The 71,321-nt window shown below is 46.5% G+C and overlaps 1 protein-coding gene across 4 annotated transcripts; it reads left to right on the top strand.

The window, feature by feature from the left end:
- The first annotated feature begins 11,727 nt into the window (after positions 1-11,727).
- Positions 11,728-61,512, top strand: HLF (HLF transcription factor, PAR bZIP family member). 4 transcript variants are annotated; one of them, XM_090291383.1, is made up of 5 exons: positions 11,728-11,851; positions 11,961-12,199; positions 14,224-14,556; positions 55,325-55,545; positions 60,349-61,512. In XM_090291383.1, the coding sequence occupies exons 2-5, from the start codon at positions 12,085-12,087 to the stop codon at positions 60,565-60,567; spliced, it is 888 nt and encodes a 295-aa protein (XP_090147509.1). In that variant the 5' UTR covers positions 11,728-11,851; positions 11,961-12,084; the 3' UTR covers positions 60,568-61,512. The 4 variants fall into 4 exon arrangements, with proteins under 4 accessions (XP_090147509.1, XP_090147510.1, XP_090147508.1 ...); XM_090291384.1 differs by having other exon boundaries at positions 11,728-12,199; positions 60,352-61,512; XM_090291382.1 differs by having other exon boundaries at positions 11,728-12,199.
- The last annotated feature ends 9,809 nt before the right edge of the window (positions 61,513-71,321 follow it).

Below are 71,321 nucleotides of genomic sequence, written 5' to 3'. Positions count from 1 at the left end.
CAGCTGTTGGGGCTTTCAAATTTGTATGTGGGTGAGGTGCTGGACAGACCATTTGGCACACAGAAAAAGGCAATTAGTATTCAAAATTCACCACTTCCTAATATTCGACTGTGCTTTATTATTATTTATCCTGGACATTATTTACATACATTGTATCTGTCTCGTGGAAATCCCACATAACGTTTTGCTACAGCACCGCTTTTCCCGACTCCTTTTAAGTGACATCACATTAGTAGCTTGAAATTGGCCTGGACAGGAGTATTTACACCAAGGAAATCAGCCAATACTACACACATTTCATGACTTTCATCTTTTGGAAAGCCAGTTGAAATTGGCCCGGACAGGAGTATTTACACCAAGGAAATCAGCCAATACTACACACACATCATGACTTTCATCTTTTGGAAAGCCAGTTGTTGAACATTTATCAGCCCCTGCTCCCCAGAGTAACTGCTCCTGAACTGGCTTCTAAACCCGTAGGAAGTCTTTGAACAGTGCGGACTCTTTGGGAGCCGACCTTTGGCCCCACCCACACTGCATTTGTGAGACTCATCCATGGCACTGTGTGGAGTGGATTCACGGAGGGAAGCATGAACAGCAGGGGTGCAAGGACGGGCGAGGTGGATACCCACAAAGAGGTACTTGTGGCCAGATTTTGTTCTTGGGATAATATCCAAGAATGGAGTTACAAGGGCGAGGCAGAGCCTTGGGTTGTTGGGCCCGATTCTGATGTCAAAGAGGGTCACAGCTTCTGGGGAGCTTCTAGGACCTGAACTGCTTGGAGGAGGGATTGAGGACTGTCTAAAAGGTCAAAGTGCCTAAGGAAGGGGCACCATCTAAAGGATTTGTAACCGATAGTTAGAGGATTAGGTGTTCAGGAAATGAATTTAAGGTAAAGGAGACAAGGCTTGAAGACAAGGCAGACCGCAGCCAAGAGATTAAGACGCCCAAACTTGTGCAGAAAAAGCAGGTGTTACTGCAGCTCCTTGGTTTCAGAGATTCCTTTGGTTTGAAACAGGTTGGAAAAGGCGACTAACACACAGGAAGAGATAGAGGAGGAGTCTTATCTCGATGGTAAAATTATGTCGATAAGATGTAGGGAGGAGAAAAGCTGGAAGGGATTATAGGGAGGAAGGGCTGATTTTTTTTTTTTCAAGGTTCAGTATTCAACAAAATTCTGAATGAGTTGAAAGAAGATGAGATACTTCCATTCTTTTGCAAGTTTGTTCATTCATCCATGCATTTACTGTGTATGTTTCAAGCAGTCGGCTCAGTGTATTTGATGAAGACGCCATGTCTGAGCCTAGAACTTAGCTTTTACAGCCACAGTCTTGTTTTGGTGGCTGGAAAGGAAAAGATAAGGCATTCAGGAGGCAGTGGGGGTGGCTCACAATCCGAGCAGAGGAATAAAGCCAACCCTTCTGTTTTCCTCCCCCCACCTCACAGCAATGTGAGAAGGGAGATGTGTTCTGCTGGGGTGAAGCTCATGCTCCAGTTTTCTTTCTTATTTTTTTAAGTTGCTAGTACCCTAGTGTAGAACCATCTAGCTATCACAAAAACTAAAACTTATCTAGAATCTGGGCAGCACATTTTTTTACAGATGGCCTCAGAACCCCATACATTAGAATAACCTCTAGTGGGTTAAATTTTGTCCTCGCAAAAGGATATGCCCAAGTCCTAACCCTCAGTACTGGTGAATGTGGCCTCATTTGGAAATGGGATGTTTGCAGGTGAAATTAAGGATCTCCAGATGGGTTCTAAATCTAATGACTGGTGTCCTGATAAGAGAAAAAAGGACAGTTGAGATCCACAGACATAGAGGCAAAGACCACGTGAAGGCGGAAGCAGAGAGTGAAGTGATGCAGCCACAGTCTAAGGAGTGCATGTAGCCACCAGAAGTTGGTAGAGGCAAGGAAAGATTGTCTACTGGAAACTTTGGGGGGAGTATGGGCCTGCCCACACCTGATTTCAGACTCCAGGTCTCCAAAACTTTGAGAAAACCTGTTTTTTTTCAGACACCACATTTGTGGTAATTTGTTAGGGCAGCTCTAGGAAATTGTATAGTTTGTTAAGAAGGCAGAAACATATACCCACCCCAGACAACTGCACGAGAATTTTTAGCAGCAAGCCCAGGAATCTGCATTTTAACGAACTCCTTTAAACTATGCTAAAGTTTGACAACTACTGATAAAAACAATAAAATAAAATAACCCAGTGTGTCTTCTGTCTTTCTGGACTGAAATGACCCCCTACTTCAAGATTTAAAAAAAAATAAAAGGAAATCCCATAGTCTGCCTGCCATTCATTTTCTTAGCAAAGAACCCAGGCTTATGAGGCAATGATATGAGATACCCAGATTACTGGTTATTGGAGACTTATAATTACTTAAGCATTGACTGTGTAGCAACTGGAGATGTGGTGACAGGTCTTATGGGACAGGAAACCTTTCTGATTTTGCATGTGCAAAAACTAATAAGGAAGGAGAGCTGGATGGCCAAGGTTTAGTCTCGGCAGGTAAACAGAAACCCAACCTGGAGAGGTAATGAAGAATCTGGGAAGCATTGATAACAAACACGATTATGTAGCATGCATATTTGGATGAGAGCTGACAGGCAGAGGAGGAAGAACCAAGCCCCTGAACTCTGTAAATGACATTGCTCACCCTTTCAAAGGTAGGCAAGTAGGGACAGTTGAAATGTGGGAGCGAGAGAAAACGAGGCTCAGGCAAACTGATCAGTACCTTTACATGACCTGGGCAGGTGATTCTAAATTTTGATGTTACCCCCATGAAATCTATCAAGTCACACCTTCAAATAGTTATGGGATGTCTTCTGTGTAGTGAGTCAAGTGTTAGGCAGTGAGGAATATCCAGAGGAAAAGAACCACACCCCAGAGCAGCAGCGGGGAGATGGATGTGTAAGCAAGGGTTTCAGGAACACCAAGGAGGACTAGCTTTTTCTCAGGGCGTCGGGAGCGCTTCCCCGAGGAGTGGCCACCAAGCCGAGCCCCAAAGGTCGCGACAGGCTTTTATCAGATGAGGAAAGGAAGCGAGCGTGAAATGCAGCAGCATGAAAACTCGCATTTCTTGAGTCCATACTTCGTGCCAGGCACCAGCGTAAGCTCTTTACGTGTATCGATGCATTTAATCCTCACCCGTGAGGCCCGGACCATAATTGCTACTCTCATCGTACAGTGGAGGAAACTGAAGCACAAGAAGCTCAGTGACTTGTCCAATGTCACCGGGCTGACAGATGCTGGAGCCAGGGTGTGAGCTCCAGGGGGCCTGCCACCTGAACACTTCATGCTGCCTCCTGCTAGTGGGGGTGCGGTGGGGTGCAGGTGGAGGAAAGAAGGGGGAGAGGCGGGGCAGAGCTGGAAATGAGTGTGGAGGTTGGTGCTCGGCTGGGTTGGGTCCTCTACTGCATAAGAGTGTGGGTTTTATTCCACAGATAGTGGGGAGACACTGGAGGCTCATAAGCAAGAAAAAGATCAAATCGAATGAGCGCTTTTGAACGGTGATTTTGGTGGGTGATCATTTGGAGATGGGCATGAATAGGACAAATGCAGAGACAGCAGTAAGTGAAGAGGCTGCAGGAATCCTCTAAGGGAGAGCTGAAAAAAGTCTTAACAAAAGCAGTGACAGTACCGGAGGGGAGGGAAAGGGTATTTCTGAGAAGAGTCAGGTTCTGTCTTTGATGTTAAATATTGCATCTGGTTCTCAAAAAGTCACACTGGGGGGTGAGGAAGCAAGCAGGGTCTAGTCCACAGCTTTTCACTTGGTGGTTGGCTAAACCGATGCCATTACTGGAGGGGGCAGATGTGAAAAGAGGGAGAGCTGGCTTATCTGGGTGTAGGAGGAAAGAGGGATTATAGGAAGATTATATTGCAAAGAGAATTCGATTCTCGATATTTGGGATTTACCATGGGACCTTGACCTCTATGCTCTAACTTGATTAAGCTAGAAGACTGTATTAGCCAGGCCGCATTGTGTACATTTTTTATTTTCTGTAAATTATGAGGGCTTGACATCTTCAAAACCTTTCTGGCTGGAGTGGGGAGAGGGAGACTGTCCCTCTCAGGAATAGGCAATTCTTGGCGACAGCAAAGGACTCAGTTGGGAACGTGCCTTTGATAGGGGCAAACTAACCCATCCAGGTCATTCTCTTCTAGCTGGTCATACACCCCAGGGGGCAATATTCTCCCACCTTTAATCAGTGCCCCGCCCCACTGCCGGACACCAGGCAACTAGGAACCGCCCACCAAAATGTTTCAAACTAGCCAATCCTAAACTGTTTGCCCTGCTTTGCCTTTTTTGGGCGGGTGGGGGGGTGGGTACTAATGGAGGCCTTGGCACTCCCGAAGCTCACGCGCCTTCTGCCCCTCCCCAGGTGGCCCTGCGCCGTGTGGCGTGCCACGAATCCTGTTCTAGGATCTGTGGGTGGAATACACTTTGTTTTCCTTTGTTCTTCTGTGTCTCCTCTTGCAGCCTCACCTGACAGACCATCACCTAAAAGAGCACAGAACACAGGTGCATCCATCAGCTCACCCCCCCACACCCCCCCCCCCCCGAGCCTCTCCATGGCCCCAGACAGCAGCATGGTCCTCCGCCAAAATAACTAAGGGGAAGGATGAAAGAATATGATCATCTCATCGTAAGTCATTTCTCCTCGTGCAAAAACCATTCCCGGTAGACGCAGGATATAATCTTCATGTATTAAAAGCATTTTATTAGACCCGCTCCAGCTTTAGTTTTGATGGCACACTGAAACTCTGAAGGGTTTGCGTTCCATTTGTGCATGGTTTTGCATTTAGTTAGCACTTATGTGTAGTTAGTGAAAGTTGCACCCAGCACTTGGAAACAAGGTAACTAGTCTCTGACAGGGAGAAGGTGAGAATCTAAACATAAAGAAAGAGGCTGAAATAACCCAACTTTGTAAACGTGTGGGGAGGAGAACTGGGGTCCACCACGGGCCTTTCAAGGCCCATAAGAGAGGCAGGCAGTTTAGGGTTAAGATTCAGACAGACCAGGGTTTCTCAACTTTAGCACGATTGACATTTTTGAGCCAGATAACTTTTTTGGGGGGGGGGGCGGGGGGGGCTGTCCCAGGCATTGTAGAATTTTAACAGCCTCCTGGCCTCTATGCACTAGAGGCAGGAGCAGCGCTCCCACCCTGAGTCTTGCCCAACAGAAATATCTCCAGACATTGTCAGATGTCCCCTACGGCAGGGGACAGAATCCTCTCTGTTTGAGACCCACAGAGGGGGACTTGGATTGGATGCCAGTTTCTGCTACTTATGGGCTGTCTGACCTCAACATGTCACTCACCCTCTCAAAGCTTGAATACCCTCTTCTCTGAAACGAAGAAGGCAGTGGGCATGTATCTCATCTGCCAAGGATTGCAACCTTTTGGGAATTGTTCTTTCTTCCCCTGCAACCATTTGGTCCAAGTTGGAGTGGTCACATTCTTACCGTCTGCAGGCCATTGCTAATTCATCCAAAAATGGGCAGCTGGCGTAAGGTAGGCCCATCTGAGCCCTTCTCTGGGATTTTCTTTTTAAACAAAAACTGAGAAAATGTCAGTTCCTCTCTGGTGGAGGGGAGCTGTAGATGTGAAACTTTGAACTACAGGAACTACAGGCTGGTTCGCAGAGGGAGAAAATGAAGACAACACAAAGAGAGAAGCAAGACACAGTGAAAAGGCAGTGGGTGGGCTTCCCAAACTCCCCCTAAGGCCCCGTGACTGCTTTGGGACGCCGCCAAGGCTTTTCACCAATGACCAGTGCTAACACCTGCCTCACAGGCTATTGTGCAGAGGGGCCTCGATGATGCACACAAAGCATCCTGCACGGGGCCTGGCCTCGTCCGTGCTCTCTGCAAATAGTAGTTGCTACTATTAGGATCATCAGTATTATTCTTCCTCTATCAACAGTGCCTTCCGGAAAACTGAACGGCCTACGGTTCTATCTGTGCTATCCCCGCCTGTGCTCCCTGTACCTGGCGCTGCTCTCTCATCCCCCACCGTCCTGATCTACTCCTACTCTATCCACAAAACCTTCCTCAGGCCCCCCGTGAAGACTTCCCTCGGCCCTTCAGACAGAGGTGGTTGCTCCCCTGCTCACACCCCCCTTCTTTATCCATCAGTGACGTACATCACACTCAGCCAGGTAACGGGGTAAGTGGCTCTCTCCTCACCTGACTGCAAGGAGCCTGACTTCTCTGCTTTCATCCTCAGTTCCCAGCACAGCCCCGGGCCTAGAAGGGCCCTCCATCAGTGGGCTGTGCACTGAAGCACAGAATTGTCAGCAGGAAGGCAGACCTGCTGAAAGCCCATCAACCTTCATGTTCCCTGCGCGACCAAAGATTTTTGTTAGGCACCTAATAAAGGTGCAGTTCGAAGAGCCAGGGATGCTGCCTCCAGCACCGCACAAACACCAGCAGGTGCGCTGCCTGCGAGACGCAGTGAGCAGGAAGAAAGGAACCCTGGAATTTGTCTGTCAGCATAAGCAAGAAGACCTAAAACCACCTCGGGCCATATAGGACCCCCTCTCCTGCTTCTCTCACCCTGCTCCGAGTCCTGGTGATGGAAATGTCTACATCCAAGTATTGCTTGAAGCTCAGCATACCTGGCAGGACCAGAGCTCCTCTCTAAGGGAGAGCCAGGCCAAGCTAATCTGGTTGCATGTGGTTTGTGCCACATGTCGAAGTTAAACCAGATGCCTTGGCCTCTAGGAATTAAACCGGTTACCAGTGTCTCTACAAAGACACCCACTAATAGGCATAAGGTTGGCCAATCATTTATGACGTGGCTCCCAGGAAACCCTGCCTGATGCCAGAACGCCGCACAGGATGATGACACTGTCTGTGGATCAGAACATTTGGGGCTGAAGACACGGTGCATGGAAGGAAGCTGGTCCTGCACTTTTGCTTGAGGGCAGGCCATTGTTCCAGCTCTTCCAGGTCCGCAGGATGTATTGGTCAAGGAAGAACTTGGTCCACGCCAGCATGTATTCCCTTAGCATGGTTTTGTGGTCTTTCTCTCTGCATCTTTAGCCTAACAATAAATTTGCATCACCTCAGGACATCTGAACTTATATTTTCTTTGCATCTAAAAGAGCCTACCATGCAGCCTGGTGACTATTTTTTAGAATATGGTTGACATATGTTGATTTTGCTAAGCCTGATCGACCCTGGATCCTGAGCGAATTGAAGACTAGATTCGAAGTTGTGATGATTTCTTGTCTCTATAGCTCAACCATCTCTACGTCAGTTATACCTACTAGATTTGAAATAATTTTAAAAGACTAATCAGCACACAGATTTCTGTTTCTTATCCCTTAGTAAGATACAGGAAATGGGCATCCATTCCCTACTCTTCCTAAGGGGCTATTTGGAATTGGCTGTATTTAATTTTTCATTGAACTTCAAAGTTGGGTTTCTTTTGGAGGCCGGGAACAATGGAAGGTGTCTTCCCTGGAGGGAGGGGGAAAAGGGTGAGAAGAGAAAAGGACATGTGTGCTTGGATGGAATGTAGCCTCTAATATCATGGGCTAGATAGGCACAGATGCAGGCTCACACTGGGAGCATCTCCACAGAGGAGCAGAGAAGGCAGAAAATGCAAAAATGACTCAGTTACCCAGTCCTCACGTTCCTCTGGCCCTTCACAATTCACGCGGCATCTCCTTTAGTCCTCCCAGCAGCTCTGCAAGCTGGGGAACACAGGCGTTCATGTGTATTTCATATAAAGAAAATGGAGATCAAAGAGGTTACCCTGGGTCACAGGACAGAGGCAGAATTTGAACCAGTTGGAAGCCCAAAGAGTTTATTGGATGGGTGTCTGTCTGTTCTGCGTGGTGGTTGAGAATACGAGCTTTGGAGTCGAGCGGAGCCATTTCAGCCCTTAGCTTGTCCGCGTATCGGCTAGCCGGAGGACCACGGCAAGCCACTACTCCCTCTGGCTCTCTCTGTGGTCATCTGTAAAATGGGGATAAAAGTGCTACATACCCTATATCATTGTTGCAAGTAATACATGAAATAATACATTGAGAGTGTTTATCGCTGCGCCAGAACACAGTTAAACATAAATAAGTGTCCCATCTTCTCTTTTGTGTCGCTATTTCTTTAGTAGAGATGATACTAGATGCCGAGTTACTTCTGACCTAAACCCAGCGCTTGTTTTACTGCAACGCGCTGCATTGATTTTTGGCCTCTCCCTTTGCCACATATATTCCTCTTTTGTTCCTTTCTCTTGTACACAATCTCTTTCACCTTTCTCCCTATCACACATGACTTTTAAGCTCACACATGCCTGCCTTACCACATTTTCTGTCTCTGTCTTAGTCTCGCCCACTGAAACTTCCTAGAGCACCAGGGACTCAGAGGGGAGCTAGGAGAGCTACCACGCTCTTTTGTGTGAGTCATCCTTCCGAGGAAAGCTTAGCACGCCAGCACATGCTTTATTGTTTTTGGTTTGCACATTCCTGCACCCTGCCAATGGATTAGAGGGTCTCCAGTAGTTAAGCTAATTAAGTATAATCTTCCTTTTGGGTGTTTTAGTTCAGTTGGAGGTTTCAGGAAGGAGAGATGGGACAAGCTGAGTTAGGTGTATCTGACTGAACTTCCACGTGATGCCTTTCATTTCTGAATTAAGTGCCCTTTCTGGCAGCAAGATAAACAGGTTCACCTAGAGGTCTGGCTCTGGATAGCCCTTCACAACTGCAGCGCTCACCTCCATCCACCCCAGGCTCCCAGCCCTGGCAGGCTAGAGTGGCAGTGTGCTCAGCTCGGATTCGCACCCATTGGCGCTCTGAAGTGCAGACACTGCTTATACTGCAGAGGTCCTTCCATAGACCCGTAGGGCTGGTGCCAGGCGACCACCTCACAGCTGCCCCCACTGGGCTACGAAGGAAGCTTCTGTACCCAACCTCACTATTCAGACTCCCCAAATGACAGGACAGGTAGAAACCACCGACTGCGCAGAAGGCTGAAGACCAGAGCTTCAGGGCAAACTTGGGCTGTGCTGGCATCTTTTAAAAAGTTGATTCTGGTGGATATTTTGCCCAGATGGAGGAGAAGGAGGAGGAGAAGGAGGAGGAGAAGAGGAGGAAGAGGAAGAAGAGGAAGAAGAAGAAAGAAAGAAGAAACTCAACTTGTACTTTAACACTATACACAACAATTAATTTGAAATGGGTCAGAGACCTAAATGCAAAAGCTTAAACTTTTAATAAATAAAACTTTTAATGATATAAGTTTTAGAGGAAAATATCTCTAAGACTCAGAGCAGTCAAAGGTTTCTTAGTTCACAGAATGTAAAAACCATGCAAAACAAATTGGCAGATGGAAGTCATCCAATTAGAAACTTCTGCTCATGGAAAGACAATCTCAAGAAAATTAATAAGCAAGCCACAGATTGGAAGAAAATGTTCACAACACATATATCTGCAAAGAACCTTATCCAAAATATATTTAAAAACTGTGAAAAGTCAATAGTAAAAAGACAAACCACCCAACTTTAAAATGGGCAAGGAACTTGGACAGACACTTTTGTGCAGTCCCTCCCACATTAACTCGAGGCTCGGCTGGGGTCTCGCTTTGGCAAGTGGGACATCAGCGAGCAAAGTGTGGATGAGCAAAGTGTGGGGACGCACCTTGGATCGCTGGCTCGTGGCCGCCCTGAGCCGCCCTGTAAGCAGCCTGACTCCTCTACTGGAGAGACCACATAAAGAAACCGTGTAAGGAGACCATGTGAAGTTAGAGAAGTAAAAGAGAAGGCCAGTCATCTCAGCATCCCAGCTGAGCCTAGTCCAGATGGCAGAATGATGAGAATTGAAAGAGCTGTTGTTTTAGGCCAATAGGGTTTTTTTTTTTGGGGGGGGGGGTGTTACAGGTAGGTGGGGGAATGAAGGTGGGAAATAGCCTTTGCCTCTCCAAAGGGATGGAGAGGGAGTCTCTCCCTATCTCTCTCTCTCTCTTCTTTGTGAAGAACAATATAATAGAATTAAGGGATTTGGAAGGTTCATGAAAGAGCATTAACTCCGTGCCCAGCTCAGACACCTTCTCTGGACTCCCTCCTCAGATATAAGTATCCGTATCACCTCTGTCCATTTTTGCTTTTCTAAGTCTATAATATAATGTTTGTAAATATGCCAGACCCCAAACTATCAGTTTTTGAGGGTTGGAAGAGTCGCGTTCATTCTTTTCTCCTGAGTCCCAGCATAGTCTCTGGTATATAGATGCTCAATAAATGTATGTGGCATTAGCTGAAAGTCTGTTTTCGAAATTTGTCTGAAATCTGAAACATTATAACATCGCCTCGCTGAGAATGTGACTTTAACATTTAGTTGCAATTTTTGAGTGGAGGGAAAATGTAGAGGCCATTTGATCATAGGCCCTTTTATGAGGAAACTGACGCTCAGAGAGGAAAAGGCACCTGCCAGACGTCACTCTGCCTGGGACACCCTGCACCCCTGTGGCCGTCCTGGTCTCCTGGCTTCCAGGTGCCTCCTCCCTTACACTTCCCTCCGGGGGCGGGGGGTTGGGGGTGGGGTTGGGGGGCTCCAGGGAAGTAGAATGCACCAAGATTTGACCATATTCCATTCCAAGGATGTAGCCGTTATAGGGGCCTTTATATTTGAGAAGGCCTTTATGTCTCAGTGACAGGACATTTTCTTTCATTTGTGCCTATTCCTTCTTTCAGACCCTCTCCAGATCATGCTACCAGAATCTTAGCGAGCAGATATGGGGAGTGGGGGTGGGGTGGGGGGTGGAAGCTGCTTGCCTGGCGCTTTCCAGGCCTGGATGCCATTGCCCCGAGCCCACCGCAGGTCAGGAGGGGGTTCCACTCTCACTGGGGCAAACGTGCACAGCGCTGCAGTGCATCAAAGTGACAGGCGGAGACGCTGCTGCTGCTGCTGCTGCTGTGGCAATGAACGCCGAGACCCCCTTTAGGAATACTTTACAAAATTATTTTAATTACCGTGCAGACTTTGAAACCTGACCCACTAATGGTCATCTGTACTCTCCTAGAGCAAGTCTTCCTGAAATCCTATTCGGTGTGTGTATGTCTCTTTCCCGACCTCATTCAATTGCAGGCAATTGTGTATGTATCCCTATTTGCTACTCCCCGACAGCAAGGGCAACAGCTCACAGCGCTCCAGCCGCGTGCCCCTCTCCACTCGACTCTTTGTATCTTATTAGAACTTCCGTTGACCAAAACTTGTCGTCTCAAGCTTGCCTGCTCGTTGGAACCACCGGTGAGCTTTAAACTAATGATGCCTGGATGTCAGAGCACAGGTCTGCCCTAATTGATCTGGGATGCGGCCTGGGCATCTGGATTTTTTAAACTCCCCAGGTTATTCCCAGGTTGAAAACGACTAAAATAAATACCCCATTCCAATGACTACTCTGAAAAAGAAATCAGATTCTTAGCTCAGGACATTGACTTTGGGAATCTGGCACCTGTTCCTTTGCAACCTGCCAGCTCTGTAAGATCCCAGAAAATCCGTGCGCGCGACAACGCTAAACACTCCGCCGAGGGGGCGGGGCGGGGGCGCGGCCGCGCGTGGCCCCGCCCCCTATACGCCTATCGGCGCGAGGTGCGGGCCCTGACGTCACTCTTGTCAGGGCCACGGCACATGGGCTGCTGGTTGCGCTGAGCCCGGCGCTGCGGGGCCGCGGAACGCAGGGGAGCAGCGGCCACCGTCGCGGGGAGGGGGGTGGGGTGGGACCGCGCGTGGCCTCGGGTGCTGGCGGGACGGCCACGTTGGCGCGGTGTCTTCCGCTCTTTTGCGGCCGTCTGCAGGTTGTGTGTCTTTCTTTTTTGAACATTTTGCAAGACAAGGGGGTTCGAGGCAGGTGAAAGCATCCCGCACGTCGCCGAGGAGCCGGCGGGCATTTGGCGCGCTCTCCGGAGACCGTCTCCCCCGGGGAACTGAAAGTTTTTTGTTTTTATTTTTTTATGCAGATGTATTTGTAAAGATACAAGTAATATTTTCTCCGAGCGAGTGCTTTTGGCAAAGAACGGAGGAAAAAAAGCTCAGCAACATTGTAGGGGGCAGTTTTTTCTTAAGAAAAAAAAAATCAACGCGATGGAGAAAATGTCCCGACCGCTCCCCCTGAATCCCACCTTCATCCCGCCTCCCTACGGCGTGCTCAGGTCCCTGCTGGAGAACCCGCTGAAGCTCCCCCTTCATCACGAAGACGGTGAGCGCTGCCCTCCCGGCTGCCCCGCTCTCGGAAGGGGCGGCGCTCCTGGGGGCTCCCTCCTTGGCATGGCAGCCCCGCTAGCTCGCTGGAGCATCCATCTCCCTCCGTCCCGGTCCCGGTCCCCTGGCCCTTCTTTAATGAACTAGAGGAGCTCACCCATCCCCCCTGCCCCTCCTCAAGAAATGGGGACCCCCTCACTGAGCAACGTTTAAAATAGCCGTGGGGGCCCGGCCCAGCCCTCCCTGGGTCCCAGCCCCGCGGCGCAGGTGGGCGATGTAACTGGACGGGTCAGGGTTCCCTGAAATGAGGCTTATCGGCCCCGCAGAGCGCAGCGGTCTTTGCGAGGGCAGAGCGGCTCGGGCCGGGGGCAGAAACCGGAGGGCTTGCGCGCAGCTGGGGGCGCGAGTGGGGGGGGGTGTCTTACTGCCCAGGCTGCGCATTGGGATCATGTTATTGTTTGTGTTATTAGTTGGGATTTGGAACTCAGGCGGTGTGAGCGGAGACGCGTGTTCTCCAGCGAAGAGTAATTCGGAGGGGGGGGTGTCTCGGCGGGAAGCCCTGCACGCTTCCAGCGCTGACACTCGCCCGTGCACTTGCTCGGTGGGAGGGGAGAGGAGCAGGCTCACGTGTAACGGCGCAGGAGCCTCCTCTGGCTTGAGCCCTTTCTTGGTAAGTCCCAAGCCTTCCCCAGGCAGCCTTGGTTGGAGAGGAACCCGACGGGTCGTGCGAGGCGCTGAACCGAGCTCCTGCCACCAGGGATTTGTCATTGGGGCTGTTGCGGTTTCTTGCTTTTCTCTATGGCAGCGAAGGCAGAAGGTGCGGCTCAGCGTGTAAAGTCTTGAAAGAGCATTGGGCTGCAAATGCCTTGGGAGCACTCGCATCTTCTTTCCTAGCAGGAGACAACCTGTTGCAAATGCAAAAGTTGAGGGGTTTGGCTCTCGGTCCGCAGAGCACAGCTTTCCTTTAACTGTCCTTTCAGGAGCAGCGCCCTGGAGGAAGGTGCTGCCTGCAATCTTTTTTGCATCCGCGGTTGTTTTAAGTCAGATGAGGCTGTAAAGTATGAGCATGGGTGACGGGTGGAGGCTGTGTTTCTCTGAGGTAGAAGCTCAGAAACCAAATTCCTTAATCCCAGATTCCACCGGCGCCTGAGTGCTAGACTTGGCAAGATCCAGAGTGCTGGTTAAAGCCCTCATGGGGTGAGGCAATACTTCCAGGTAAAAATAGCTGCATACCTGCGTGGTAGGCATGTAGAGTCACCACCTTTTCCATTAGCTGTGCTTTTGACAGGTTGCGCACATGTGTAATTTTTGTGAATAGGATTATACTAAAGTGTTTAGAGGAAGAAAACACTTTGTATTAAAATAAAACCCTTTTATAAAATGCAGTGTTGCCGCGTGGCTTTAGAAGCAAACACATGTGAGCTCAGGAGGGGTTCTCGGTTTTCTTCCCTGCTGCTATGAGGTATTGGTTAAGTTTCCTTCAAGGCTCAGAGTCTCCATTTCTTCATTATGAGTGGGGATGAACGCTATTTGCAAGTCGATTGTGGCGTTTTTGGAGATAATATACGGAAAGCCAACTCACTGGCTTTCCAAGTCTGAATGACTTCATACTGTTAGTGCGATGGATTTGCCTGGTTATTGCCTGTTTCCTTACAAATCACAGCAGCTTTATGTAATTGCAGGTGTTACATTCCCACTGTAGATTGCAATTATTTGTCTCCTCAAGTAATGCCTTGAAGTCTGTGCTCTCTTGTTTATATCCCAGAGCGGTCTGTAGCCCAGTCCCAAGGACTCAGGCTTTCTTTCCAAAGTAAATAGGAAGATGTTGAAAAACAGGCAGAGATCCGTGTCCTGCCTGAACTTTTAACTCTAAATCCACAAAAGCCAGCGGCGAGACAACCCCGGTGTTTGTGACTAGTAGTTTTGTAGCAGAGTCTAGGGGAGGTGGTGAAAAAAAAAAAAAAAAAAAAAAAAAACGACACTTTTTCTTTGTTAAAGCCCACCTTTTGCCTTTTCCTGCAGCATTTACCAAAGATAAAGACAAGGGAAAGAAGCTGGACGATGAGAGTAACAGCCCGACAGTCCCCCAGTCGGCGTTCTTGGGACCCACCTTATGGGACAAAACCCTTCCCTATGACGGAGATACCTTCCAGTTGGAGTACATGGACCTGGAGGAGTTCTTGTCGGAAAACGGCATCCCCCCCAGCCCGCAGCATGACCACAGCCCCCACCCTCCCGGGCTGCAGCCGGCCCCCTCAGCAGCCCCCTCCGTCGTGGACCTCAGCAGTCGGGCCTCTGCACCCATTCACCCTGGCATCCCATCCCCGAACTGCATGCAGAGCCCCATCAGACCAGGTAAACTCTCAGAAGCTTCCAGAGGGAGAGGAGGGCTGAAGCAGGGGCAGGATGGGCGAGGTATAAACATCTTCCTCAGGGGGACTTCCCTTGCTCTGAAAGAGCAGCCTGGTGCAGGATGGGGCAAAAATAGACTTAGAGTTGTTCGTATGGAAAATGGTACCGTAATAAATAATAATGCAAGAATAAGCTGTTTCACATAGTCACACTGTAAACCTACCCCCCACCATACTTCACCCACCGCAGTGGCTGCCTCACTTTAATGAGCATCAGTGTCACCCGGAGAGTAAGCTAAATGCAGATTCGATGGACACCCACCCTAGAAATTCGGATTTTTCTGATCTAAGGTCAGGGCCCAGGGATATGCATTTTTAACCAGCTCCCTGGGGATTCTGATGAAGCTGACCCAAGGGCTGTGGCTGAAGAAATACCCGCTTAACAGTTAGTGATTTGGACGGTTCAGGTGTCCATCTCATCTCCTGCCTCTCTTCCCCATTCCCTAAGCAGGCAGATAATAGGTTCTTGCTGAATGATTTGGGCAGACTCTCTGTAAGGCTGTGGTTTACCCATGTTCACCCTTGTCTTGGCCTGAAGGGAAAAATAATGTGAGTTAGGGGAGTGAGGCAGATAGCTTTTTTTATCTTTTAATCTTGTGTTGTCAGTAATTGAGAAATCGAATCTAAAAGCAGCTATCATATTAACCATGGCTCATCCTTTTCAGCACCAGGCCCCATATTTCTCTTTTTACTATTCCTATAAACCAAATGCTTCTTACATTTCTATTTTTTCATTTTCATCTATTACATTTAATCTACTCTTATCAAAGCCAGCAAGGCCCCAAGGTCAGCTGTAAATGGTGTTGAAATATTACAAAAAGCATCACCTGAAATGACCAGTACTTCAAAACCCACTGCCGAATGCTCAGATATAAAACAAATTGAGGCAGCTCTGGCTTCATGCCTTTAGCACCCTGTAGTACAAAACGAACAGGAAGAAAGACGATTTTATGTGCACAGGTAACCAGGAACAAAGATCCAGCCAGATAAATTGTCAGGAAGGTCGCAGCGCTGAGGGCCTTGGCTGCAGGGGAAGATAGAAAGCAGGACAATGGGAGACTTGTGCTAGAGATCACTCCTGAACCCGGTGTCCTCAGCTCGTGTAGAATTTCTGTGACACGCAGAGCAAGATTAAAATGAAGGAAATGATGTAAAAGGGGAAGAGCACAGCCCTGCCTTTTGGCATATCCCTCTGTGCTGGCCCCTTCTTCAAAACCTACTTTGAATGATAACCCAAGGCTCCTGGCTGGAATGGAATTAAAGCTTAACCTCTGACCACCCCAGGAGACTGCGGAAGCTTGGGTGAATACTCCTCTGTGTGAATCTGAGTCCCTGTCACTAGGCATGTACCATGACACTGTCTTCAGCTTCTTCCCAGGAACACACAACCAGCAAAATAAAAAACCATTCAAAGTGGGCAAAACCAGGGAGAAGGGGACAGAGCCCCTATAAGAAGGCACAGTTGTGTCTCAGTCATTCTGCTCTGCAGGATGAGATGTCCCACTTCGTAGCTGTGTGACCTTACAAAGTGACAACCTCTTGGAGCCTCAGTTTCCCTTTGTGTAGAATGGTATCATTTCTGTTGGAGTTATTGTGAAAATTATAGATAATATGTATAAAAGGTCAAATGACTACTTAGCACAGAATTTCTATTAATAAGAGCAGTTATGACCGTTATTATTTCTGTGTCAACTTTAATCATTTATTCCAATCCCTGTCTTCTGAGACACCTTCTTAAAGTGATTAGTACAGTATGTATAACTTATTCTGGAGAGAAATATCAGGAAATTTGGACCAATAGTTCTTGGATTGGGGTGTTTAAACCCTAACACTTTCATTCACTGGGCAAGTATTTCTTAATTCTCTGCCAAATACAAGATATACCATGTTAGAAGTACCGTATTTTTTCCCAAGAGGCATGTAAATATTGGGTTTCCATAACTTGGTCCCTAGTGAGAATCAAGAATCAAGGTTTGGCGATTTGAGGGTTCCGTAAAAGTCATTTGTCAGAGCTCATTAGGATCAATATCCATCAATAACTGGGGAACTCGAGAGGCCTCAGCCAGATTTGCTGTCCGCAGCAAAGGATGGCTGAGTTCCAGTGGCTGCCATTTGTTAGCTTGTGGAGGAAGGAAGGGCACTAGGATCCAAGGGGCAGTGGGATCTACAATTAAACTTCATTTCGATGTCACTTTTTGATAACAGAAACACACTTCAAAATAATCTTTTCAATTGAAAACTCAATGGCACTCCTAACAAAGAAGGGAAAAAGTTAAAGCTCTTTTTCAAATACCAGATGCAGAAAGTAACCCCCTACTGTTTATATACAGTGTTGATTATGATAACGATTATGATGGGGATGTGGGCCTGGTGAATGGCATCTCACAAGCAAACCTGAACAGGGAGAAAGTTCTTAATTGTTCCCTGTAATCACACTGGTGACCAGAGTAGAAATACCAAGTGACTCTTGAGGAAAATAAGTCCTCAGAAGGGAAGTGAGCACAGCTGTAGCCTTGAGCATTCTGGGAATTGTGTAAATTCAGTATAGAGCAGGATTTCCCAACCTTGGCAGTGTTGATGTATCAGGTAAGTCTTTGTTGTAGGGACTGTTCTGTGCATTGTAGGAAGTTTAACCGCTTGCGCACACATGTGCACACACTCACACATGTGCGCACATGCACACTAGCTGCTATGAGTGAAAATGAATCCAGTTGTTGCCCAGATGTCCCCTGGGGGCAAAATCCCCCCTGTCGAGATATACTGACGTAGACTTACAATTTGGTCAGCAAACTCAGGGCTTAATTCAGGACTCTGTCACCCACAACGGAGGCTTTTTACGTCCTGTAAGGCTCTGTAGCAAAACTTTCGACTATGCCAGGAGACAATTAGGTTTCAAGAAGAAATATAATGTTAATAAGATCGTAGTTACACACTTCTAGTTTCTAAAACTATGGCATCAGGTTAATCTGGAGACAGTTTCAGAGTAATTTTATTAAACGTGTGTTTTCTGCTCTTTGCACCTTTCGAGTTATGCTCAGTGGCACTGTGTCCTTAGGGCGCCCTGTCTGATTGAAAGGGAATGAAGCCGTAAGGTGATACATTGTGCTTTTCTAGGTCTGCCTAATACATGTCTGGGTCAAGCTCAGAGTCCTTGCGAATTCTCATACTATACCATGACTGCCATCAACCCCATTTCCTATTTTATGCACCCATCCTTATTCGTCCGGTACAAGAATGAGTCACAGATCTGTAGAAATATGCTTTTTCTTGAAGAAATAACTCAGGTGTCCACTGAAGCCGCCTGTGGCTCTCGGGAGATTGCTGAGCTTTCTGGGCTGACATCTTAATGAAGAAGAGTGGTGGTTGCCAGATGCTCTAGCCACCTGCACGAGCTTCTCAGTCATCTGAGACGCAGCATGCTGGATGTCCCAGGCCAGCAGCGATGGCAGGAGTCACCCTGCCCACGCCAGTGTTTGTGTCGCAGGCACTGTCAGAGGTGGTACTTGGAAGCGCCGGGTACTGGAAAAATAAGAATCTGTTTGCCCTGAGAATTGAAGAGTTGCTTGAAGGACAGCAGTCCCTTTAGGGAAAGTCATCCATGGCAGACAAAGGCAGAGTTATTTTTAAATCACATGCTTGTAAAGCCAGAGTTGAAATCATTTCCTCTGGTGGTTTTCTTTGAATAGCTTGGGGGTGTCCTGCACAGTTAGACCCTCATCCAGCTGAGAATTGAGAAGGCTCTCTTTCCAGGCCTGAGCACAGAGACCGCGTTAGGATGAAAGCTGGTTTGGTTACAGAGTGAAGTGAAAACTCTTCCGTGTGGGAGTGTGCGAGAAGAGGGGAGCATCAGTGGGCGGCACAGCAAATGCGGGGGAGTTCGGGCAGCAGAACCCTTTGTACCTTTGCAACCTGTAACTGGTGTTGTTTGTGCTGACCTTCCCTTGTGAGAAGGGCGTGGCGTGGAAGGACCGCACTGGCGGTGCGATCCGAGGAACGGTGGAAGGGAATTCTGTGCAGCTGCTTCTGGGGTGACGGGAGGTCCTGCTGAGGCACCGGCCTTCTCTTGCTTTTCCCAGACCCCTGAGATGAACCCTCAGTTTCTCCCTCACCTTACGTGCAGACAGCCCACGTGTTTTCCCACCCAGCACACTGACGTGTCTGCAGGTTGGGAGCATCGTGGTTGACAGTTGCTGTGCCCTGTGCCTTGGGTATCTTGAGAGGGCATCAGGATCGAGCAGATCACAAAGAGGAGAGAGTAGGCTTTGTTTTGGGGCAGGCAGACTCTTCTCTGTTTCCCCTAAGAGTTTGCCTTCACCAAGCCCTGTAGAGGACAGGCTCACCCCATCTCTTGGCTGTGTTGTGCTGTGACACTCCCAGGACAGGAGTCCCCAGCCTTCTGGCAAGAGTTATTTTCAGAGAGGCATGGAGAGCAGGACAACGTGCTCGTTAGGAGCACAGGCTCCAGTTCCGGGGATGTGGGTTCACATCCTGTACTCGCATTGACCTTTTATGGAACTTTGTGTCAATTTCTCAATCCCTTTAAGCCTCAGTTTACTCATCAATAGAATGGAGACTATAAGTAGTGTCCCTCCCTGGGGTTTCAGCAGGGTTCAGTAAGATAACACGTAACAGAGGATGGCAGGGCGTGTGGCCCACGGATACCCAGTGCCAGAGCTGCTGTGACGATGTCCGTGGCTCGGGAGAGCAAAGAATGGCTGTATCCCCGACCCCTGTTCTTCACTTGGGGTTTGTTTCATCCAGTCCCCTTCCCTCTGCAAAAATTGGACATGCATCTTTTTTGTTTGTTTGTTTTTTTGTCAGCACGCCCAATATTCTATGCAGCCTGCTTGACTCTTCTCCTTCATTCTGAGTTAGAATAAGCTACTCCTGTGTAGAAACAACCACTCGCTCCGCGCCCAGCACCCCCACCCCCACCCTGGCCCCGGCTCTTGTGCGAGCCCGGGCAACCCTGGCTGCCTGCCTGCATGCCCGTGTGCTGCAGGCACGTGGCTGTGCCCTGTGGAGCTTGCCCAACTCCTGGTGGTATGCTGGCTGGCTTCCGCCCCCTCCCCCCAAGCTTGCTTCCCTTCGCAGGAGAAGTACAGCAAGCGCCAGCGAGAAATTGTAACGCTGGCCCTGGCATGAGAAAGCTGAGCTCTGTAGGGCGATTCAGATGTCAGGGAAACCTGCTCTCTCCCACGTTCTAGCCAGACCCCAAACTTGGCCCTCTCTCCTGCCTGTCTGCCCAGAGGCCCTGTCTTCTCTGCACCGCTGTGGTGGGCAGGATTCCTATAGGCCACCTCCTGCCAAGGGTCTTGGCAGAGTCTTTCCAGTTCAGCACTGTGCTTACCAGACTAGAAAAACAGCAATGTAAAGACAGAATTCGGTGGAGGAGAAGGAAAGGGCTGGGGGAGGTGGGAAGAATAAAAGCCGTGATAACATCCTGAAGTAGAAAGCAGGAGGAGGAACAGACAGCGGTGATTTATTAAGTTTCTCAGAAATCTCTCTGCCAACCAGCACTAATCACTTTTATCCAGGAGTCATTTTTTATGTCTCAGCAATGAAAATAGAGGGAGGAGGGAAGGTCGTAGGGGAAGTAATAAGATTTAAAAAGAAAAATAAAATGTTGGAAAAGAGTATATAAGAGAAGGACACGGAGGCACAAGGTCCATATTTGATCCTATAATGGGAATGGATGAGAATATTTTTTATTCACTATAGCATTTGGTATTGCCCCAGCAAACGTCAGCCTGAAGCCACTAAACCATTGTTTTGCAGTAAAGTTTCCTTAAGACATAGGCGCCTGCCGGCTCACCCTTCACAGCGCCCATCAGAATGCCATGTGTTTGAGACGCAGCTCTGACACAGGCAATATTGCGATGGGTCAGAGCATAAGTTCCAACCAGCCAGCCAACTGGGTGAATCCTGACTGCGCCATGCTTGCTCATGATCTTCGGCAGGTCATTGAAATGCTCAGAGCTTCCAATTTCCCATCTGGAACTTTGGCGTAATACTGGGCCTGCCTCAGAGGGTGTAGAAGGACCTCGAAGCCAGCGTGCACGGAGAGTACTTGGCACAGAGTCTGGCGCACAGGAAGTGCTCAGTAACAGTCAGCTGCCGAGAGAGGTGTCCGCGCTACCATCTGGCCTCGTTTCTCATGGGAGGCCCTAGCCCCGGGTCTCCATACGTTCCCTTCCCAGCCAATGAAGGCTTTTGGTCAAGCAAGTTAACTTTCTTCTCTGCTTCTCTACCTAAATCTTCTCTGCCTCCCTTAGACTCTGAGCTTTAGGTAACCTTGGGTTGCCAGCTGTAGTCTTTATTTATTCCTCCTCGCTCACAAGATTAAAAAATCAGACACACAAAATGTAGTTCAAGGAAGCTCTTGATTAGATTTCCCGTGACACATTTGCTAGTAAAGCAGTCAGTCAGTCAATGTTACTATTGCATTTTTAATAATAGGCGTTAGTAATTAGACTTGATGAAATATGATGGCCTCAGGGGTAAAGAAACTATAAAGGCATGTTTTGGTGTGGGGAGAGGATAAGGTCTAGCCTAGTTCATCTTCCTGCTTATAAACAAGACTTCACATAAGCATTCCAGAATAATAACTCCTCTTCCCCCTGAACAGCCCTTCAATGGGCATATCCTTATTCTTCCTGAACCTTCACTTTCTCATCTGCAGAGTAACCTCTTTGTTGTGTTGTGTGAACTTTCTAAAGCTGACGTGCACGAAGGGTCCAGTGTGGCCCTCCATCACAAGTCAGTTCCGTTACTTTTCTCTAGTAAACGATATGAAGATTAGAAAGCCGCAGAGAAAAGTTGTAGGAGCAAGGAGCAACATGGACGGGACCCAGAAGTAGCTTCTGCTTTGCGCTGCGCCCTGGGGCAGACAGGCAAGAGTACAGTTTGGCTGCTGGTCTCAAGGAGACGACAATGTAGTAGGGACGGTGGGGAAGACAGAACATTTAGGTAAAGGGATGAGTGACAGGGCAAACTAGCATGTCCTCACTGCCACATGATGGATTCCAGGAAGCCTCCGATTTCCCCTAGAAAGGGGAGAGGGAAAGAAAGTGAGTACAATCTTTCAAAATAAGTAAGGGAGCAGCCAGGCCTCACAGGAAGCAGTCACTGCCCAGGGCAAGAGGGCCCAGGGCGAGGCTTCTTGGAAGAGTTGGACCTTCTGTTGGGCCTGGAGTGAGAGGTGGAGGAGCCAGAACAGTGCGTGGCAGAGCTATAGAGGCAGGAATGCCCGTAGGGTGTTTAGGGAACAAGGTGTAGATCCAGCTGGCTGGTGCGGAAAATTCATAGGAAGGAGTCAGGGAGATGAGTCTGGAGAGGTTGGCAGCTTCCCGAATGCCAGGCTGCAGTGCTTGAACTTGATCCAGCAGGCCGTGGGGAGCCCTGGAAGGTTTTGCAGTTGGGAAGTGGCGTGTGGACATTTCCACTTGGGTTCAAGGTTGGATTGGAAACATTTTTAGATACTTCACAATAGTTTCCTCTGGCAAACCGGGACTTCCTTATTATTATTGTTTTGAAAATAAATACTCTCCCTTGAACATCAAACAGCTTTTCAAAACATAGTGTTCTAATGATCTAGACAAAGTAATTCAAAAACACAGGGTTTAGGTTTCACTTATAAAGCCCATAATTTGGGTGATTGGGGGAAACACTCTTTGGCAAGGAAATAAGTTGAGGGATTTGAATGGTTCAGAATTTAAAAGTCTAAAAGCAGGCCTGGTCTCATAGGAGTAGAAAAATAGATTTTTATAAACCCAAATGCATTAACATTCATCACTTTTAAATGCTTCTATTTTATAAAGCTTACTAGGTTTGCAAACAAGTATATGGAATCAATTTCCATGAGTGCGTGTGTTCGGTGTATGTGCGTGTATGTCTACATGAAAGAGAGAATGAGAAAGAAAGCATTAATGCCTCAGTGATACAAATAGTATTTGCTTATAAGGATTACCTGCAACGGTAATATCAAGCTAAAAATACTTAGCTATGTTTCTGGCCAGCTTATTAATTTTACTTCTGAGAGACAAAGGAATCATTATTACAGCTTTGCATTCTTGAGTCCTGACCTTGCATTTGTGGCTTCCTTCTTCCCTGAAAATGGAATTAATTGCGCATCACTCTCAGATAAGGTGGCTGTGGGGTGTGTACATGTTCTGCATTGGGAGTGCAGGGAGAGGAGCGGAACTTTGTGGGAGGGCACAGGCTCCGGGAGGTGGGGTGGCAGCTGCTGAATGGCGCCTGCATGAAATGACTTGTTCAAGTACCCTTGAAGTGTGCTCTGACATCAAGCCAAGATTACAGAGAGCTGGAGGAGTTGTCATAACCCAAAGCGGTTCACTTAAATAAAAAGTAACAGTCAGTGTGTGCAATTTCACCTCCAGCTATGAGTAGTAGACAGTTACAGGGGTGTTGGCAGAATGGGGTGTCTGTTGGAGAAAAACTATATGGTACTCGTTTCTGTTACACTGGCTTCCGGGGGTTGCACACTCTGTGACTTCATGTGAAAATTCCTAACATGTTTTGGTTCTTTTCTCACTTGAACAAATATTGTTATTGTCTCCACTCCCTACCCAGCCCATTCATAATGGGGATCCAGTCTCATTTTCTGTCCTGAAAAGTCACACGGTTCCACTGTCACACAAGGCCGTTAAAAGTTTTGTTTTTGGAAGTTTAATCTAGGATTTTGTTTTTCATGAATGATTTTTGGAGGATGCTTTGGGATTTGGGGTCTTGTAATCAGGGATGGCTCATGGCTAATTAAACCTCTTTCCCTAGATTCCCACAAACAACGAGTGCGCGCTACAGAAAGATGCTCGAGGGAGCCACCACACTAAATCATCTGTGACAAAATGTGCTCTTCGAAAGTGGGATTGCATAAATGGATCAGCTGAAATAAATGCTTTGGCAGGAACTCCTTGAGTGGGAAAGAGCAAGGCTTTCTTTTCTAATTAGCTCTGGGTAACAAACAGTGTGCTTTGATGCCTTCGCTGAGAAACCCAGAGAAGGAAAGGCTCATTACTGCGCTTTAATGGAAAGAGTTAAGCAAGGCTGTCCATTCATGCACAAGAAATACCTCTTGAATTGAATTGAATGGGAAAAGCCAAGGTTTGTTTTGGGAAGGGTGCCTCCAGGCCCTGACCAATGGGAATCCATGCTGTAAACCAGATGAACAAGATCATCTAGATATGCAGTAATCAGATTACCCTGAACAGAGATTACAATACCCCAAGATCTGCAGAGTTCTTCTAAGGAGAGAGGCAAACACTAAGGACGGAACAGAGGACTCAATTCACCTTAGAATGGATTCGTTAAGCTGTGGCCTTAGTATCACTGAAGGGGATTAGGGAGGCTTTTGCTAGAGAAAACTTAAACAGGATGGAGACCTCAGATCTAGTCAGAGTAACACTGCTTTTAAAAGACCAAAGGCCACTGAAAGATTTATACAGGAAAGAGTAGGTAATATAAAGTGGAAAGATAGAACTAAAGCCTGAGAGAGCTTCTGAAAATAAGAAAACAGTTCTGTAGAACTGACTTTGTAAGAAATGCATGGAATTTATTTCATTCCAGTTGATTTCTTAATATGCTTTCCCCAGGGAGGTAGGTGTCTTCTCTTTTCCCGGTAGACTCTAAAGTATCTTTTTATTTCAAATGACAAGTAACACCTGAATGATTTTTTAAATATTTACATCCTTGTCAAAAAATACATTTTTTTTTAGCATATGTGAAATTTACCCAAACATAACTAGCCATTTAGTAGTATTTAGTTATTGAATTCCTTAGAAGTTGGAAGATGAATGGCAGGAAGTTTCACTATTACAAAAACTAGGTGTAACAAAGCAATTTGAGTTTACTTATGTTCTGTTTCTCTTTTACCTGCAAGTTGGCCTGGCAATAACATTCCCTTGATTCAGATTTTGTGATCACTTGATCTTGAATTCATTAAACTAAAATTATTTTCTGTCCTCTTTATAAAGAAAGATATTACAAAACATATTAATTATGCACACATAATTTTGGGAGGCACACTTAACTTATTTGAGTACAAAATGGGCTTTAAAGATCTTAGTTGTGTGTATATAAATTGATATTTTTAATTACAGCATATGTTAGTGAATAGCAAGGAAACTTCTGTCACTTGATAGTTCAGTGATTTGGGTTAGTATTTCCATGAAATTGTTGCAGCTGACCTCTGTCTCCAACCCCAACTTGTCCCAGCCCACTAAATGTTTATATTTGTAAACTTCAGTTTTCATATCATTACATGGACTCAAAAGAGCATTTTTATTTACCTACCATCAGAGAGGATGTCATAGACCAATCCCCAAGGATGCTGGTCTCCTCTGCAATTTTACTAATTAAATAATCATCCATTTGAGCAACCCCCTCTTGTTCTTCCCTCCTCCTCATCAACAGGCAGCATAACGTAGTGGGTTAACCTCCAACCTTGGTTGAAACCTTGGCTCTGCCATTTACCTGCTCTGTGACTCCTCCACCTTTGGTTTCTCCTCTGTAGGGGGCGCTGATGACACCTGCTCCAGAGCATTTCTGGAGGAGTCACTGAGATCATATACGCAAGGCACAGAGAACGGTGCTCCACCTGTGAATGGTCGCTTTCATCCCTTTTATAATATTTATATGCTACAATTACTATTTCTTCTCCTCCTCTACCCGCATAGTCATCTATGGACACTTACGTGGGAGCCCCTCTTGTGCTTTAGCAACGATGGCCTGGAACTACTCCCCACCTTTGAAGCCATTGTAGGGAAGCAAAGGGAATGAAGAGGCAGAGTGGTGAGCAGCCTGTCTGTTGACCTCTATGAAAAGATACGCTGCACCTGGAAGCCCGGCGGATGGTCGTGTATCTGTGCAGTGGCCCACCTTCTTGGATAGCTTTGCTAACAGATGTAGGTTCCACGGGTCAGGACTGTGTCTTTCATCTCTGTCCCCACACTGTCCTCTGACTCTGCCTGGGAGACCTTGAGTGGGTGGGTAGAGGGTGAAATGGAACTTATATATGTTTCTTTGAGCACTCTCAAGCCTTTCCAATCTGCCGTCAGATTTGTGGCTGGGGTTTTCTTTTTTCCTTTTTGGTGACACCTTAGGTCATGAAGTGGAGAACTGGCAGCTCCCCTCATTACTGGTGATGGGGTGCTGCGTGGGGACAGGCAGGACCACGGGTCCCCAGTGGTGGCCAGCTCCCTGGCCTTCTGCTCCCCCTAGTGTAAATCTCTCAAACACTTGCATTTTAACTCTCCCTACAAGGATGCTGTGTGGCAGGGTGGTCTCCAGTCAGGAAAACTGTACCCTTCTGTTGAAGTGGAATGGAAAAAGGAAGAAATGGAGAAAACAAAGTAAATTATCTGGAAGACAAGTGTGAAAACGGTTTTTATTTAAAGGGAATGAGTGAAAGTTGGTGAATTTAAGAATTGGTATTAACCTGACATGACGGTTTTTGAACCAGATTAGAGATGTGGAGTTCTTGGTAATGGTCTTGATCTAGTACACTATGTACTGTACATGTGGATGAGGCAGGAAGAAGCTTTTAAAGGTACATCAGTCCTGGGCTAAGGATGGCAAGGTACATCGGTAGGAGGTTGTCCCCTCTTAAGAGGGACATTTGATTCCAGCTCCCTCAGCATATTTCTTTTTAAATAATTTATTTATTTATTTGTTTAATTTTTTTTTTTTTTTTAGAGAGAGGGGACAGGAGAAAGAGAGGGAGAGAAAGATCACTGTGTGGTTGCCTCTCACTTCTGCCCCTAACTGGGTACCTGACGTGCAACCTAGTAATGTGCCCTGACTGGGAATCGAACCAGCGACACTTGGCTCGCAGGCCGATGCTCAATCCACTGAGCCATAGCAGCCAGGGCTCCCCTCAGCGTATCTTTTATATCCAATCAAACATCTCTGAGTTTTATAAAAGTGCACACAATATTCCTAAGTTTAAGTCAGCTAAATGCATATGAAATCATAGTAACACCCATCGTGGATTAAAGCCGGGATGGTGCTAAGCACTTGATATAAGAGATAGTAGGAGATCAACTCATATTAGAAATGATATTGGTTCCTGGAAGTTCGTCCGCTCCCAAGAGGATTGAATGTTGTGGCTACATTGCCAAGGTATGTTTTCTCTTCATCAGCTCATCCATTCCGATGACAGGCAGCTTAAAAATACATTCAGGCACATCTCAGTGGCCAAAAACCATATGGAGATCAGGATGAAATCATCTTCAAGGCAGAAATAACAAGCTTTCATAAAGATATTCAGAGAAACTCAGCCCTACTAGCATCAGCACATCACTGTCAGGCCCTTTAGGCACAAAACTAAATTGGTTTTGGAGTCTGGTGTCTCCTGAGAAGCCATGATACCCTGGACAGGTCAATCTACATTCCAAGCCCCCCATTTTTTCACCTGGAACATGGCAGCGCCTTGCACAGGATTCTCACGAGGGTTAAATTACATTGAATGGGCTAGCCAGTAAACTGACCTGGGACTGAGCCTGGTCATAGTTGCCACCTAGGAAGATTTAATTCAGAGTGAAAATGTGGATTTTAAAGATCCCTTTTTAAAATGTACTTGTAGTTCAGTCTTTTGAGTCTTACTTCCAGATTTCTGAGTTGCTGGGCTGAGTCTCTTTAAGACCCATGATGCTTCCCTCAGTCCGCTGAGAAATCTCACATGTAGTCCCAGCTATGCTATTAATTAGAAGTAGAACCCTAAGCAAATCATTAGCCCGTCTGGGTTTTACTTCTTCATCTATAAGATGAGAATAGTCTGTGTCCTTCTAACTTACAAGTATGTCACAATATAAAATATGATAGCCAATTAGAAAATTGACCAAAGAAAAATCCAATCAAAGTATAAATTGGGTTAGCATCATTATTGCCATTGGAATTTAGGTGGCAAAAGGGGAAAACACATAGTAACAATTTCAGCGAAGGCCATTTCCAAAGAGCTTCAGGTTCCACAGCCAGTTTGCAAGGATTGGGTTGTAAGTCCCTGGACAGGTCACTGAATCTCTCAAGTCCTCAGTTTTCTTATCTGTAAAACATGGGTGCTATTTTTAGCTCCGTGTTCTAAGCCTATTGTGACCTGGAAGACTAGCATTCAAATATTGGTGCTAAACTATCAGCCCTGTTGGGGTGATGATACTGCTCCCAAGCAAGTACATGAATCAAGACTGGCATTCTGCCACCCATAAAGGATGAGAGGGTTTAAAAACTTGAGCTGCAAAGCAAAAGACATCTGATGCCTTTGAGGAAAAAAAGGCAGCAGCATTAAATCTAGGTATTTCTTTAAAACTTGCCTTCATCCTGAATAGGAACCCATGGCTTCTCTCTGGCCCTCAGCATCCCAGAGTAACCCTGAAAGCAGATTATCTGGCCGAGTGATTGCTCCAGGGCTTGGATTCTTTTTAGCCATGGTTTGTTAGCCAAACAAAATAATTTTTTAAAAAGGACAAAGAAGGAAAACCCCCAAGGCCCACAGCTCAGTCTTTTGCGGACAACCTTTCTAGAAGGGCAGTGGCCGGCTGTGCTCTTTGACCACTCCTCTGGGTGGCTGGGCACAGGTTTGTAGGACCTTTCATGTCAGTAAGTTTCATCTCACAGCCACTTGGATGGTCTGACTTGTAGCTGCTCCGAATGTCATCTTGACAGACTAAGGCTTGTTCTGGGCTCAGTGAAGAGTTCTGTGATTAATGGGGATGGCTGCCATGGGCCTTGGTGTTTGCTGTCCTGACAGAGCAGGTTGGGAAGATCTTTCAGTACTTGTCCCTCCACTAGGCACAAGGTCAAGTACTTCAGCCAATGCTGCTTCTGTTGTCCTTGCAAAGTGTTTTTCCAAGCCCCTGGCACGTACCGCTCTGCTCTCTGAGGGGGGCTTATTCTGGTTAGCTTAACAGAGAGAAGGGCAGTCTGTTGATTTTGCTCCCTGGTCACAGGACAGGAAGCTCACGGTGGACGGAAGCTGTAATTCCACCAGTGCCCATCAGATCTGCGGGTCCAGGGGAGCACAGGCTTGTGTACTCACTGCTCCAGTCGCAAACCACAGAGCCTGGCTGGCTGTGGCCAGCTGTCAAGGCTGCGGATTCCCTGGAAACCCAGCCCTCAGAAGGACCAGGAAGCTGGTCCCCAGTACTCCACATCCTGTGACGCTTGATATTTAAGACAGAAATGTTGCCCAAGAAGGCACTGGCAAATTTACCAGTCTACCTAGGGTTTGGGAATGACCTTCCGTTATCCATGCTGATGGAACTGATAATCTGAAGTCTGTTTCCCTTCACCTTTGGGATGTGCTTCATGTTAATCTGCTTTCCTGGATGTTTCAGCTCTTCAGAATTTTTCTTTCTGTAAAAACACTTGAGGAGGAGCTTGGCGCTTTTCACAGCTCCTCCATATGCTTTCCATAGCTAGCCAAATGCCCCAGAGGCCCCTCAGTCCCCTAAGTTTAAATCCATGCTGCACCAGAGGAATAATAGTAACTGCATCTTACCAAGCACTTACTTATGTGCTCCCTGGAGTCAAGGTTGCTCTGAGACAAGGAGTGGGTCTAGGAGCGGGTGGGGGATGGGGTGAGGGTAAGTGGGCCCAGGATTAAAATTTGTCTATGAAGAATCTACAAGAGTTCACTGAGCATGGACATGACTTCCTCTGCTACTGTGGTTTCTTACTGTTTCTGATGGCTGCACTTGAGCTCTGCCTAAGATTAACTTTCCATTACACCAAGGCTGATCAACCAGTTTGCAGATTAACCACAGTGAAGGCTCACCTGGGCCTGAGAGGTGCTCCTCAACTCAGTCTGCTCTGTAATGAGCTAGTTTTGGCTGATTGCCTACCCACGGTCAGGGTGCTGAGGAGCAGTGTCTTCTAGGACCTTCCACTCCTTTCAACCAGAGAAGCCCATTGACCTATCATTTCCTGCAATCCCCAGCATAGTCCCTAACAGGTTCAGAAGTTCCCTGGGGTCCTGGTACTCTGCCCAGGCCACCTTTCAGCCCCAACACAATCTCCAAATTGGGAAGATCTGGTTGGCTGGAGGGCACAATGAATTTGAAAGTCCTGGAAATTAGTGAGCTAAAATGTTGAAAGGTAGGCAGCTATTCTGCTTTTCTCCTCAGCCTGTGGGGCACCCCCTCCCCCAAATGTAGATTGATAGGCTTGAGACACTGAGCAATAGATCCCTCCTGAGGTCAGAGGAGGCCAAGGCCATAGTGGCAGTGAAACAAGAGTTGCCTACAAAGGTCCTGGCCGATGGCTCAGTTGGTTAGACTGTGGTCCCGGGCAACAAAAGGTTGCGGGTTTGATCCCCAGTCAGGGAACACACCTAGGTTACAGGTTCAGTCCCTGGTCAGAGCACAAGCAGGAGGCAGCCAGTTGGTGTTTCTCTCTCACATAGATGTCTTTGTCTCTGTCTCTCTCTTTCTCTCTCCCTCTCCCCGCAACCTCCCTTCCTGTCTCTAGGATCAATGAACATATTTTCCAGCGAGGACTTAAAAAAAAAAAAAAAAAGAGTTGTCTACAAAGTAAGCTCCTCATGGCCCAGGCATCCCCACAGTGATTATCTGGGTGGCTACAAGCCCCTCCCCATGGCTACATGGGGTCAGAGAAAGTTGGCTGCATTTGCCAGGCCCCTGTGGGATGAGGGAGTAGAAATATGTATATTTGCCACCCTTTTCCCAGACCAGAATACACACAATTTAACCAAGGAGTTTAACTCCTTCCTTATTTGGAGTGACCTCAGTTTTCAGGGGAAAGTACCTGGGATCCCAGGCGTACTGCAAATCTTGAGGAAGTGCACATGGAGGACTTCGGTCCATGGCCTACCAAGAAAGAGTGCACATGTGCACAGGATCCTGTTTAATGGGTTTCCATGGACTATCTCTATGTCTTAGGCAGCGTTCACCCAAGCCACTGACATGTCTTTTCATCGGCCTCTGTTTTCCTTCTGCATGTGGCAGGCCTGGAATGCTTGGCCTCGATAGAGCCAAGTTTGCGGGCATCTGCTCTCCCTTTCCAGCCAGGGCCATGGGTTTCCTTGGGTCCTTCTCTCTGGCTCACGTTTTCCCAGGGCTGCTGGTGTGTACAGTCTAGAGATCACATTTTATTAACACAAAGGAATCTGCTTGGGCTGCCTGGCTCTCGCAGTCACGTGGAGAAAAATGTGCTCCTTTGCTACGCCAGCCTGCAGCTCGCTGTGCAAAACACAGCCGAGAGCCGGGCACCGGGCCAAGCTTACATTGCACTCTGGAACACACTTTCGCATCGCTCCTTGGCAGAACATCCACAGCGGTGTCTATTTGGGGAGTAAGTTAGAGAAGTGTTGTTTCCTTCTCATGAGTGTCGAGAGACAGGGCCTTTAGAAGCTGACTTTTTCCCGTCTTTGTCATCTTCAAGGTGCCTCGGTAATAAGGTGATCCAGCTAAACGTGGCAATGTGCTCTGCAGAGAAGCGTCCTCCCTCCCAGGTTTCTCCTGTTCCCCTTGCTAAATCAGTAAACACACCGAGGGCCGCCTGGGACCGAGAAACTTAGGCCAAGGTAATAACATCAAGACCAAAGTCCTGGAACTCTTGAGTAAACTAGTTAGCCTCCCAGATAAAACAACTTTGTTGTCCAAATCTTTCTTTCCAAAGATCTAAGACTTTTCAAACGTTGGGCCAAGGCCAACCATTGGAGGAAGGAACTTTAGCAAGCCTCCTGGAATGGCGAACACTGTTAAAATAAACAAACGGGCCTCTTCCATTCAGTTTTCCCTCACCCGCCTGTTTTTATGGCTTTTGCGATTTTGTGGTATCCGCCCCTCTCCACCCCTTCTCCCATCTCCATCTTACTCTTCTCCGGGACCCAGCTGATCCTTTTACCTTCAGTAAAATAAATATCTCATTTCAAAAAGAGGAGGTGGTGTGGTTTCCTTCTTTCGGCATGCCCTCGTACTCGGCCCTCACGTAGTGGCTGCCTGAAACCTGACTCGGGTTTGGAAATAAAGTTGATTTTGGACGTTTAAAGCCTCCTTAGGAAAGATCAGAATGGGTAGGAAACAAAGATTTGTTGAAATAATACTGACTTCTCTCTTCTCAATGAAATGGACCCCTCTTATAACCAACAATAGACAAGCTCTTCCGTCCCCATTACACCAACCCATCAGTTCCGTAGGGATTTCTCGAGTGCCAAGCCTTATTCTGATCCCAGTGTTTACTGCCCTTGATTGTTGCCTTTGCGGTCAGTACCATGCAGCCATGTGGCAACTAATCAAGATTCAAGGAAATTTTCCAGCACAGTGCACGTGCCAGGCTGCCGCTCCTTAGGATAGGTCGCCAACAGGGAGCCCCCACATTGTAGAGGCTGCCCAGAACCTCAGGGACCAGGATGCAGTCTCCTGCCAGTCACCTGGTGAAGCTTTTGCTTACTCTGCAGCAGGGAGGTAGCAGAAACCCATTCCACCTGTCTCGGAAACCTGCTGGTAATTAGCTTTAAAAAGAATGCCAAGTTCTCACGTGGCTGGTAGATGCCTAAGCACGGTGCGGGGTGGAAAGAGTGCTACTCCACTGAGGAATAGCTTGGCAATCACGTTCGTCATCCCGGGTGAGGTGAGATGAGGTTACTGGGGAGAGGAAAGTCGCCCTGCTGTTTCAAAGAGGTTTCCGGATAGGATTGAGAAAGGGTTGGAGTTCCTAAGGTTATTTGGAACTTTGGGCCCCTGCCCCCTTGTAAGGGAGATTGGTGCTTTTTAGGCACATTCTCTTTTATGAGGGACAGAAGCTCTGGGAGATGATTGAGATGATCTGGAGTCAGAGTCAGGTGTCACTTCTCCGTTGTACATCAGCTGCTTGGTGTCTCAGCCACGGCAAATGGGTAAGCCCTCGCTGCCTGCCGTTTGACACCCAGCGAGACAGCACCTCGGGGCTCGTAACCCCTGCCTCCATTTGGGGAACAGTTCAGGCAACGTGATTTAATTTTATAATTAACTTAAGCAATGCACAGTGCATTTCTAGTGCATTATAATGACAGGATAGTTATCACTCAGAATTGACTGTGTATGGCCTACTTTGAAAAATCAGTAGGTTTAGTGGTTGGGTTTGAGTCTGGACTGTCCTCATGCCAGTGTGAGCCCTTTAATCCGGCAAGATTTTTTCATCTTTGCATGAAACAGGTGAGAGTATGTGGAACGCACCTTCCAAACTCCCGAAGCATTTCTGTGTACTCATGGTAGGTGCCTGTTGACTCTGTACTTCACCTGGAAGTTTCTCAGAAGCAGGGACTGAGTAGGCTTTTATCTCCAACACCTAAGCATGTCCTTTACACCACTGCTGGTACTCAGGTAACTTTTTAAATTGAATTTATTGGGGTGACATTGGTTAATAAAATCATAAGGTTTCAGCTGTACAATTCTAGAATAGATCATCTGCATATTGCATTGTGTGTTCACCCCAGGTCGTCTCCTTCCGTCACCAGTTATCCCCCTTTACCGTCTGCTACCTCCCCGACCTCCCTTTCCCTGTGGTCAGCACCTACGTTGTCTGTGTCTGTGAGTCGTGTGTATGTTTTATTTTTGCTTAACCCCTTCACCTTTTTCACCTAACCCTGCAAACCCCTCCTCTCTGACAGCTGTCAGTCTGTTCTCTATGAGTCTGTTTCTCTTTTGTTTATTTTGTTCATTAGATTCCACATAGAATTGAAATGATGTGGTATTTGTTTTTCCCTGACTGGCTTATTTCACTTAGCGCATTGCTCTCCAGGTCCATCCATGCTGTTGCAAAGGGTTTATTGAATGAATGAAATGACAGAGACCTTTCATTGGGATTGATTGTGAGTTCTTGTGCCCACTGTGATATCTTCAGTAGTTCTGGCAGAATTTTGTTCAGCATGGTGAGTCTTTACGAAGGGTCATGATGATGGGACAAGCTCCTTAGGGGCAGGCTGGTCTCAGAGGAGGCAGAGTGCAGACAAGGCAGGGCTCCTCTAAGGCATCAGCCAGCTGCTCTTCTATGCAAACATTTTCCTGTCTTCTGATTGGTTATTTGATAATCAAGGAAGAAGAGTGTTTCAGACTGGAGGACTGAGATGCTTACAAATAAACGTGGATCTTGACATTCCATGCCTTGGTGACAGGGATATAATTGGAAGTCAGTAGCTCCAGCCTGCATGTTCCAAGATCACCTGTGAGAGTCCTTAAAACTCATGGAACACCTTCTTAAGTGGGACTTTAACTGATTAAGTAGATAAGTTCCATGTGGGGTAGGGGGAAGGGAGGACCGCAGAGGGACATCAATTAAGAAGCGTGACGTTTTGGCTAACAGAGGCGGGAGGATGCCTCTCTGCAGAGCATGCTAGGGTGTGACCACTTTAACTGGTATATGGAATGGAGCTTCTGCCCTTCCCAGCCAGAGGCTGGGGTTGCTGAAACAGACCTGGCCCTGCTGAAGAGAACAGGGGCTTCCGCAGTCCACGGCCTGAGCAGTCGCAGCCCACCCGTGAGGCGCTGGTGGCCCTGCCCTTCTGGCATGCTGCCAGGCAGCAGGTCAAGGGTTGGAACATTGGAGCAGGTTGGTCCTGGGTTTGTGATATCCTCTGTACCCCCAAGGCGGAGTTCATTCTAAGCCCCCTACTCGTGGTGTGCCCTCCCCAGGGAAAATACTGTGAGCCTGCTGGCAACACTGAGAGGGTTTGACCCTTCCCACACATCCTGCGTCTGTTGGGGAAAACACCCCTCCTACCAGGGCGAGATGGCAGAGGTCTCTGGATAGAAGCATGCAGAAAGGTATTCAAATGACTGAGGCATTTGAAAAGTTAGTTTGAGAAAGATTTAAAAAATAAAACATAATACATAGCAAGCTCCCTTCTTCCTACCACCCAGAATTAGCAATTTGACATATTTATCATATATATTTAACTTATTTAACTTATTTATTTATGAATTTAAACATCATAGGCCAACTGAGGCCTTGGGGAACTTTTTAAACAGAGAAACGTGTTCATTAACTCACAAGGCTGAACAGTAGTAGTTTCAAGTCTGTTTTCTAAGGTCTTAATTCATCCCAGCACTTTGCATCCTTGTATTAATAAGTGAGCCTTTTTTGAGTGTAGTTAGAAGCAAGGCAGCCTCGTTCACTAGAATGCTGCGTTCAGCTCTTGGCACAGATTTCACGATGTTTCCCTCGGAATGTAAAAGGGGTATTCTTTAACCCTAGGAGAAGCCGCCCCAAAGTGATCTTAATGCCAAATAAAAACAGACAAACGCACAAAACTGACCTTAAGAAAAGGGCTGGGTGCAGCCTGAAGACCTCAGCAGTGTGCTGTGACGCTGGCTCCACCAAAGACTGTGGGGTGACAGGAGCACCAGTGGAGGGACCATCCCATGTGGCAGTTAAACTGGGCAGTGGCCGATGGCCACCATGTACTTGCTCTCTCCCGACTGGTGAAACCCTAAGAATCGGGCACTCAACAGCAGGCACCAACTTTTCTCTCAATAAAAAGCTGCCATCAAATGTGAGAGGCAGAAAAACACCAGCATGATAATAGCTAACCCTTCCTTAGTGTTTACAATAGTCTGGGCACCAGGCTAAGGAGCTTCCATGTGCTGTCTCATTAAAACTCAAAACAGCCTCTGGGTACTTCTGCTCCTAGCAGTAGGCAGGTGCTGCTGTCATTGTCCGTTTACAGAGGAGGCCAGAGGACTGGGTCAAAGGCGAAAGCGGGCACAGTTAGGAGGCAGCAGGGCTGGAACATGCAGCCACACAGCCCGGCACCAGGGTCCATGCGCTGCTTCTCAGTGGAGGGCGTGTCGCCTCGTGGAAGGGGGTGGAGCTCAGCACACCTGAGTCAGTGGTGCAACACAGTGACAGATGTGCAGTGGGAGCCTCGCTGTGGAGAGGGTGAGGACAACGGGGGTAACGAAAATCAGGCCGCTCGGAATGTATGTGTGTCTCTGCGAAGGCCCTCAAGGTCTCCTCAGCCAGTTCCTGGGGAGTCTGATTTTCAAGGACAGAGAGGGGCTGGTTTTCAAAACACAGGCTTTATTTGTAAATCACAAAGGATTAAATTTAAAATGAATTCTGTGATTTTTGTATGACTCTCAGTTCCACAGCACCTTTGGGTATGACCTTAAAAGTGAAACACTGTGTAACGATAAACACAGTGGCCCAGGGAGATTTGGGGACAGTCTAGAGGGGGTCTTGGGAATATTTAGGGCCACTGTGCCAAGGCCATAAGCACATTCCATATAAGTCAAAGAGAACAGAATTTATTTTCCTGGTGCCCACCCCTTGCTAATCTGTCCCAGAGCTGGAGGTAGGCGTAAACACTCAAGAGGAACTTGGTCTTTCATACCCGGATGTCCCCCATCAGTCTTCCTGAGATGTCCCCGTAAAGAAGCACTCATGATTATGTGGCTAGGCTGGGCGCCGGGTCTGCAGCTTGCCATCAGGTGGCGGAATGGAGGGAGTCAGAGGTGCTCACTCAGGATTCGCCCCCACATCCATTTCGGAGACATGCTTGGTGAGAGCTCCTTGTAGACTCAAAACCCAGGGGAAGATATCTTCTTGGGAGCCGCATATGCAAAGCATCAGCCCAGGGCAGGCACAGGCCCTTGGGAAATACTAGTTCCCTTCTTCCTGTGTCTGAGGCTAGTCATTGGAGTGAAACATCCGCCTTTAGGATGGCAAAAATAGCAAAAATAGATCTCCACGTGAGGGCGTGTCCTCTTCTCCCCAAGTGTGGATCAGATGCCAGGCTGCCTGGTGGGGACCCAAGGAACGTTACGACTTCCTTCTTCAGGCCCCGTCACCTCTCCCAGTTGGAGGAGCCTCCCTTTTGAAGCACTTCTTGGATTTACAAAGCAAGAACAACAAAAAAAAAATCTCTGGGAATAAACCTGTAGTCTGCCTTCAGGAAAGGACTTCTACCTGTGTTACTTGGATCTTACTTTCAAGTCGGATACACCATCATCACATCATTATCCTTGTTATTTAATAACAAGAAAAATGAATGGAGAACCACAAACAGACATTTGTTTGGGCGAGCATTTATCTGTTTTCTTATCAGATGTTTACTGGGAGCCAGCTATTTACCAGGCACTGAACTAGGTGTTGAGAATTCAAAGATTCATAAATTTAAGAAGGTTATGAATTGCAAAGAGATAGAGAAATAAGAGTGTTATAGGGATGTACAGGTAGAAACAGGAGGGCAAGAAAGGTCTGCTCTGAATGAGGTACAGAGGGAAGATCAGAGATGATTTGTGAACTGTGTCTTAAAGAATGAGCAAAAATCATATCAATAGGAAGGATACATTTAAGTGACTCATTGAGGTCTTTCTCGGCTGATATTAAGAGTTATTTTTCATTAAACATGCGCAGGAAATAATTCAGATTGTAGTGTTAAGGGACATGGACTGGAATAAAAGAAATAGGAAAAAAAGAGAATACAAAGAATGTATATGGTGGCTAATCTACAAAGTGACTCACTCCCTCCTACCCAGATAAAGGAAACTTGGGGGCACCCTGGGGCCTGCGCTCTGTGCTTCCAGGGCAGCTGAGTCATGTGTCTGAAACGTGTCCTGTTTAAAGAAGATGTTGGGAGGTAACAGGCAGCATAATTGATGTGATTTGACAGTTGCTGTGGCAACACACCCACTTCCAGAAAGTCAGTTTTAGTGGGAAGGCAGGAAGGCTCATGGCACTTGCCCTGGGCTGCCCTGGGCTCACACTGCTTGTTGGGCCAAAGGTGTGGACAGATTCAGAAGGGCACATGACCTACGTGGCTGATTGCCGCCTGCCTTTGTGAAATTGACTCTGGAATAAGATAAGGAGATGAGTAAACCCGAGTGAAGACAACAGGGAAAACAGTGTGGAGGAGGGGGGTCTAAGCAAGCATTGCCAACACCGTTAAGGAAAACATCTACCCAGCGTTGTATTTGAAGATATTGAATGACTCACAGGTGTCCATGAAAAAAAAAAAAAAGTGTATGGCATAAATGTATGGAAACTTCCATTTCTTTGTGGAAGCAGTGGAATATAATTCTTTGGGCATAAATAAAATAGTTCTTAGAGTAGCAAAAAGGGCTTGAGGTAATGAAAAATTGGTTTTGACAAGTTTGGGCTGAAAAGCTGGGTGAGTTCCTCTGGTACACCACCTTCTGGCAAGTGAGCAGTATGACATGATGTGAACGCTCCCCTCCTCGGTGGGCGGTGGGCTTCCTTGTAAGCTTGAGTGTGTCTGCTACTGGCATCCAAAGGGGCGCTTTCCTCCATTGGTTCTAAACCTTGGCCTTATGTGAGAATCATTAGTGAATTATTTTTCTTTTTTGAAAAATAAAATACCCTCAAATTTTTAATTACGAAATGAACAAATGATTATTTTAAAGTAAAGTCAGAACTGTACAGGTGTACCGCTTGAGTGCCTATCTCCCATTCACAGGTCTAACTATTAACAGTTTCTTGGATGCTCTTCCAGACATTTTCTTTGTGTTTGTATAAAAATGTATAGTTCTGACTTTATTTTACAGTGATCATATAGTGTGTGTATAGGAATATGGAAATATATGAACATACACTATACATAATGTTACGCAACTTGCCTTTTTTCTGTAATATCTTTTGGATATGTTTTCATATTAGTACATATAGATCCACCAGCTACATGGAATCCTATTGTCTGGATAACTTATTTAACAAGTACCGTTAGCTTCTTTTCATCCTTGGATGCCATTCTTTGCATATTTTATTTGTATGGCATATCTAATATTTAAATTTCTAGATGTGGAATTTCTAGATGCTCGTTCAAAGTGTATAGGCTCCAAAAGAATTGTACTAGTTCAAACCCTCACCAAATGTATGAAAAGGCTCTTTACTCTTCTATTAAACAAATAACCCCCTGCCCCCTCCCCCTAAAATACAGAGCCCAGGCCCCATGTTCAGAGCTTCTGATGGTCATGGAAGAAGTGCTGAACATCTGTATTGTTGAAAAGCTCCACAAATGGACCTGGTCCCTAACCAGGCTGGAACATCATGGCTTCAGAAGGAGGGTTGAAATTAAGAGACATTGCTTCTAAATCATCATGCCTTGACCTTGGCCTTTCAGATCCAAGTAGCAAGACTTCCCTTCACAAGGTCAATTGGGAGAAATAGAGCCCCTGTTTCCTCTGAAGTTTCTGTTAAACTGGAGATCTTTATTTAGACAGATGTAAACATGACATGAATCTGTACTTACTAAACTAGTGTAGGATTAAAGCTACAAGAGAAGTAACATAAGGTGCAGTTTGATACTTTTCTGTAATTGTTTCGTGATAATCCATTTCTTCTAATATGCATTTAAGAAAGAATTATTTAGTTTCTTTGGGTGCTGCTTCAGATTCCATTAGAAGCGGGTACAGTTTTTGGATATTAAAAGCCAATACTGCTTTATCCTATTTCAGCATGAATAGTCCCCAGGCTGATCCACAGCTTGCCAGTTTGGGGATTAAGTGTCTCCTTCCCTTTGCTTCGTTAGCTTCACTAGATTGAGAGAGAGGGAAAACAGCCTTTTCTTCTCCAGAAAACTTATTCTAAGCATTATCTGTCTTAAGGAGGTATTCTAGTAGCCCACCTTCTTCACAACCTGTTTCAGAAGTTCAATGACCTTCAGGTCTTTGATCCGTCCCAGCAGGGCCACGCCTTGCCGTCCTCTTCCTTCTGTCTCTGTCTACTGAGCTGCTGCCAAGGACAGTGTCCCCAACTGTGACCCCACGCAACGCCCTCAGCTCCTCCCCAAACACCCCCACCAACCTGAAGACCACTTGCCTTCGTCTACCAGCACGCGTTTCCTTCCCATTTTGAGGAAACTGACTTCTGCCCCCTCACCGCTGTCCTTGTCCAGGCCTGTCTTTTCAGTTGGTCAGAGCTGCCTTCCATGAAGGGGTTTTGTGTTAGGAAATTGGAGCCAACGGGGGCGAGGCTCGATCAACACGTTGGGAAAGGAAAGGATTTCTGAGGTGTCAGGATATTCTCGGTCCACCGAAGGGTGGCAGAGGGTGGTGGGACTTCCCCTCTCATGCGTGACCCTGGGGGACACCGGCTTTGGGAACTAAAGGAGAGACTGTGCAACACAGTGAGGATCCTGCGTCAGTGCTTGATAGTGGCTTAGTGTCTGGCTCCTGTTTACCCGAGAGGCACACAGACCTCACCTCGTGCCTGTGGAACAGAGAGGCAGATTCTTGTCCCGGGCAAACTTCTCCTTAGACAACATCAGGCGGGAGCCAGATGGGTGTAGTCTGGCTAACCTTAGCGCAAGCTGGAAAATTTCAACTTTTCCGAAGCGACTCATTTCTAAGAAATCATCTGGTCTAGAATATTTTTCTTGTGTGTGTTAAGGAACTGTATGACTACAGGCTGGCTTATAGATACGTGTGAAACTTCACCTGCATCTCCCTTTTACCCCCACCGACGGGGGTGGTGAGAACTAGGTAGAAGAAACCCCTCTGTCTTTATTCGTGTTCTAAATCGGTGACTGGCGGTTTTTCTCCTCTGTGGGACTTGAATTTAATTGAGAAAACCTGAGTGTACGCCTTTTCCCAAGTCTTGGTTTGAATCTAAAAATCAGGGGCATGTTCATTGAATGTTAATTCAGGTCATTGATCGCTGTGAACGGTATATGCGACTCTGTAGCCTTCCCTTTCTCTCTGCTGACGTGACTGATGACTGAGCTGTCACTGCTTTATACAGTCGTTCCTCTCTGTATCGCAGTTCACTTATCGCGGCCTCACTGTATCATGGGATTTTAAAAAGTATATTTAATTACTTATCGCGGATTTTTCACTATATCGCAGGATTTTGCGGTACTGTATACGTATGTTGTTAAAGTTACGTAGGTCTAAGAGTGTAGAATATGTTTAAGAACATCAGTAGTGTTTATAAAAGTGTGGAAAAGGTTAATAAGGGAGTGGGAAAGGTTAATAAGGGACTGGGAATGGTTTATAAGTGTGTGGGAAGGGTTTATAAAGCCTTAAAATATATATAAATACTAAAATAAATGTAAGGTTCCTACTTCGCGGATTTTCACCTATGGGGGGGAGGTGTAGAATGTAATACCCATGGTAAGTGAGGGAATACTGTAATGTAATTCCTCCCGTGATACTTTGTCTCATAGGTATATGCCAGCCTGGCAATACCAGCCTCGTGTTAATGAATACTTCTGTGAAGCCGGAGTACCCGGCAGCAGCTGCAAAGGCTGCAGTATTAGGACATTACTCACCTCACCCCAAATGAGACACTGGGGGCACAAACTCCATTTTGTTCAGTTACCAGCTGACTTCGTGGAATTAAGTTGATTTCCCCCCCGGGATCCATATCCCTGATTTAACATAATCCCCACCCCATCCCAGGCAGCTCCTATTGCCTAGCAACACTTATTTAGTAATCTCTCAGAATTATCATTAACTAATAAGGAGGAAATGTCCCAATTCTGCATTATTCGCATAGCCTGTAGTACCGCCATCTCTAAGCGCAGGTGATTGAGGCCATCTCTACAGGCATTTTCCCCTCCTGTCCTCCCTACCTCCACCGCCCATGCACCCCAAACATACACTCACCAGACCAGGAATAAAAAAATAAAATTATGTCACGGGAACTTCAGGTATCGGTGCACTGGACAACAAAGGGAAATACCTCTGTGAGACTGGGGTGCTCAGCCTATCAAGAGGCCCTTGCAAACACAAACACACCTCACAGAAGACTCCCACTGAGAACGGGCAGTAGGCACTTGACATCCCGAGAAGCATGTAAGAACCCAGGGTTCCTGCACGTGTAGAACCCAGGTGAATGTTGCTTGAAGAAAATTGCCGGGCACTAGCTGCTGGTATTCATCTTGCCGGTGGACATGTGTGGGTGGGGTGGAAGTGTAGGGAGAAAGTTAGCCTTAATGTGAATGTACTCTTCCGCTCTTTCACCTTGAGCAAGTTACTTCACCTGTCTTATTGTATTTTTTTCCTCATTTGTTTCACGGATTTAACAATGCAGCTCCCTGCCAAAGAGGCCCAGTGACTGCCCACGAGGGTTTAACAGTAGAGCGCGGAGAACCAGCTCTGTGGTCAGTCCCATTACACCAGCTTGTCCAAGAACTAGTTTACTTCCCTCTTTCTGGCCTCTTTGATGTAGCCTCCTGGGAGGGCCCTCCTTCTGCCTCTCCCTAAGATGCCAGGGTTCCCAGGGTCTTTTCTTTGGTTTTCTCCTGGCTCTGTATTCTCTCCTGGGGAGCAGTCTCAAGGTTTTCTGTATCGCTATTAGGACTTCTCTTCGGAAGCCTAGAGTCATGCATAAAGCAGAAATACACATCCTTCAGCCTCTCCCTTGGGGGTCCAGAGGTACCCCAGACTCAATGGGTTTGCAGTCCTGCTGTGCTTTTATTCCCTCTTTCAGTGAATTTTACCACCTCTTCAACAGCTGTCCAAGCCAAAAACCTGGAAGTTTATCTCGATCTCTCCTTCTTTCTCCAGTATTGCACTGGCTAAAATTCATACTGAACCCACCTCTTTAATTACTTCACCTGGTCCTCTGCCACTGATGTGGGGGAGATGCTCACCAGTTCCAGTCTCCCCTCGATCCCTCCTCCACTGGGTTGCCATGGCAATATTTCATCAGTTGCACCCCGTTCCCTTCCAGGTAAGATCTGAGTATCTGAAGTCCTTCTTTGTCTGCTCGCGACTCGTACTGCCCCTCTCCTTGTCCTCTGAGCTGCACCGTGCAGCGCTCCCCAGCTCCCTGGCTGGCCCTGCATTTCCTCACATCTTCATGCCTTCTTCACACACTCTGTTCCCTTTGCCTTGATCACCTCTTGCACATTACCTGTCTGGCCAATTTCACAAATCCACCAAGATGCCATCTTCCCTGAGAAGCATTTGCTGAGTCCCTACACATCCTCCAAGGACCTGGATTAGTGATCAACCTTTGAACTCCAACCTTTGGCTCCCTGGGCAAAGCTCTCTCATAGCTCTTAGCACCTGTACTCTTAACTGTCTGTTTGCTCAACTGTTTCTGTCTCCAGACTGTATACAGCAGTCCCTCTCTATACAGGGGTTCACTTATCGCGGCGTCACTGTATCGTGGGATTTTAAAAAATATTCTATTTAATTATTTATTGCGGATTTTTCACTACATCGCGGGATTTTGCAGTACTGTATACGTATGTTGTTAAAGTTACATAGGTTTAAGAGTGTAGAATAAATGTAAGTAAGGTTCCTACTTCGCGGTGGAGGGGGGGATCTAGAGTGTCATACCTACGATAAGTGAGGGGATACTGTACTCCCAGGGGTTGGATTTTATCTATGTATTCCCAGAGCTTAGTCCAAAGTAGGTGCTCGATAAATGTTTAAGAATGAGTTTTAATCAACAAGCCTTTGTTAATCTTCCTATGCAAGACATTGGCAAGGCCTTTGCCTGAAAAGATTTCCCATCCAGTTTGAGAACAGATATTGCTTAAAAGTTATAGAGTCACTTAATCTGGTAAAAATAGGCGGGCATGGGCTAAGTGCAGTATGCTATAGATATTAAATGTGAGAGAAGTTAGAGGCTGTGATCAACACTGGGTCAGTCAGGAGGAGGAAGGCTTCACTTAGACCTTAATGGACATGGTAAGCCTGGTAGAGGTGGAAAGGATGAGAGATACGAATGTCCAGGAAACCAGGCAGACCAGCTTGGCCTGAGCAGAGAATGCAGCGTAGAGTGATAGGCTCCAGAGAGGAGGTTCTTGACCACCACACAGAGTTTGGCCTGAGAGGCAGTGGGAAGCTGTTGGCTGCCTTTGACCGTGGGACATTTGAAGAAGAGTAACCTGGTGGCTGTGTTGGCAGACAGTATTGCAGGTGGCAGAGAGACAAGTTAGGAAGGTATTGCAGTTGTCCCACTCCTTAGTGGATGGGCCTGCCCTTCTACCATGACAGGGATCTGAAGCACAAAGGAAAATCTCCAGTGAACTTCCAGGAAAATGTATTGCCAGGTCTAGAATGAGTCTTTGCTCTTATCCCAGACTTTTATCCCATTATTTAATTGGTGGTCAAACTGAAGCCAAGGGATCTCACCAAAGTCCCCATAACTGACAGGGTCTTTGGATTTTCATCCATGGTTCATTTCTCCCTCCTGCACGAGAGGCGTGTGGCTAACTGACAGAATGGAGACATGGGTCCCAGGCATGAGGAGACCTGGGGGCGAGGCTGATGCTCACTGGGAGACAGAAGGACGAGTGTGGCTTAGACGGGACAGTGCAACCAGCGGCAATGGTCAGCAGCAGTGCCCAGACCCACTTCGGACTCCCCGTGAACTTTGGAGTGAGGGAGTGATGCAGAGCGCTGGCCAGGAGCCGGGGCAAGGCAGCTCTGGAAAAGCATGTTTACTTACGGGTGCGCAGCCTGGAGACTCGCACAGGAAAGAATTTTTGCGGATCTCTTTGAGAAACCACACAACCACAGACACACCTGAGCCTATTCGTGCTCACCCGGAAGCTCGGGCTTTGAAACAATCCTGTTTTTCTTCCTATGTTTGGGTTGGTTGGTGGGGGGGGGGTGCGGGGTAGGAAGGGTGTTGCTCAGGCAGAGTGTGGGCTGTGTGTTTGCAGTTGGAGCCTGGGTTCACAGCGGGCATCAGGAGCATGTCCCTCACCTAGCCTCCTGCTTCACTCCCCCCCGAATGCAAACAAAAGTTTATCATCGCCCAGAGGAGAATAGTCAGTTTAATAATTCGCCATGGCAGCACTTTAAAAACTGCAGGTTTCAAATGACCAGGCCTGCACATTTTCACCAACCCAGACAATTACAGAGACCCCAGGGGCCTCTGTGGTGCTGATTCAAGTGCTGCTCGTTGTCATCAAGAAATGGAAAGAGCCTCTGAAAATAGACTCCAGGTCTGGGTGAGCTTGTTTCTCTGCTTGAGGAGAAGGCATCCCCACCCTAGGGGTGCTCAGGTACACTGATTAGTGGCTCAGTGTATCCATAGGTAAAATGTACGTCTTGAGCCTACTTCCCAGCCACGTTGGAGGGCAGGCCACCTACGTCCAGGTGCAGCGTGCAGATGACAGCAGGAGCCCCTCATCACTGCTTCCCTGTGATGGTGACTGCCAACACTGTGCGCACCACAGGGGCTCTGAGGAGTGGCTCAGGTGAGCACACATTGGACTTCAGCCTCCGCTTTATCCTCTTCAGGTGTCTCCTGTGGGTTGGCCTCCAATGTGTGGTTGCAGGGAGGCTTGACATGGTCATTGGTTATCACACCCCCTGGCACCATGGCCACCTAGGGAGGGCCTGGGCCTCTGCTCTTTCAGAGGAAAGGCTGAAGCACAAAATAAGATCAAGACTTTGAGCCAGTGGGCAGTTGACTGGGACTTAACCTCCTGTTTCCCAGGTGCTCCCCTCACCATGCATTCCCTCCACGTACCAGGAGGCCTGCATTCTCCCACCCGAGTTCCATAACCTTGGGATGGAGAGGGAGCAGGGACATGGGGATGTGTGTGTGTGTGAAGGACAGTGCCTCTCGTTTCCCATTCACAGCCCTCCATGCCCACCTCAGGGGGCCAGTGTTGCGAGATCTGAACTAGACTTCATGCAGGCTGAGGTCTCGGGCACTGCAAGCTCACTTCTGGCCAGCCTCTTCTCTGTGCCCTAAGGCGCTGTGACAGCTGGGGAAGAGGCTCCCAACACAGGCAGCGGGAGGGGGTGCTCTGTCTCAGGGGCAGTGTGGAGAAGGCCAGTAGGCCCACATGTGCTCTGACCACTGGCTGGGACTTCTGTCCCCCCACCCCCCTCATTTAACTGACTGTAAGTCCGTGGTGGGGAGCTCCTCTGGTTTCACCTCTCAGTCAGTTCAAGGAGGTAGGTCTCTTGCTGACACCCCTGCCAGTAGCGTGATGATAAACACTCTTGGAATGAGAGGCCTTGCTAATCCAGGCCCAGCTCCTGCCAAGTTAGGAGCTGCTGAGTCAAGTCCAGGCATTTTGGGTACTGATGCCCAATCCCAGGGCAGAGTGCTTGTCCTGGATATGGGCTCACATGTGGTGACGTCCCATAGGCTTCACTGGGGCTGCAGGTAGAGGAGAGCAGGAGCTGGGGGAGTATGTGAGAGGGAGGTGGACCCCACGCCCAGTGAGTGGCCCTTCCATGTACAGTCCGTCCTGTCTAGCCCCATGAAGGAATTATCATTTCCCCACTTGACAGACGAGGGAACAGGACTCTGAGTGCTGGAGCGATGGGCCCCAGACCCCAGAGCTATTTAGAGACAAAGCCACCCGGAGTCCAAGTCTGTCTACACTTTCTGATGAACTGTGCTGTCTCCCAGGACAGGTCAAAGTGGAGGGGCGAGGCCAGAGCAGAACCTCAGAGCAGTCCCAGCTGCCTTTCTTTACCCAAACCAGGCCAAGCATTAATTGACATACGGGTCATTTAAGGGTATGGATACAAAATGTGCCCCCTCCTTAGAAGCCAACTTTATATCCACAGAAGACTGTTAGACAGGCTCCCTGCCAGGAGTCCTTGCCCTTCTCCTGATGAGGCATGGTCTCGGGCTCTGCAGAAGCTCCTCAGTGATGCCACTGAAGGAGACGTACCACTGCCAGGAACCCGGTTTTGGGATTCGCAGAAGCACTGCCCACCATTCAGGAAGACCAGAGTAATGGAGGAGGGGCAAGGAGAAGAGGGAGAGAGAAAATGGGGTGGCAAGTTGCTTATAACTTCTTGGGGGGCTCTTGTTCATGACAGAAGGCTATTCCTGCCTTTTGGAGGGACCATCTGCTGCCCACAAACATGGTTTTCAGGAGAGGAGGGACCTGCAGGGTCCCCTCTCTTCCCTCCCACTGCTTTGAGGGGAAAGTGAAGTGGATTAGAAAGAGCACTGGCTATGGGTCAGGTGGACTTGAGACTGAACTGCACCTGACTTTCCAGCTTTCTAGCTGTGTGATTTGATGCAGGTGATTTTATCTCTCTGAACCCACCCCATTTCCTCATGCATAAAATGGGGGATACCCTCCCCCCTCTTTGTCATGGAGGCTGATGGTTTGGTGGAGTGGTGTCTGTTAGGCTCCTCCCCCGGGTCCTGATGCCAGACTCACACAAACTCCATCGCTTTCCCTGGTAGCATTTACTTGATGTGATTGAGAACTTGAGTTTCAGAGTCAGAAGGACTCTGAGGTTAGTCTCTGCCTCATCTCCTAGCGAGGCAGTGCTGGGCCAATTATCATTTCCAAACTTGCCTTAAACTGTTCATTTCCATTTTATTTCCACGTCTCGAAAATGGGGATACTAATAATTCTGCCTTCAGACAGCTGTTGCGAGGATTAAATGAGGTAATGCAGGGGAAGGGCCTGGTAGACAGCCAGGGCTCCCCCCACTGACCCGTGGAGGTGACCCATAGTGAGTACTCAGCAGGTGGCGGAGGCCTGCCCACCCAGCCCCGGGGCTCCTTTCATTCGCCTGCTCAGGGAGTGGTACGAGACCGCCCCCTTCCTCCTGTGTCCATCATGAACTGAGCTGGCTGTATTGTTTTACCCGTTTTTCTGTTCACAGCCTGGTACTGTGTGGAGAGAGCCGTTGGCAAAGAGCTGCTCATGTCACAGGGCTCTTGTCAGCAGGCCCTTCAGCGCGTTTGCGCTGGAATTACGGACGCACTTCCTCGGTGGTGCCTTGTCTGAGGGGGCACAAGGTAAGGGTGTGTGGGATTTGTTTTTGCCTTAAAGTCGGCGTTTCACTCGGTGCGGCTCAGGACACTTGAAAAGCATCAGTCGTGACAGTTCCCCAGCCGCTGGGGTCCAGGAGGACACTTTCTAACTTAATCTTTGGCGAAGGCTTTTCTTTCTTATCCTTTTTCTCTTTATTTCTCCTTTATGTCTTTCTTTCCTCCCACATTCCCTTCCTTCCTTCCTCACTCCTTCCTTCCTTTCTTCTTTCATTCTTGCAGCCCTTCACTTTCTTAATTCCTCTTTCTCTCTTCCTTTTCTTCTCTCACCCCTTCATCCTCTCTCCCTGGTCTCTTCCTTCCCCTCATCTTCCTCCTCCTCCTTCTAGGTCCTCTCTCAGCAATATTTGACATAGCCAGCCCCTGAGAGGATTATATGCAAAGTAAGCAAAGTCCATTTTTTGAAAATAATGTTCTCACTTAAAGTAAAAGATACTTATTATAGACAATTTGCAAAATATAATCAATAAAAATAAAAATTATCCCTCTTTCCAAAAATTGTCCTTGTCAGGATCTGGGAGTGTTTATTTCTGGTCGTTCAGTAGTTTGTACTGAGGGTCTTCTCCATGTGCGTTCCATCTAGAAGCTGGGGATGTCACAGCAAATAAGACTAGGTCCCTGTCCCGTGGAGCTTACATGTGGGTGGGGGAGGTGGTCAGCAAACATCAAGTGAACACGAGAGATAATTTTAGGTAGAGCTAAATACAGTATAGCAAAGGAAATGAAACAGGATGGTGGAGGAAAGCCAGAGGATCAGAGGGGATGGCATTTGAGCTGGTGTCTAGATGATGCGATTGGACCAGGCAGGCCGAGAGCAGGGGAAGAATGTCTGAGGTCGAGGAACTGGGTGGGGTCAGGCTTGGGTGTGTGAGGGGGGCCGGGTGGCTGGGCACACCCAGTAAGGAGGAGCCTTGGCTGTTACTGTGCGTGGCAGCGGTACACCTGGGGAGGGTTTGGCCGTGGGGAGTGGCGTGTGTGGGCTTGCAGTGTTAGGGTGCCTACCAGTGGCTGGGTGAAGATGCACCTCCAGGACACGAGAGGAAGGAGGGACAGCAGTTCGGAGGACTTGGCAGTAGGTCAGGGGAGTGAAACCCTGCTGGCTTGGACAAGGGGGCACTGTTTGCTGATTTGATTTTTTTAAAGTATCTGTAAGCATAGTATCTATAGTTTGTGTTTGTTTTATATATAGACAATTTATCAAGTACTTTCCACGTACTGTGTATTATGCTAAGCAGTTTATTTTTACATGCATTACCTCACTCAATTCTCACACAACCCTGTGAAGCAGGCCTAGTCATCTCCATTTTCAGATGAAGAAACTGGAACCCAGAGAGGTAGATTAAAAAAGAGGGGGGGTGTCATTAATAGTCCATGTTGCTTAAAACAGACCTTATTAAGAAATGGGTTCTACTTCTTCTGGTCCTTTACTCACAAATGCAGTGGCAGAATCAGAACTAAAACCCAAGTCTGGCTCATTTCACAGCTTAACCAGCACCCTATACATTTTAAAAGGCTGCAATAATGTTTATGTTATTGCATAATCATCTCCTCTGTGCGCAGTAGCTCAGCCTGTACAGAAGTCATCTATGGCCATGATAAAGCTCACCGAGCAGTCATTGAAGGTTTATATGTTCATTCCTCTGAAATTGCTGTGAGTCAATCAGGTGGCTATGCTGAACTTGTCCAGACTCACATGTCTAGGGAGCAAGTGATTTAGGCTGACCTAGACAGGCCTGCCCCACATGTCCATGATCCCTCCAGTAGGCTAGACTGAGCATGTTTATGGTGCTAGAGAGAGGAAGCAGAAACATGCAAAGCCTCTTGGGGCTCTGTCTCAAAACTGACATGGTCACATCTGCCATGTTTTCTTGGCCAGTGCAAGTCACAAGGTCACCCCAGATCTAAGAGGTGGGGAAATAGACTGTGTCTAAAACTGCAACGTCATATGGAACAGAACATGTGCAGATGAGAGCTTTGGCCATGAAGACATGGCTGCCTTTGCAGAGTGTTTGTTGGACAAGATAACAGGTTTCTGCCATTGGAATAAAGATTGGCTAATCAGTCTCAGAATCTAGAAAGCCTGAATCTTTGGGATATACTTGTAAGACTTTTATTTAATCTCTGTACATATCATGAGCACTCTTTATGGGCCCTGTAGTTGTTCCTACAGTCTTCTGAGTTAATTGCCTCCCTGTAATATAAGGGATTCGTAGAAGCAGGGATGTTTTGTAGTGAAGTAGGCTGTGAGCCCAGATGGTGTTTTTCTTCTTTCTGAAAGCAGTGGGTGCAAAGAGGGTAAATGGTTCTATTTCAGATTCAGATTATGATTCTCTGGGGTCCAGGAGGTCATGGTAAGCAAACAGACCCACACTGGTTATGAGAGAAAGATCTTGAACCAAGAGCTAAGGCTAAACTTTGGATCATAAGGAATTTCACCCATCAGCTCTAATAGAGAACTCTTTGGCCAAAACCGAATCACTTTCTCTTTTCTCAATATTTTAATTTTTTTATAAAAAATAACATTCGTCAGCTAGCTAATACTCATCACTGAAAACACTGGAATATGGTTTCTGTCTGACATTACTGCCACGAATCTAATGCTTTATTATTTAACTGTCTGAACGAGGAACACGTCAGAAAGATTGGAGGTGTTGCAATTAACCTTGAGAGTTAAATAGTAAATGCAACTATAATTTATTATTCTGATGCAGCCATAAATTAAATAAACTATTGATTTGAGAAGAGATAAGGATACAGATTGCTGCTATTTCCATTCATTGATGACGTCTAGCTATTCAGCTATTTGAACATGACATACTAAATTCTTGTTAAGGTATGTAAGAATAAATGGTAGTGGAAAATATGCAATAAAAAAATTTTTTTAAAGCATGTAAGATTAATAAACCTCCTAGATTTAATTATATTGTTTGGAGGTTTAGTCATGCCTAATCTGTGACAAAAGTGGAGGCCAAGTTTGGGTTTAAAGGTGATTTCTATTGTCCTTCCGGATTTAAGTCCTTTTTTCTACCCTTTCCTCCAGAAATCCCGCTCAGCCCTCCTGGAAGTTGACTTTCATCAGTAAGTTTTAGAATCTACATCATGGCGTTGATCTTGTTCACTCTGGTTCTTTCAAAGAAAGCCTTGGATAAACACCAAGCTTGGACTTAATAAATATAGAAGAGCACATGATTATCTCAACAGTTTCTAAAAAGGCAGTTAAGGAAATCTAATGCATCACTTCTTATTAAAACAAAACACCTCAGTTTAATAGGGTGGGAGGGTTGAAACTGCTTTAACTTCTCCAACTGCATCTACCCGGATTCCAGAACAAACCACCATGCTCGGGGACAGAATGTCACAGCCTTTTCCCACTCAAGTCTGATACACGCAGGGATCCGTGCTCTCCTCCCTTCTGCTCCCCATTTGCAGAGCCTCGCTAATGCAGTGAGATTTTTTTAAGTAGGAATTATAAACACTGAAAGAAAGTACCAGCTGTCACTAGAGGCAGAAGATAAGATTATATTTACCTAGAAAACTAAGAGAAGTAAAAGAAATGTTAGAACCGTTAAAACTAATAAGAGGGTGAAGTGGTTGGATAAAAAGAACTCAGCATTAGAAAACCAGTAGCTTTCTATATGCCAGCGATAACCAGTTAGCAAGTATAACAGGGGAAATTTACATTAGGAATAATTATAAAACATTTAAGGGATAAACATAGCAAAAATGTGAAAATTAAAATGAAGAAAACTATGACTTAACTGCTAGATACAAGAAAAAGACCCCCAAAATAAAAATAAAAACAAAGAGTATACTCTGGGTATATTCAATATTTTAAAGATATCACTTTTCCCTAAATTAACCTATGGCTTTCATACAATCTTCATTCAAAAATCCCAATAATAACTTTAAATATAACTTAATAAAACGTATTCTGAAATTTACTAAAAGAGTATAAGAATACCAAAGAAAACTTTCTAAAATGAACAATAGTGGCAAGATAGAACTTGCGCTATCAAATATCAAACCTTACTGATAACAATTATAGTAAGATATTTGGAAAATATTAAGTACAGACTTTTGCTTATACTATACACAAAAATAACTTCTAGGTGACTCGAAGTTTTAAAAATACATTGGGTTAAACAAAAAGTACGTTGTTGTTTTTTTTCTGTAAAATGGCTCTAGTAGTGCTTAGTTGTCTTTAAATTCATTTGAAACAATTTTGTTAGATTTCATTATGACAGCTGTCATATCAGCGTGTATTTTTAAAAACTCATCAAAACTGGTGAATTTTTGTGTAGCCATTTAAATATTGAAGATGGAAGAAATGTGCATTTTTGGCATATTATGCTTTATTATTTCAAGAAAGGTAAAAACACAACTGAAATACATAAAAAGGTTTGTGCAGTGTATGAAGAAGGTGCTGTGACTGATCAAATGTGTCAAAAATGATTTGTGAAGTTTCATGCTGGAGATTTCTCATTGGACGATACTCCATGGTCAGGTAGACCAGTGGAAGTTGATAGCAATCAAATCAAGACATTAACTGAGAACAAGCAATGTCATACCATGCGTTAAATAGCCGACCTACTCAAAATATCCAAACTAATAAAATTGTTCGTGAAAATGAAAAATATGTCTTTCATTTTATGGAATAAACTAAAATGGACTTTGTGGCCAACCCAATAAATCAATTATATTTGTAATAGAGAAAAAAGTATAGAGTAAAATACACATATATGCACATATATGTATACATGTATGTATACATATTTGTGTATGTAATATAATTTGGGAGTAGAGAAAGTGTGAAAGCTAGAAGCCATAAGAAGATTTCAAGATATTACTACATTACAATGTAAAATCTTACCAATAGTGAAAACTTAATAAGTAAAGTTAAAAAACAAACAGTAGTCTCAGAATATTTTCTGTAGATAAAACAGGTGGAAGGAATATATTCATAATCTATAAAGAGTTCTTACAAATGAATAAGCAACAAAATCTCTTCAAAAAAGGGGGGGCAAGAAATATGAAGAGGCAGTACACAGGAGAAGAAATAAATACCCAATCAATATGTGGTATGTTCAGTCCTACTAGTAACAAGCAAAATGCAAATTAAAACAATAGTGATATTTGTGTATATCAGACTGGAAACATTTAAAAAATTAATATTTAATTTTGAGAAAACATTCTCATAAATTGGTGCACGTGTGAATAGATATGACAGTTAAGCAGCATATTTAGAAATACAAAACATATGTGCCTTCTGCATGAGAAGTTTCACTTCTTGGAATCTTTTCTACAAAAATGCTCACATACCTAAAAATCCGTCAGCTGGAGAATGATTAGATAAATACTACTAAAACTTTAAAAAGGACAAAGTAGGTCTATGTATACTAACTTGGGAAATTGTATGTGGTATATTGAAAAAGTTATTTAAGATACATGGGTGGCTAAATCATGTATGTTTAAAGCCAAGGTTTTAAAGGGTCACACAAGGAGTCAAGGGTGATCACCTCTGAAGGGCAGCAAGATGGATTAGGGGCAAGAGAGAGGATGGCTTCCTGACACAGTTTGTTAAATTTTTGCAATGAACATCCTTAGTATTTTTTAAAATTATGTAATGATGCATTTTTAATTGAAAATTCTTACAATTTTACAAATCCACAGAAGATAGGACAGAAGAGTAAAGATCTTTCTCCCTATTACCCAATGACACTTGCTTGACATTTTGGAATAAAGGGGAAAAAAATGGGTCTGGCAAAGTTAATTCAGTAGATAGCCAACGTGGCATGAGAGCAGTGTTGGGGAGAAGGGGACTGGCCGTGTTCCTCACGTCCTTTGCCATTTGCTGTTTGACCTTGGGGAAGCTGTTGACCTCATCTGGGGTCCAGTTAGGTTTTCTCCATTCTGCAGGTCGGGCTGACCTACTTCCACTGGGAAGAAGGGCTGGAGAGAAAGAATGCCGAGGAAGGTTCTGCCTAAATGGGAAGTGGTGTTGTTAGAATGTCATGAATGAATGTCAGAGCCCAGTGTCTCAAAGGACCACCATGAAATGAGAAATACTCTTTGTAGAAGCTGAGCTCTGAGGGAGGCACCACGGGGAGGGGCAGGCTGGGGATAGACAGATGAAACACCCAAGACCAGGATGTCTGGTAGAGGAGGAAGTGTGTGTGTGTGTGTGTGTGTGTGTGTGGGAGGGGGGTATATATGTAAAACTTAAATCTGTAAAGCAATAAAGGGTAACATTTTAATTTTTTTTATATAACATAACAAAGAGAATACTGAAGTACTACGGAGGAAGGTGAAGTAACTTGGAGCAATTAGATTTAGGAAGTACTAATTAAGAGACACTCCCAGAGGGTAGGAGAAGTGTGCGTGTACAGGGCTGGGGGGGGGGATGGGGGGAGATGGGATGGAGTGATGGTTGTAAAGATGGGGCACTGGGTAGCTTTGTTATTAAGTTCAAAGAGAATTTCTAAAGGGAAAATGAAATCCCCATTTGACTCAGATATGGTTCATTTCCTGAAGCAGTGTCAAGAGGCACAAGATCAAATCTAGCTTGACACCATCCGGTACAGAGCTCAGCAGTCTCTAGGAGCTGGAGCTGAGCTGCTGCTTGGCTAATGAGAAATCTCCATCCTCTGCCAATGCCTTGGGGGCCCATGTCTTCCTATTTGGCAAACTAGAGACAAAGAAAGCTCAAAGCAGAATGGAGACCTAAAAGGTCACCAGAACGTTCGTTTTCCAAGCTCCCCAGCAGGACTTTCCAGAAAAGGGACGAGCCTGGTTTTCACAGCTGAGTGAGAATGCCAGCCAGTGCCTTCGTGCTTCAACCTGGGGTAGGTTTTAGCAAAATCTACAGGCTCTCCCTGCTGTCCAGTCATTGGTGCTGAGGAAGAGGAGGAGATATAAAAGGAATGATTGAGAAATTCAGGTGAAACTTGAAATTGAGATTCAGAACTCTCCCATAAACAGTGTGGTCTGTTATTAAGTTCACTTTGACCAGTAAGACCGTTACGAAATTCAGTAAGCCTGTTCTGTGGACGTTGGTGCATTTCCGTGGCTTAGCCGGTAGACCCTCAAGCAGAAGTGAGATCGTCTCCATTATGTCCTTTCTAATCTGTTAACTATTTCTGAAGCCTGTCCCCTGTCACTGTTCCAACTGTCAGTCTTCGGGTGTGCACGGTTTATCACAGCAGCCTGGGAGCCGGTCTCCCACACCCAGTCTTGCCCGCTTCGGTCCATCCCTCATGCCGCCTGAGTCTTCGTCCCAAACCTCATGAGGCTCTGCTTGTCACTCCAGTGCTCAGGAGCCTTCCCTGACGTCAGCTCGGCGCTTTGTAAATATCCCACTGTCCACCTTCCTGATCACATTTCTTGCACCTACACCCCCAACCCCTGTCTTGTGCTCTGACTCAGTGCTCCAGCCACCAAGACCACTTGTGGTTCCTCAAACGTGCAACTTTCTATCTTGTACTTGTGCCCAGATTACCTTTTTTTTGGCTAATTATAATTTATCTCAAGATGCAGCTACAATAAGAGTCATCTATAGAAAATGTTCCCTAACCTGCTCTGTGTTATGTCCTGCTCCCCATATACTGGAAGCATGTGAGGTGTATGTCTGTCCAGGCACCTTCATCATATCCTCACTGTGTAGTTAGTTATCGGTCTGATTCCCTGACTTGCCTGGAAGCTAACAGTCATGCATTTCTATCCATTGCACCTTGCATAGTGCCTGGCACGTAGCTGAGGCTCCATGAATGTGTTACAGAAAAGAAGGAACGCAGGTATGTTTAAATTTAGTTCATGGCCACATGTCTGTGGGTCTTGTTGTGCCTGACTGGAACGAAGTCACACTCAGCCTGCTGTGTTCTCAGGAACTTGGTGAGGATGAATAAGAACTGATGTTAGGGCCCGCTATAAGTAACGGGACGACTCTCGTCACTCACCCTGGAGCATCACCAAGCCGCTCCCTAGGCTGCTGATGAACTCACACTCCTGTGTTGTTCCAGGTCAGCTGTTGCCAGCAAACCGCAATACACCGAGCCCCATCGATCCTGACACCATCCAGGTCCCGGTGGGTTACGAGCCAGACCCGGCAGATCTTGCCCTCTCCAGCGTCCCTGGTCAGGAGATATTTGACCCTCGCAAACGCAAGTTCTCTGAGGAAGAACTGAAACCGCAGCCCATGATTAAGAAAGCTCGCAAAGTCTTCATCCCTGATGACCTGAAGGTAAATTGGAACTGGTAATCAGCCTGTGGGCACGCAGAGAGTGGGAGGGCCAAGTGGCACATTACAAGGGTGACCCCAGGAGGGTCCCACAAGCTAATGAACAGAGGACTCTTGATTTCTGGTCCAACCTCTTGGCAAGCTGCTTCCTCTATGGGTGTCTTCTGAAATAGGCCTTTCATGTCTTGGTGATGCACAGGAATAAGGAGAAGCAATTAAATGGAGGAGTGAGTTGCAGCCCATGAAGGAGGCAAACTCCCGTTCAAGGTTGGAAAGAGAAAGAAAATTATTTGGGAAGGGCATGTTGACCTCCTAGTCTTCCAAGGGGAACTCCCTTTGGGAACTTATTGATAATTAATTGCTGCCATTTCCCTGAAGGCCTCAGGAATAACAGCTGGACACAGGCCCTCCCTCCACATTGCCAACCTTGGATGACCAGGGTGGGACCCCTGACACTAGTTATATATAATGTTCATTCTGTACCTCAAATAACGATCACCTGAATATCCCAACAAAAGGTTAATTCCTGTTGGTTTTTCTCTGCTGTGTTGAAAGGACACATTATTTCTAAAGGAGAATAGATATATCTTAGGAAGTCAGATGCAACTTAAAATTACTCTGACACATTTAATAAAGGGAATTCTTTCCAAAATGATGCCAAGTCCACTAATATTAAATTAGCACCACTTTTGATGAGCTGTTGCTTATAATTTTCTGTGTTTCTGCTTCTTTCCAATCATATGGACAATAAAGATATGATATATACATTCAAAGAATTGGAACCAGGCATAATTAGCCCCTTCCTAATTTCTGACCCCATTGCTCAGACCTAAATATGGTTCAGAAGGAAAGTTGCTACTTGGCTGGGGAAATGGGAGTTTGGGACATTGTCCTGGGACTGATTTAGTCTAGCTACCTCTGCTTTTCCTGTCTAGAAAGAGCATTGGTTGGGGGGCGGGGGGATGGTGTATCTAGCAGACTTGGATCACTGCTGTCATCTGTATACCTGAGGTTACCTTGAGTGACACAGAACTGTCAAATGTCAGGACTGAAAGGGACCTTAGAGATTCATTAGACCAAGGGACCATTTTGCAGTTGAAGAATCAGAGAAGCAGGAAGGTGAAATAAGGTGAACACTGCTAACTGCTAGGTACAGTAAGAACTAGTCAGGTCCCCAAGTCTTCTAGCTTCCAGAAAGGTCACTACAGCCGGGGCTCTTATCTGATAAACCAGTAGCTGCCACCCTGAGACTCGTAAGAGCAAAGTGCATAGTACAACACCAGAAAATCGAAACTAGTCGGGGAATTGATGGTTCGTCTACGACGGGGTGTGAAGGGGATGTCATAGGGTTAGGCCTGGGCAGTTAGGTATCTTCTTTCAGCTGGCTGGCTGTTCTCACCTAGCATTCCTGGCCTTTCTTGTATTTTGGAGCTCGTCTTTATACTAAACTTGGGAGCGCAGGCAGCATGGATTTCCTTTGAAATGGAAGGTAGTTTGAAAGGATGCTGCTGAGTAATAGATGTAACTTCCAGCCAGACCTTCATAGGGTCTCCAAATTTCCAAGTTCAAAGCAAAGAGCAAACTTACTTAATACCCCAGATAACCTTGGCAACAAAGAGACCGCATGAGTCTGTACCGGGATCATGCATATTACAGTTGTCAAGGTTAGGCCTGACCTTTGCATACAGCCTTTTCTCCTGCCATGTGTCCTTGGGTTTCTTCAGCTGGGAGTGAAGCCTCAGGCCACATTCCATGAACTTGGCTGAAGCAGGAAGCATGGCTGTAACGTGTTTCTCCATCCAGTAGAGAGCACTGAGCCGGGGTGGGTGGGAGAAGTGTCTGTGGCCCCAGCATTGGATGAGCAAACCTACTGAGTGAACTCGGCTTCCCCGCAGCTGCCTGAACTGCCTCCCTTGAGCCATTCATTGGGGCAGTGTGAATCCCCTGGGAGAGTGGAGGGATTCAGCGTCCTGGGATTCCTAGCTGAGAATCAGTTTAATTACTTTGCTGTCTTAACACTCTTCAATGTCCATTCATTCACTTGACAATATTTTTTACATGCTAGCATGTGCCAAGCCCTGTATCGGGGCCTGGGGATTCTAAGGTGAGCCAGAACTGACGCTGTCTCTTACCCTCAAGGGCCTTCCAGGATGCTGAGAAAAGGGGGTGTCCTGTCGGGAGAGGGCCGGTGTGGGGAGGGGGCATCAAATATGAGACGCTCAGGGAGATGATGGGACAGGACTAAGGGGGTCCCTGCTGGGTGGCGGTGGGTAATGGCAACCAGATGGCATCTGCACCTGGAGGTGGAGGAGAAGGGACAGGAGATTTATCAGCCCCACTCAGTATCCTGCTTTCCCCTCCCCCGACCATTCTGTGATACAGAGGGCGGCAACCTGCATTTTCTAGGCCAGGACAGTCCTTCCATGATCCCCATTCCTCACCTTTCATAACTCATCCGCATGTGTCAACAGGTAAAACTGGGAAATGTAACACCTTAGGGGTGAGAAGAGCCCTAAGAGACAGAGAAGTTGTTTTTCTCCTACGATCAGCTGGTGACGCCCTGGTACCTAGGACCTGGTCACAAACCAAGGCCATGGCCTGCACCCCCATGTGCTTCCCCGCTGCGTGCGCAGCTCCTGCAGTTTCCAGGGGGTTTGTTCTCATCCTTCGTCACCTCCCACACTCCTGTTCCCCCGGGTGCAGGTTCTAATACATCCTAGGTCAGCCCCTCTTTCGAGTGATCTTGGAAGCCACACCCCCAGGAGCACTGAGGAGAATGGTGGGCATACTGACAAAGTAACGCAAACAACGTCCACCAGAACCCGAGGCTCCGCTTGGGCCCCTTCACCGCTGGGGAGCCTTTCCCTCCCCCCAGCTCCTCCTAGCCTCTCTCACCCACTGGCCGGTCTCTTCCCTTCCTCCAGCTCCCTCCCTGTTCCCTTCTGCAAGCACAAATAGCAAATCCCACCAACAGCCATTGCAAGCTTACTCCTCTCTGAGAAGAGTTCTGGTACCAGCTATTGTGAAGATCATTTTTTTTCACTGTTACATATAATTATGAAACATATAGAAAGCTGAAAGCGTTTTGTGAATAAGATAATAGTCCCAGCTTGTGAACGGCAGACAGAGGCGCCTGCGCACACTTCCTGTTCTGTCTCACATGTCCTCTCTCAGTGCAGGGCACATGTCTGCCAAGGGGAATAGGCAGGTATGGGGGTGGACCCCTGACCTTGGACCTGGCGTGCAGCCTTGGCCCCAACCCGTGTGACCTCCTCCAGTGCCAACTGCCCCTTGGAATCCTGGGGGAGGTTAAGAGTTGGCCCCACCCACTTGTTCTGGGTGGCATGTGACTACAGGTACTCGGCTTGCTAGGACCCAGGGATTTGCCTTGCAAGTTGTTGAAAAAACGAGGGTGGTGGCAAAATTCACCAGATGGCACCATAAATCAACTAGGAAGGTCTAAAAGAACATTTGCATTTCTTAGTCTTCCCAGGACCGGTTTCCTTTTCTTTGGCAGGGAGAGCAGCGATGGGGATCAGGCGAAGAAGGGATTGCTTTCTTGTTGACCACAGTTAAACATTACTCAAACTAATTAGGGTCTAGAGAACAGTTAAACAGGAAATTAAATTCTTTAAATGCTAGCCACCAACATGAATGTATTGATCAGTGGCAGGTGGAAGTTTACTTTTTTAATTTCTGTTTTTAATCAAAGTATACATGCCCATTATATAATATTCTGAGAGTTAAGATGGATATAAAATGCAAAGTTAAAGATGCTGCCCCTCTCCTTGGCCTCCTTCCTTGAATCCCCCTGCTAAAGGCACCACTTTTTGTAGCTTGGCGTAAACCCTTCTGGGTCTCTTTCTATGAATAATGTAATTTTATAATTTTTTAACCATAGTGGGATGAGGCCATACATATTTATCCACAGTTTACCATTGTTTCTACCCACATGGTGGTATATCGTGAACATCTTTCTGGTTCAACTGGATCATTATTTTGACAGCTGCAGAGTATTCTCCATCACAATGTAGTTATTACATCTCTTACTGATAATTAGGTTTCTTAATATTTTAAATTTATTTTTCTTTAATCTTCACTTGAGGATATGTTTATTGATTAGAGAGAGAGAGAGAGATAAACATTTATGTGAGAGAGAAACATTGACCATTTGCCTCCTGTACACATCCCAACCAGGGATCGAACCCACAACCTTTTGGTGTATGGACAACACTCCAACCAGCTGAGCCATCCGGCCAGGGCAGGATTTTTCCCCTGTTTTCTTTTTATTGCAAACAGTGCTGCAGTAAAAATGTTGTGCCTGCATCTGTGCATGCACACACATGAAGATTGCCATAGGACGAGATCTTGGAAGCAGACTTGCGAGATCAATGGTACATGCATTTAAATAGTGGCTAGATATTGCCAAGTTGGCTTCCAGCAATATTGTATCAACCTATATAAAAAAGATATGAGTGCCCATGGAAGAGAAGGGCTCATAAAATAAAATTTTCAGCAAAAAGTTAGCGAGAAACCTGGAATGCAATCTAGGGTATGCTGTAGCCACTTGCCTTCCTTGAGCCACTGTCTCTCCTCAGGGGAAAGATGCTCTGCTGGGCAGAGAGAGTAAGGGCGTGTTGTGACAGGTTGGTCCTCGCTCCAGGAAGGAAGCCATGGCCCATGGTTTCTTCAAGGAAGGAGACACGTTAAGACACCTGGGCTGGTGCCTCCGCGCAGCGCCCTGGCCGACACTCAGCTCTGCTGAAATCTAATATCTTGTTTCCTTTTCCTTCTGTAACTAACGAGCAGGATGACAAGTACTGGGCGAGGCGCAGAAAGAACAACATGGCAGCCAAGCGCTCCCGCGATGCTCGGCGGCTGAAGGAGAATCAGATTGCCATCCGGGCGTCCTTCCTGGAGAAGGAGAACTCGGCCCTCCGCCAGGAGGTGGCTGACTTGCGCAAGGAGCTGGGCAAGTGCAAGAACATTCTGGCCAAGTACGAGGCCAGACACGGGCCCCTGTAGGACGGCATGGGGGGGCTGGCTTTTGACTAGATGGACACTTCGTCTCCTGTCTGATAGCACCACACCCAAACCAACCTTCCTGACATCAGCACTTTACCAGAGGCATCAATCGACACAACTGACTCATGTTGTGGTGTGTGTGCGCGCACGCATGTGCTTGTGCTCATGTGTGTGGTCAACAGTGCACGCACGCGTGCGTTTCTTTGCACTTGCCATTTTCAGATAACCCTCTCATCCTCTTTTGCTCAAAAAAAAATAAAAGGTGCCATGTTTTTACTGGACTGTGGAGCCCTCTCGTGGGGTCTCCTGCCCCTCCCCTCTTCCCTACTCCTGTCCTTTCCGCGTGGCTTCATGTTCGCTCTTACCTGCTCTTCCAGGACCCTGTGTTTGGATCCACCACCAAGGGCCCTGGTAAAACCGTAGCTCTCAGTTTTTGAGACAGCAAGCTCTTGTTTCTGTTGCACCCGTGAGTTACCGTGCTGATGCAGTACACAGACTAGCTGGGCGCTGCCCCGCAGCTCCGTTCAGTTATAGGCGGCTTTCCTCATGTTTTCAGTTTGGGTGGTCATCGTCTTCAAACTTAAAGTGCTGTTTAGATTCATTAGGTCCCATATTTACTTACTGCTATCTACTAAGTTTCCTTTTGATTCTACCAACTCCAGATAAGTAAGAGTACTATCATAGAACACAGAGTGTGTTTTTGCACTGTCTGTACCTCAAGCAATAATCCTGTTTTACGCTAGAGCATGCTGCCTGAGTATTACTAGTGGACGTAGGGTATCTTTCCTCCCTAAGAATTTCACCCTCTTTTAAAAAGCAAAAATTACAGTAATGCATTTGAGCATGCCCAGAACATTCCTAGGACAGGGAAGCCAAGAGAATGCCAGGTGTAAGAAGGAGGGGTTGATTTATCAGCATATGAGCCAAAAAAAAAAAAAAAAAAAAAAAAAAGCATCTTGGAACAGCTTTGACATTGATATGTTTGGTTTTGTTCTCTCCCTTCTCCCCTCCCCCTCCCCCACTTTTATAGTTAACTTTTTCCATGGCCCTCTTGATATTCAAAGCAATTCAATGACTTAGGATTCAGTTTTCCCCATTTTTTGTAATATATATATTTTTGTGAATTAGTATACCTTGCTGTTTTTAAAACTCAGTTAGGTTAATGAGTTGGTGTTTTGTAAGACCCCTTTTTTCCTGGTGGTGTTATTTTTGACTGCTTCCTAAATTAATGACTCTGGAGCTTATGTTTCTTATTCTCTGTTTGCTTTTGAACGTACGTGCTTTTATAAAGTGGACTTCTGAAAAATGAATGTAAAAGACACTGGTGTATCTCAGAAGGGGCTGGTGTTGTCACAGACTGTGGTTAATCCAATCAGTTTCAATGTTTACTACAGACCAAAAGGAGAGATTATTAAATTGTTTATTGTTTATACAGAGTAATTATAGGAAGTTCTTTTTTGTACAGTATTTTTCAGATATAAATACTGACAATGTATTTTGGAAGACATATATTATATATAGCAAAGAGAAACGGATAACTATTCCATGTTTTGAAATTATATAGCAAAGATATATATTCATCATTGTTGTACAGAGAAGAAGGGCTTGGGGTTTTGAAGTCTTTAATATTTTAAGCCTATCACCAACACATCAGCATGTTTTCTGCTTTCAACTTCTATGACAGTTCGAGGCTTGCTGGGATGAATCGTGTTCTAAAACACATGAGGAGATTTTTCATTTATTAGGTCTCAGAAAGAAGTGAGTAACGTCACCCAAAAGCACAACATGGATGTTAGTCAAATATTTACTGGATGATGCAGTGTTTTTTAGGAGAAGCATCTGCCACAAAAATGTTCACTTCAAAATTACAGCGTCACTGCAGCCACCCCAGGCAACTGCCCCTCCCCTGCGGGCGTGGGCGTCTTGGGCGGTGGGCATCGGTGCTGTGTGCGTGGCTTAAGGTTTGATGGACATGTGGACTTTAAAGATGGCTCTTTTGTTTCACTAAATTGTGTAATGTCGAGAGATCCTGCTGTTATTGCAAAGAAACGTTTTGTGCTAGATGAAAATACCCTTTCCTCCGTGGGCTCTTCTAGTTTCCTGCCTCCAGAATATCCAGTTCTGTAGCGACCTGGTAGGCTCCTTGTCAGGCCATCAGCAGTTCTCTTGTGGTGTTCCAGTCTTGGGAAGCTTGACCAGTAAGATTTCCTGCTGGTACTCATTTCATGCCAAGCTACCAGTTACAGTGAGAGATGGAGAGCGTGGGACTGAAATGCGTTGCTCAGGTAAATAACTAATACAGGAAATAAACAAGACCTTTGGCAATCCCAGGCAGAACTGAATAAGCAACATTCAGTGAGAGACAGTGAGCTCAGAACGGGCCTTTTTTGTTGGTAAAGAGGTTAATTGCTGCAGAATTGTTACATGTCATTATTCTCTACAGCAGAGAAAATGATACAGTTAAGTGGAGCTGTGTTGAAAGGATTGTCCCCTGGACCACCCAAATTCATTGAAGTATAAAATGGTAGGGTGGGGGAACCCTGCATTTGAGCCCTGGTCTTTCTTGAAATTAGATTGTTTGTATCAAATGAGTATCACACATGTTTTCTGCAAAAAATAAAAAATACAAAGATCATAATAAAATGTATTCTTTCATGTGCCAGGAAAGGTTTCAGAAACCTACCTCGTCTTAAAAATGTTTAAACTTAAGAGTCTGTACAGGTGCCTTATATGTAGGTCACTGGCAACACACACACACATGAGTACTCACTCCTAGACTCCCTGCCTTCTGTCCAGGGCAGTTAACTGGTAAATAAGGCAGGTCCGCTAAAGGGCATGGGAGGCCATGGCCCGATTCAGGATGACTGGGATCAGCCAGGGCCAAATGAGCTCTGCAGACTGCAGCTATTATAAGAGTCCTGTTGTCATTTTTCACCTTTTCATCATAAGCATCTTTCAGAGATTACTTACTTGGCCATTAAAAATGAATCCATATCATAGCAGGCGAACATCATTTTGCCACGATTTGCAATGAGGGGTCCAGGACTTCCTGACAAGGACACATCATTTCTTTTAACTGGACTTGCAAAGAAAAGCAAAACCAATCATCCTGTCCTGCTCAGGCTACCTTGCGGGTAGGTAGAGGATGAGAGGGCTGTATGGGATGTTTCCTTCTCTCAAGCCAGTGGCTGCCTTTTGAAACCCCACAGTGGGCAAGACGTGATAGGCCTTTCCTCTGCCTATGGGACAGGCATCCACAGCACCGTCTCTTAAAGCAGAAGGACCTTTGGGTCCAGGAGGGCGCAGGTGCAGTTCTGGCATTGGCTGGGTTGTAAGCTGTGCTAGTAACCCAGGGCTTCCTTTCAACTCACTGGTTTAGGGAAGGAACTCAAAATAATTCTCAATGTACATTTGAAAGGTCCTGGGTCTCTTTTTGGAAGAATTTTAAGTGGAGCCCTCCCTGACTGCCCCAGGGCAAAATGGCAGACATCTGTTAAAAGGCAACCTTGTGCTTTTTTTTTTTTTTTTTCCCCCCCATAGTAGCTTATCTAATTTTCCCCTAACGTTCCCTTTAGGAAAACTCAAACTCTGTCATCAGTGGTAGAGTTCATCGGTGATCCCAAGGTGGGCATGCTTGGCCTGCTGGCTTGTGTAGGGGGTGTGGAGGCCTGGGTTTAACCCGGGGATCAGCAAGCTGCAGTGGACCGGACAGGAGGCTCCCTGCACCCCGTGAGACAGACACCTGTCCTCTGTTTGCCAGCTCCCTGCTGAGGGCACCTGGGCACCACTCGGGGTGGGGGCGCTCAGGATCTCCCACAGATTTTCTCTACAGTAATAATGCCATTTCAAAAATGAGCGAAGCCTTAGTCTAGATGTTCATGACTTGGACTGGGCAGTTAAAGTCAGTACATTTTGCAGAGGGCCAAATGTATGTAAGGGAGTGTGTGTGTGTGTGTGTAAGTATTTAAGTCAAGACATGAAAATCTTAAGTTTTGGAGCACCTTACCAAACATAACAATAATTTGCCATTATCTTTTTGGCAACACCACAAAGACTGCATCTGCTAAGCTAGGTAAATGTTCACAGGAGGTCAGTTTAATTGTATAACATGATATTGGTGGTGTTTATGCTGTTAAATGCAAACCTTTCTCTGTTATTCTTCATGTTTAATAAACTTTGAATTTTTTTCCTTTCTTTCATGTATTCTTGTTGACAGTCTGCTAGAAATTAGATTCCATTTCCAATTCTATCCCCAAGAGACCATTTACAGAGATTAATTACATAGATGATAAAATCATACTATATAATTAATAATAAATTAACATTTATTGAATATTTTGATGCCAGACACTGTACTAAACACTTACATAGAATATTTTGTGTGTCTTGTGTCAACCCTAGGAGGTAAGGACAATTGTCATTCCCATTTTAACAGAAGATGAGAGAGAAAGTTCGGGCATCGCTTACCTGACGTTCCATAGGTAGAAGTGACAGAAATGACTTCTGATCCATTGAATGCATAGCATTCAGAGTTGCAACTCCCCAAAACCAGTCCAAAGACTGTTTTCTGGTTGGATATATAAAAATCATCCAGGAACATGCTACAGGGCTCTAGATTCAGTGATGCTGAATCAGTAGATCTGGGATGGGAACCAGAAATAATTATTTAAAGGCTCAGCTAACTCCTATGTGTGGCCGAGTACTTAGAGCCAAGGATTTACAGACTCAGCTTCATTTGAGTGGGATCCTTTGGTGGAATCCACATACAAGCTCCAAACCTTCCAGAAGTACCTGAAATTGCATGCAATTTTCATGCATAACCAAATTTAGTTTTTCATAGACAGTACCCATAGCTTCCTCCCTGCCCCAGGGAATCTGTGATGCCAGTTAGAATGAAACCCCCGATAAGGCTGATGTCATACCGTGGTTCCCAGTCCAGACAGCCCAGTAGAGTCACCGGGGCAGCTGGAAACACTGGCCCTGCATGGGCTGCGGTCCCGGCCAAGGAGCTCAGCATCTCCGGCAGGATAGACGCAGGCTCTGGCACAGCGTTCGATGATTCAGATCTGTCGCTTAGCAGGTATGTGACCTTGAGCAGCTACACAGCACTTTTTAACCTGACTCTGCTCATCTGTGAAACGAAATGATCACTCCCACCTCTGAGGGCAGTGGGAGAGATAACAACATAACCAATGTACAGATGCTGGCCGTCCTGGGCGCTCAATAAAGAACCTCCCAGGAGCCCGGGAAGGAGAACGTGCGGGCACCTGGAGCCCTTTTACCTGTTCAATATTTCGGACCATTTGTTGCTTCCAAGGGGACAAGAAAACAAGTCTCCTGCTCAGAAGAAGGAGCAGGTAGCTGGTGGTGTGGGGATGAGTGATGCTCTAGCCTTGGTGTTGGTCCTGCTCTGACACCCCTCACTGAGCAGGACTTTGCACACAGATCAGTGGGCGTCCATGTGCTTGAGAGCAGTTACAAGTGAGGGTTTGGGGTCGGCCCTATTGTCCTCATCACCTCTCATCTCTCAGAAGAACAGGTGCACTGCCTGTAACTGAAGATCCTCTTCAGGCAACTGATTTTACATTTGGCATCCTGAGATCTCTTAGAGGAAGTGACTGTCTGGAGAGAGTTTGGACTCGAAGGTGGCAGGAACCGATAGGAAGCCAGACTGTAGATTCCGAACAACTCACAGGTCCCCAGGGCCTGTCACATGCTGTCCTTGTGGCATGGCCCTTCTGTTTAAAGTAAATTTTTTTTAACTTATTGATTTTAGAGAGAGAAAGGAAGGAAAAGAGAGAGGGAAACATTAATTTTTGTTGTTCCTCTTATTTATACATTCATTGGTTAATTCCTGAATGTGTCCTGATCAGAGGTCAAACCCTCAACCTTGGCATATGGGGACAATGTTCCAACCAATTGGCTACCCAGCCAGGGACTGTTTATGTTTAAAACATAACAACCCAACCACCAAGTCCCTCTCTTCAGATTATGCAAACTCAATTCCCTCTTTGAAAATCATAGGTTTAAAAGTCTCTTTGGGCATCCTTAGCCAGGAACTGGGAAAGAGTTACTGAAATTGTGCCTTAGTGGCTGGGAGATGGCTTACTGGTAATAAATTTAAAGGACCTTTTGGAGGCATCGGGCGTGGGTGCGGGAGGAAATGAGCTTCCTCTTGCATCTCAAGGCTTTGAGTCAGTGAGGACTTGGGTCCAAAGCCCCCTATCTCCGACTCCTTTTCATTCTGCAAAGCCTGGCACAATGCCTGGAAACCATAAGAAAAGCGAACGGTTACCAAGTCCTAACCCCTGTACCAGCCACGTCTCATTTAATTCTTAATGCTATGAAATAGATACTATTGTTATTCCTGTTTTGCAGTTGAAAAAACAGGCTCATCAAAGTGAAACAAAGAGGATTTAAAACCAGGCACAGAGCCTGAGTCTGCATTTGGGTGTCAAACCCCTCCCCTCCATGGCTTCCCGTGAGGTGCCCAGCAAAGCCAAGGGCAATCACTGTGGCTGGAGGGTGAGCCTGGCACAGCCAGCCTGGCCTTGGACCCACTTCTATCACCCACCATCAGTGTGACCACAGGAAATTTGCCAAATTGCCCTGCATTTTATCTGTGAAATGGGCATAATACTCTCCTTGTAGGGTTGTTAGAATTTATATACCACTTTGAACAATGCCCAGAGTATAAAAGAAATTCAAGAAATATTTGCTTTTGGTAATAATAATAGTAATTATCACAGGGTGGAGCAAAAGGAGGTTTACAGTTGTGAGTACACAAAACAGAGTTTATTCCCATGTTGTTATTTATGAATTATTGTATTATTTTTCATACAAACACCTGTAAGCCTTCCTTTGCCCCACCCTGAACCTTGCTAGATTTGGCCTCACTTCGCTACTGATGTGTTACCATAGGTCAGACTCTATGTTGTGTATCTCAGCGGATGCATCTTATTCTGCAAATACTAGATTCAAGGGCTATGGCTGTGTTTTGGCAACATACCTGTTTCATGGATGCATAACCAGTGGGGAGAGTATGACCCACATTATGAGTCAAAAATGTTTCTGACACTGATATCACAAAATTCATGAATCATTGCCAACTTTAGCCAACTACGCTGCCTCTGATGTGGCCGGGCTTTTGGAGACCCGCACTGGGTGGTGCTGAAAGGCTGGCATTTGCAATGTGAGAGAAGCCCTGGCCCACACGGAGATGAGGAGTGCTGGGTGATTCCCAAGGGCCCTCCTTCCCCTCAGGGACCTGTCTGCGAAGCCCCCGGAAGCCCAGGCCCACGCCGGCAGTGACAAGGGTAAGAAGTACGCCTGTGGCTTCCCAGGCCCACTCCCTTTTCTTCTGGACAGGATGCCTGTTTTACCAACACGTCTTCAAGTGCTTTTGGCTTCACCTCCACTGCCAAATGGTCGGCAGCCTAAGCCACGTCCGCCTAGACATTCCGAAGCCAGTCCTGAAGATGAGTCCCAGGAGGTCACGACGCGGAGATCTGTGGCCTTCCGCCGAACCTGCAGTCCGCGGTCTACCAGGAGTGGCGCTGTTTCCTGGGGAGTAGAACCCACAGTGGGCCGCCAGCGTGAGTCCAAGGTCAGGCGACAATCAGGGCTCCTTCTGCAGTGACCCATTCTGTCCTTTCGTTCCGCAGCCTCCTGGGACTTAAGGAGGGGTGAAGAAAGGGAGGATCTCCTCGTGAACCTCTCCAGGAGGAGGAAAGTGGTCCCCGGCCACCGGACAAGGATCCCGACCCTTCCGAACACCGTGGCCCAGCGCATCTGTTTTTCAGGCACCTTTCGGAGACCCTGTGAGGTGCTCAGGGTAGAATAAATAAGGAAACGGAGGCAAGCCTTGTCCAAGTTCAGAGAGGAAGGGGGTGGGCCTGCGTTTTGACAGCCTGGCATTCCCTGAGGGGGTTGTGCGGTCCCCAGCCCGTGTCTCCTGATCACCCTGCAAACATACCCCTACTTCCTCCGCTATAATCAATGAGGTCTGGATACACTGGAAAAAAGAGATGCCCCTGACAGGGTGCTGACTCCCCAGTCTGCACCCTGGTGATTCTCTACTCACCCCCGAGATCAAGGATCATGGTTTGTGGGGGAGAGGCCAGGGCCTCGCCGATATGATCCGAGATAGGACTGCCTTTCTTAAAACAAATCTTCCCCACTAGAACCTTCTCCTCTTCCTGACTTTTCTGTTCAGAGCTTTGAAAGCCTGTAATGAGCGTCCTCTGACAAGGCTCCCGTGACAGCCCGGAAATGCCCCTCGCTTCCCCAGCCTGTCCCACCACCTCCCAGACAGCGTTGCAGAAACCCCTTCACCCCTCTTTCAGGTGTCCCAGCCCCCCGCTGCTCCCCACAACTAGAGAGAGAAGCAGACACACACACAAAGGCTTCATGAAAGGTACCCTTAAAAGACCAAAGTGCTTCCTTTCTTTTGAATGATGATGAATCTCAGAAATAGAGGGACCGTAATTTAAAAGAGGAGACGGATGGGGAAGCAGGAAGAAGAGGAGACTTCCCCTTGGTCTTCCAGTTCTCCGTGGGAAGCTCGGATTTGAGCTATGTGTGCACTGAAATGGTCGTAGCCTCTCTCTCTGTCCTTTCTCTGCCCTCTCCTTCTCTCTCTCCCTTCTTTCTTTTCTCCCTTGTGTGTGGTGGTGGTAGAGGGGGGATGGAGTGGGGGGCATGTGGATGAGAGGTGGGAATAACTATAGCAGAAGTGGGGATGGAGATTCAAGGGCCCAGGCGGGTGGAGGCAATAGGAAAAGACCCCGTCTGTGACCTTGTGAACCTCACAGTGAACTCTGTTGATCCCCGTTCACCCACGTGTCCATGTGGGCAGGAAGCCCCTTCTCAGAAACCCGCCCCGAGGCACTTCTAAGATCACACGACCATGCCTGAGTCAGAGGACATCTTGAAGATATTTCATCTGGTAAATCCTTTGATTTTTTTCAGATGAGAACAAAGTGGTCCAGAGAAGGCAAGTGATTTGCTGACTGTTCCACCCAGCTGAGTGCCATGGCCACCGCCCCTCCTTCCCAGGAGTGCTGTTTACTAGAGCACCCAGTCCCCTCTTCTGCTGTTTCCCATGTGGACCCCCAGGGCAGAGATGCTCTGGCTCTCGTTCTGCAGATGGAGAAACAGAGCCCTGAAGGGCCTCGTCCTCTCGGCCCACTGTCCTCTAGGCCTGAGCGTAGTCTTGAAAGGATCCAGTCCTACCTGTTCTTCGAGACAAACTAAAATGTCACTTTTCTTTTGAAATCTTCTCCAGTCCTCTGGTTGGAAGCAGTCGCCCCCTCCTCGGAACCTCACCCCACTTCCAGCACAAGCTCTCCATCTGTCTCTCTCTCCGATGGCTAACTTCCTACAATGTGGTTTAGACACATATGTCTACAACGTAGCCCCTCTGCAAAGATGTCAGCATCTTTGAGGCACATGACGAATGGCAACCGTGACTAATCCTAACTACGTAATTCAATGTGATCCTCATTCTTTAATGTGCTTTTGTATTTTCATATTCTTTTTGCAAAGAGGAAAAAAACAAAGAAAGGACTTAATCTTGGAACACTGAGTCAGTGTAGTCTGCCTCCACATAGATCCTTCCTCTAAACAAGGACACCTCTGCCAGGAAGCCCCCATGGAGAGACACACACCCAGGTCTGGGCAGCAGGATGGATCAACCCTGGATGTGGGCAATAAGGGGGAACACTGCCTGAAGGGATTTGAAAGCTGGTAATATCAATGTTCTCTGTTATTCAGCCATTTTCTCTGTTTTTGTAGAAGAAAATTATTGATGTTTTTACCAATATAATAGAAATACGGATTTTCTGCTGAAAGTATTTTAATAACACTTTCAACTTTGGAGACTTTGCTACAGTGGACATGTGGCCAGTATTGCAATTCCTGGGCTTCATTGAGAAATGGGATATTTTATGTACCTCTGCCAAACGTGCCCTCATGTAGGTATTGAAATTCCTATTTGTAAACCTGTTGCTTCATGTGAAAAAAAATTTCAAAATTAAAATTAAGAATAAACTCTTCCACCAACTAACTATACATGACGACAGCGTGACAAATCTGGCTGCGTTGTCTACTGAATATGCACAGAACACCGATTTTGATAGTCATTGCCAAGTTTTCAGAAGTTCAAGCATGAACATAGAATCTGTAATACTAGTCATTATTCCAACAGACCGATAGGCAAGTACACATTTCTCTTTATAAAAGAATATACATAAATATAATTAAAAAGTATTACTCTGTTACTTTTTTCATTTTTCACTCTACTTAATTTCTGTTACATGATGATGTATATGATGTTCAACAGAAGAAAAATTCTCATAGTTTTCTGGTTGTTATTGTTTTAATTTATGATTGTTACTGAAAATAATTGTGCTGCAGTTAGGAAAGGAGGTTAAAAATTACCCGCTGAAAGTACGCCCGTGGGTGCCTCCTCTGCTCAGCATGAGCACAATTTCCCCTCAATCCTCCCAGTAGACCTTTGACTCATCCCCCCAAACCCCCTCCTGGTCCACAGCATTTTAGAAACAAAGCTTTTATGAGACTATATCTCTGGCAAGCTAAAGTTTATTGGTTGTGTCTTCCTTATTAAATTGTAATCGCCTTGGCTCTGGGTCCTTGTCCATTTTTACAGGCATGAAAGGAGAGAGACAGTTTCTTCCCCTGTCATATATCAAAGAGTTTTCCACCTCCACCTCGGCACTACAACGTTTTAAACC

The sequence above is a fragment of the Furipterus horrens genome, unplaced genomic scaffold (assembly GCF_987537825.1).
Source record: "Furipterus horrens unplaced genomic scaffold, mFurHor1.1.pri manual_scaffold_11, whole genome shotgun sequence".
Lineage (NCBI taxonomy): Eukaryota > Metazoa > Chordata > Mammalia > Chiroptera > Furipteridae > Furipterus > Furipterus horrens.
The sequence above is the reverse complement of the archived record's forward strand: the minus strand, read 5'-3'. Positions and strand labels throughout refer to the sequence as shown.

Excerpts from the sequence above, each read along its gene's own strand:
- HLF (XM_090291383.1), top strand. The coding sequence starts at position 12,085 with ATGGAGAAAATGTCCCGACCGCTCCCCCTGAATCCCACCTTCATCCCG. Across the intron at positions 12,200-14,223 it reads CCCCCTTCATCACGAAGACG|CATTTACCAAAGATAAAGAC; the intron begins GTGAGCGCTGCC and ends CTTTTCCTGCAG. Across the intron at positions 55,546-60,348 it reads TCATCCCTGATGACCTGAAG|CAGGATGACAAGTACTGGGC; the intron begins GTAAATTGGAAC and ends GTAACTAACGAG.